Below are 68,945 nucleotides of genomic sequence, written 5' to 3' on the forward strand. Positions count from 1 at the left end.
AAGACCATAGCTAACAGCTGATAATATTAAAGTGATGCTTCTGGAAATTTGAATCTAATCACTGCTCAATCTGATTAGTCCTAAGGTTTAAGGGAATCATGGTGTGGTTACAATAAGTCAGTCTACAAAACCCCTCTCAGGAATTTCATCCTTTTCATTGCTGTCCTCCAGTCAAGAAATGGGTGCAGAGAAAATTCAACTTGCTATGTAAACAATTTACCATCTTAAACTCCTGAAAAAGGACAATGGCTTGTTCCCACCCCAAGTTTCTAACTAATTCAACAGTCTTGGCAAAGTACGCGTCTGTGAGTTTCCTAACAGATGGAACTCTGGCCAGGGAGAGTAAAGCATTGGACTAAGCCTTAGCACCGGTGACTCATCACCATTGTTATTTAAATTTTTCTTACAGTCTTAAAAAAAGCTTATCGACTTCTAATCCCCCTATAGAGGAAATCAGTTTCCAAGGGGTAAAAATAGGATGATCTAGATTCTTTTTTACTACTGTGTCCTACTTCTCATTTTCATTGTCTTTCACTTCCCTTATAAGAGGGGTTTTCTCTTCCCTGATCTCAGTAGTTTGCAACACTTTTTTTTTTCAAAGGGAATTCTGGGTCTGGGACCATACTTCCCTCCAGCAGTCTGCCAGTCCACATCCTCTTTAGCATCATCCCTTTCACTTATTACTAAATCTTTGCACATCCCCTTTAGCACCATTCCTTTCACTTACTACTGAATCTATGAGTAAGTCTGCCTTCAAAGTAGAAACTATTAAAAAAAAAAAAAAAAGCTTTCTCTAGTGACAATGCAGTTTTGTTTTTTGTTTTGTTTTTTCATTTTCCTTATACAGTTGATCCAGCTCTTCCAAGACCATTAAAAACAGACAGGAAATGCTCAAACTAGTGCTATCTCAACTTTTTAAGTCAATCTTCTTTGGCACTTAAACTAATCTGAACATATCAGCTGGGGATGGAGGTCCCTTTTTTACCTCGAGATTTTCCATATTGCATGGTCATGGGCAAGGGCAACCAAATTTAGGATCTACTTTTAAACTCAAATAGAAACAGGGGTCACTAAATCACTTATGAAGATCACTATGGATCACATATTGATTTGGAACACCAGATGTTATTAAATGTTGCATTGTATTTTTCTTATTTTGTTAAATATTTTCCAACTATATTTTGATCTTGTCTGGTACAATGATGAGTGTTGTGAGCCTCATGTGGATACCTCTGTTCTGGACCAAGACAGTCATGGGGATTGCTTCCTTGCTTTTTAGATTTCCATGGTAGAGAACTTAGTAGATATATAGCTATCACAGTGGGCTTAGGGAAATAGAAGATTCCAAGATGGTATGAATTTGTGACTTGCAGAATTATGTTGCACTCCACAGAAATCAGGAAGTTTAGAAGAGGAGTGGGTTTCAGGAAAGAAAGCATAAAGTTCCACTTTGGACATGTTGAGTATAGTTTGAAATGGCAATGGGATATACAGGTATGAGATGGAGCCCATCGTAAAGAAGAGTTCAAAGATTCTTGGAGAAAACTGTTCTATGTATGGGAGAACACTCTCTCAAGAGAGGGTCTCTCTTTAGGTACTAGATTGCCAGTTTTTTTTTAATTGTTCTTATACTTTAACAAAAAGATGGTTTTCACTTTAAAATAGATTTTTCCTTTGATCTATTGCAAAAGTCCATCAAAAAATTTGTGGAAAAGGGCATATCAAACTCCTTTTCTTTCAGGGCCAAGCCATTTTCTCTATGCTACTTCCTTGAACCCTACCCCGTAAAAGTAATTTTTTTTTTTTCTCAATGTCTTCCAGAATTTGTGCCTAGATTTCTCTTTTATCCCTAGCCCATTCTGCTTTATCTGGTACTGATATGTGTATGTTTTCCATTCAACTTAACATTGTTAAGTGCCTACTACATGCAAACCCCTGTGCTCACTATGAGGCTAAGAAAATAGTTTTATAGTCACTGTTAATAAGCTCATAGTCTAATTTAGGCAATAAGCACTGAGATAAAGATGATCCCTGCCAGTGTGTTAGAGGGACCAAACACCATGAGAAATTAGAGGCAGGAAAGATCACTTTCACCTGAAGGAAGTTTAGGAAAGGTTTCATGGATAAGGATAACAATTGAGCTGAGGCCTTAAAGGAAATGAAAGACTTCCACAAATGGAGATAGGAAGAGAGCTAATTGAATGGGAGAGAGGAGTGACATTTCAATCAAGGTCATGGATACTAGAGGGAACAGGATAAGCAAGGATAAGAGAAGGTCCAGTTTAGTTGTAATTCAAGTTTTGAAAGATATGGTAGTTGATGATATGGTATTGGAACATGTTGTAAAGGGGTCCAAATGACAGGCTTAGGAGTTTAAATTTTATTCTTTAGATAATGAGTTATTCCAAGTTGTAGAGTAATTATAATAGCTAGCATTTATATAACTCCTACAAATATTATCTCATTTGACCCTCATAGCCACCTTGTGAGATAGGTGCGATTATCTCTGACTTTCCAGTTGAGAAAAATAAGGCAGTCAGAAGTTAAGTGACTTACTTAGGATCACCAGCTATTAGTGTCTGAATTTAGATTTGAATTCAGGACTATTCTGACTCCAGCACCAGCACAACCTAACTGCCTATGACCACATCTATGCATTAGGAAAAATTTATATTGGCAGTTTTGTGAAGTATGTCCTGGGAGTGGAGGAAAGGAGTGAGATAAGGGAGGCAAAAAGGGGTGTCCAGATGATGTAAAATACATGCATGAATTAGGGTGGTGGCTGAGAGAGGCAACAGAAAGGACCTGACGCTGAAGTTACTGTTGATGGGGCATTTATTCCCTTACAAGCACCACAGTAGAATGATATAAGCTCATTGAAAGAAAGCTGTGTCTTTTATTTCTCTCTGCATCGCCAGCATTGCGGGGCTGGAAGCAGGTCTCTACACCAAGTAAGCACTAATTACTGTTGAATGAATTTAACAAGGTCAGGAGGGAGGGGCTCGGCCAGGGATGGGGCTGCTTCCCATCCATCTCGAGGGCCCCCTGAAGATTCAGAATTTGAATAGAAAGGGCAAAGAGCCCTTAGGCAGAGGATGGAGGTTGAGGGGGATCAGGAATCATCAGGAGGGTCTTGGGACACTTGAGTCCCCTATTCTTCAATTCTCGAATGCAGACGTGTGTGTGTGTGAATGTGTGGGGATCAACTCAGATCAGCAGCTAGCGTCCAAGGTTTTCAACCTTTACTGCTGGTAGGGGAGAGACCCTAAGCAGGGGTCGGGATGTAGGGGTCTGAAGGAGGCGCTGCCGGTTGAGCTCCTTTCCCCCCAGCATCCGCCTAGGGGCGCTCGGACACAAGGAGAGGGGCAGGATTATTGCGGAGGAGATTTGGAGGAGAGGGGATTAATGATTAAAATCTGCTTTTGCCAAGTAGGGCAGAAGGTTTTGAGTAAGGGACCAGAGCTCGGAAGTCCGGCCTGGAGCGGGAAGTGATTGGAGGGATAGGGTCTCGAGGACTGGGTGCGGAGGCTGAGCCTCCGCAATGGAGCCCAAGGCCAGGATAGGTACCCAGAGGTGAGGATGTTGGGTTATGTTCAGGCCGCTAGGAGAGTTCGCAGGGATTCTGTTCTCTTGTCCTCCAGGACAGCCCCCTCAGCCCCCACGTTCCCAAAGCCTTGATTGCCGCCTCGACCCCTTTTATCCTCAACTATACAGAGAGATCTTTCCAGGCCGGCGCGGGGATTATCCTGGATTATAGGGAGTTCCGGGACCCGAAATAAGAGGACTGCCATAGTGTCGAGAGTCCAGTGATTGCGGCTTCCAGTCTGGAAAAACCCACTCCTCCGGGCACACATTCCGCATCCTTAGAGTGGCGAAGAAGTGGGGAAGGATTCCCGAGGGAAGCCCTCGGAGGCCAGGGGGGAGGGGTTGCGGAAAGGAGGGGGAGGGAGACCGAGAGCGAACTGAGCGGAGAAGGGAAGGAGGGGGCGGAGGGAGATTCCAGGTCCAGACAAAAGCTGTTGCCGCCCCTCCCCCACCCCGCCCCCGGCGGCGGCTCTGGCGGGCTCCATTCATACTCGGGGGGTTTGCGGGGGCGGGGTGCTGGGAGGTGGGAAGCGAGAGCAAGAATCTCCTTCCCCCCTCCCCATCTAGCTGTCAGTCCCCGCCAGAGGCAGCGCGGTGCGGACACACACACACGGGCGCACACACTAAAACATACTCATTTTACACTCACGCTCACGCTCCGCAGGGACAGACGCGGGGCGGGCCCTGGGGGAACAGAGCCATTGGGCCCAGCCCGAGGTAAGAAGCCGCTGCGGGATGCCCCGACCTGTCCCCCAACCTGCTACGGTGTCAGGATCCTGTCTGCTTGTGCCGGGCAGGGAGCCCGGACTCTTTACCAGCCAGTCTCCCTCCCGTCTGAGTGTGTGGAGGGGGGAGAAAGGGAGAGGGGAGTTGGAAGAAAGGCAAAGGGGAATGGGAGGTGGGGGTAAACTCGGAGTGAACTTGGTGTGGGGCTGGGGGTGGGAAGGCACTGAGAGGGCTTGCAAGAAGGGCTGGAGGGGGAGGAGTGGGAGGAAAACAGGGCGTAGGGCTGGGGAGACTGAGTGGACCTGGAAGAGGAGGCTCTTTGGGGACAGAACCGCAATGGCTCTGGTAGACTAAGGGAAAGAGCTGGGAAAATCTGGAAGGAGAGACTTTGAGGTAATTAGAAGGGAGGTTCTGAGGCACATATAAAATCATCTGCAAGGAAAGGCATTAAGGGGGATGGTGAACTCTCCCGCAATCCCTTGGCCTTCGGATCTGCACCCATCTGAAGCTAAAGGGACTTGGAAACAGGATAATATGTCTGAGAACTGGAGATACCCACCCAACTCCAAGTTATAGGCTAGGCAGTGAGTCCTTAAAGTCATCCCTTGGGGCTCCTTCTTCTCAATGGCTCCATTCCTAGTTCCAGGTATTCTTCTTCCTAGAGGGTCTGGGAAGACCGGACCATCCTAATCCTCACCTGTTTGCCTCGCTGTCCAAGACATACAGACTTCAACATTTACTCTTGAACATGCACATTCCATTACTGGACACAATCGGGCATACTCTCCACCATTTGACAAATATAAACATATATATGTTCTCAGACACAGGTTGCTGGGGATGGGGATTAGTATTCTTAACCAAGACTTTCTTTGCTTTATCCCAACTCCTCTGAGCAGAGGGAAGTGCTTCTCTGCACCTGTTCCTTCTCTTAAACTATCTTCCCCACTTCTAGCCAGCCTTTTCTCTTCTTATACCCAGTGTCTTGACTTTATAAAGTCTGGAGAGCACCCAGAGGAGGGAAGGAGGCTGCCCCTCCCAAAGACTACAAAGATCGTTTAGGTCCTTACCCTTAAAGATCAAACTCATCACTTTAACTCCTGCATGCCTTCAACACCCTGGGTCCTTCCAGTTCCTTTATTCATCTTCTCAATTGTAAAGTATCCCCCAATAGTCCTTACTGCAGCCCCTTTAGACCTGCTCATTCCCTTTACTCAATTCTACCCAATCATAAAGGCTTAGATCAGCAAGTCCAGCTGGGAAGGAGTTAAGTTCTGACAGGCTCTCATACCCGAGTCCACCCTGATGCCAACCCCCCTCAACCCCGCCTCCGTTTTGCCCAGCCATCTGTGCCCTCCAGTGGCCTGCCCCGCGTCATCCCCGGACCCCAGCGGTGACATCCGGCTTGGGAGGGAGACTGTGAGGAGCAAGTCTGGAGGGAGGAGTGGAGCAGCTGGGCTAGGAGGTGCGGTGCCGGAACTCTCGGCTCTATCCTCCCTTTTTGTCGCTTTGGGGAGCCTCACACTGTGGCAGGTGCTGGGACAGTGACTGCCTCTCCTTCCCTTTCCATCTCCCTTCGTTCTGTCCCTGAGCACACTGGAGAGAGGGGGTGAGATGGGGATTTCGGCCCATACATTTCAGTGAGTGTTGGATCTCTGTGTACATCTCTGTTTATCTTTGTATCATTGTACCGTCATTATATTTGCTCTTGAGTCAAGTCTCTGGTTTTGCTTTTTTTAATTTTTCTCGTTCTCTGTCCCTTACTCTTTCTCAGTCCCCATCTCTCCCTTCATTTTTCCCCCTGAGCATCTCTTTCTCCCTTTGTATCTTGCTCTCTTTCTTGGAATTTCTCTTTTTGTCTCTTTCTATTTCTCTGTCACCCTCCCACTGTACCTCGTCCACCAGTCTCTCTCCTTCTCCATCTTCCCCTCTTCGCCTCTGCCCCCAACCTGGCTTGCCCGATCTACTGCCTAAACCATCGCTAGACTGGCGATAGACTGCCCAGCCCGGCCAACTCTGTAGCATTAGCCCTGGGGACCTTCCGAGAGGGGGATTGATGGGGAGGGGGATTCTGCCAGTCAATACTTGGGATCTCCTCGACTAGGAGAACCCCGCGGGGAAGGGACGCAGCATTGACGCCACCCAGCACATTCTGCGTCATCCGTTTCCGCGGCAACCAGAGGCAACGTCACAGCATGCTCCTTCCCCTCCCCCTGTAAGGACCTCATCCATTCCGGGCAGGGGGGGCGTCACGCTTTGGGGAAATGACATCAGGGCTAGAGGACATAGGGAATCCTTTGACATCTCGCTTTGGGACGGGAGGGAACTGGCTGGCAGGGGGCGCCCGAGAAACAGGGAGCAGCCTGAGCATGGGGGAAGGGAAGAGTCCCGACATGGCCCGAGCCAAGAGCATCCCACTCGGGAGGGAGACATGGCCTGAGAATGGTAAGAGGCTGGTAGGAGGGGGATGAAACTTGGAGCACGTGAGACTCCCAAGTTGGAGGGGACATGGTCTATTTGGGGCTGGGGGAACAGGACAAGCTTACCTGCGTGGGAGGCAATTTGAAGTGAGCACAAGGCCTGATGGAGAGGAAACAGGATATTGAGGGAGGGCTCTCAATCTCTTCTCCGTGGAAGGAGTACTTGATTAGGAGAGAACAAGGTATTCTAACCAGAGTCCCACTCTTCCTTTCCTTTTTTCTTCCTGCCTTTTTTTCTCTTTCTCCATCGTCTTTCTTTCCCAGGAGCTTCCACACCCCCTCCAGGCTTTTGTCCTGGGGGCTCCATGGCCCCTGCTTCTTAGGGACCGCAGGATGAGGAGAAGTCGCAGTTTCTTGGCCGTGGCTGTGAGTGGAGACGAGGTGCGCTACCCGGCCCGGGTGAGAGGGGGTTTGGGGTCCCGGGGCCGGGCACAGGTAGGAGCTTGGGCACAAGTTTACAGAGGTTCTGTTAGTGCGCCCTCTGTTGGCCGCTCTCTTTAAGACTCCCGGTGTTCATCATCCCTGTTTTGGAATCTGAGGTCCCATCCTGCGCTTTTCCAGCTTCAGGTAAACAGAACAGTCTGGTTTGGGATGCCTGCATAGCCTTCCCCAGACTGAAGGGGCTCAGATCACGGCCTGCTCCCTGCAGGAATTAGCAACCCCCCGCCCCAAGCCTCTGTATGTAGCCCCCAATCCTGTTCCTACTTTCTGATCTTTCTGATCTGACAAGAGAGGGAGTGGGCACATTGGAAACGAACTATTCCCCTACTTTTTAAGGCCAATCTAGGGGCGGAGCACGAAACAGCTAGGGACCTGAAATACCATCAGTGACAATCTCTCAGTTAAGGAGTGTTCTGATTTAAATGGATTTATATCCTTCCGAAATATGCCATTTCACAAGTTTGGATTCAGAGAGAAACACTGGCGTTCCTTGGGGGGGTCTGAGGGGGAGGACGAGGGGAAAATCTGGACTGGAGTACGTCCCAATCCCCAATTCCCATCCTGCCCTCTGCAGAGGCCCAGGGAGGCTGGGGAGTCAAGCCGCTGTAGGCTCTCCCATTCAGGGGGCAACACTCTGGGCACTGAGCTGCGTCCTCGTCTCCGCCTCCGCCGCCTTTCATCCGGTCCCTACAGCTCGGGCTGGGTGGACCAGGAACCGGTTGATGTAGCCCCACGGCCTCGGCCCAACACGCTGGCGCTGCTGATTCCGCCCCTCATCTCAATCACCCGGGCAGAGCCTAACAGGTAGGGAGGAGGGTGGGCAATGGGCAAAGGGAGGGGAGGGACACTCCTGGGAGATTCCAAGGTAGAAGAAATTTAATGGAGCACCGACTTACAGAGAAGGAAACTGAGTCCTAGAGAAGTGAGGGAACTAGATCAAAATCACACAGGTAGTAAGTTAGAAAAGCCAGCCCTCCAACTCTTTAATTCCATACAACACGGCTTTTCCCCTCACCACACAAGTAACATCTGGTTTTGGCTCCTTCCCTGGCATAAGGGAGTCCATGGTCATAGTGGAAGGTAAGACAAACCCAGGGGTGTATGTGTGTGTGGGATGTGTGAACCCAGTCTAGCTATCCAATTAAGAACCAGACCAGTTCTGTTCCCGGAAAGCAGGACTGCTCATATTCTGATTCCCCCTATTTTTCAACCCACTGGCTTTCCTTTGAAATCAAGGCCAAAGCAATCCTAGCATGCCTGGGAGCTGAAGGGCTCAGATCTAGGCTGGGCCCTCTCAGGATCTGACTTATATTAGGGGAGCCAGACCCATAAAGTCAAAGGAACTTTAGAAATCATCTTGTCAAATCACTTCCTATTATGGATGGGGAAACTGAGGCCCAGATTAGGGAAGGCAATAGCTCAAGGCCACAATGCAAGTTAATATCAGAACAGACTTAAGAGTCCAGATCTTCTGGTTCCTAATTTAGTATCTTCTGCACTTTCCTTTGGATGAAAAGGACAATTTGGTTTACATTTCTAAACATTTTTTTCCCACTTTAGTGCTTTCCTCACCTTATTCTGAGATAGTACAAGTCTAATGTCTGAATACTCTTCCTATTTTTATAGATTAGAAAGTATATGTTACAGGAGTTGTCAGCAAAAAACATATTGTGCCAAATATTATACTATTTAGGGGCAGATACAAATTGAGATAAAGCTTTACTCTACTTTTATGGACCTTAGCCTAGTAGGGAGATATGTCTGTCATACATTCAATAAACCCTAAATGCCTCCAGAATGCTAGATGCTGGAACCAATATAGTTCAGGTAAGTCACAGTTTTATATGTATTTTGAGAACATTAGACAAGTGCAACTAAGGGGTATGTGACGAAAGGGAACAGATCATGGTACAAAGATGGAACATCATGGCCATTTTTGCATCATACAGGATTTCTCATGTACTAAGGGTGACTGAGATTGAAAATGGGAACAATGCCTGGTGAACTGGCCTAAGCTCCTAAACTGTAGGTTCCAGAGAGGGGGAATCCATCAGCCAGGCAAAAGTGTTCTTTCATCATTCACTTCCTGCTCGCCACAGACCTGTCCCTCTTTGCTGATCCTGTAATCTTTCTGATGTAATTGGAGCTGGGGGGAGGGAGGAGGAGAGATATTTACAGGGAAGATGGCTTTCTAGCCTTTTATATGGCTTTGAGTGATTCTCTCTACCCACGCCACCTCAACCTGGAAGCCTCAAGTCTCCAGCACCACTTGGTACTTGGGTGTATAATCTCCCTATTGATCTCTAGCTATTTCAACCTGTAAGGACCTCCCAGTCCTTCTGAGCTCCAGGATCCATTTTTTTCTTCTTCCCTGCCACCTATAGGTCCCCCAGCTGGGCACTCTCTTTTTTACACTCTGCCTCCTTTACTGACACTGCAACGCCTTCCTCGACCCCAGACCTTAAAATCCAGACAACCCTATGGGGCACTGATATGAGTTATGAAGCATCAGCTTCAGGACCTCTGGTCACCCCTTTTTTTATTCTCTGGTGGCTGGACACACTATTCTTTCTGAGGAGTCATCACATATGGTTCTGACCTTATTGGGGAGGAGGGTCCCTCTGTGGGGATTCTGCCCTTTTTGGATTATGGGAGGAGTCCGGATTGGGAAGTTTCCCCAAACCTCGGTCCTTTCTTCACAGGCTTGGATGTCCACCACCTCCATCCCTTACTGTTAGTGGGAGCACAGGCCTGATTTGGAGGGGGGAGGGGGGAGCAGATAGGAAGGGAAGGGGTGGGAACTAGAAGAGCTTTGTGGGGGATGAAATTGGTCTCCGGCAGCAGCAAGATTGGCAGCTCTTTTTATAAAAGCGCTGGAGGGAGAGGGGCGGGAGTACGGAGGGGAGGGGGGGATGGTATAGACTATTCCACTGCTTTCCGAGGGAAGGAGGGAGGGCCGCGCAGTATATATTGGATTGGGGACGGGGAGGGGGTGCGGGAGTGTGGACATCATAGGTCCGCAACCGGCCGTAGGGATGATGGGGGGGATCCCGGGCTGGGGGCTGAGGACCCGAAGACTGGCTGCAACCCTGCTCGGCTCCGGTTGACTTGGCTCGGCTCCGCAGGGCGCAGGGGGCGGCGGGGAGTGAGTCACGGCCTCTCCAGAATTAGGCGCTGCAGGGGGTAGGGTGGGGGTGGGGAGACTCGGTGGCCTCGGAAGGAGAGGGGACAGTGCGCTCGCTCCCCGTTTACTTCTCGGGAAAGGCCGTATATTCCTTCGTAGTGTGAAGGTTCCTTCTCTCCCCAGACCACCAATAGAGTCCAGTCTACCCACATTAGGAGGTAAGAAATGATCCCCGGATCCCGGCAGCCCCTTGAAAATGGCTTTTCTGGTTTTCCCCCCCGGAGCATCAGAGAGAGTGCCTCAGTTTCCCCTTTGCAAGTCCGGGATTCCCCGCAGACGCCGATAAATTAGTGTTCAACTAGCTTTAGTATTTCCTCCAGTCGGCTCCTTCCTCTACCCACTCTAGACAACATGCACGCTCAGACACACACCCAGACCCACGCACGGGCTCACACACACACACACACACACCTTACAGTCCCAAACATAGATCATGAAAACATACAAGGGGCACACACATGCACAGGTGCACGCGGGGACACCCTCATTCACGTTCCCAGCAACGCACACGGACACACAGTCAGACTGTCACATACTCACAGATGGTCACACACGGTCCCGTTAAGACCTTCGGCTGTAGACTCCGCCCCCTTTGACTGACAGACGGAGGACTGATAGACGGAAGTTGAGCTTTCCCCGCGTCGGTTTACCGAGTTAACTCCTTCGTGCCTGCACTTTCCTGAGCGATGTTGCAGAAAGGGAGGGCACTGGGTCCCCTCCCACTCAAACGGGTGGGGTGGCGTTTGGCTGGGGAGGGGGAATCGCGCGCGTGGAATTGGGACCTGTTAGATGGAGGGAGAGAGCCGCTTTGGGCCAACCACCCCCTCCCCAGGTTAGGCCTCTTCCCCTCCCCCTCTAAGTTGGGGCCGGGGGGCTGGGGGCGGCGCTGACAGCAGGCTGTAGCTGCCATGGCGGCAGCGGGGGCGGGGCGGGAGCGCGGGGCGGGCGCGGAGCGGAGCGCGGAGCCGCGGACTCAGTGAGGCGGCGGCGCCGCGGCAGCAGCTGGGTTGACACCGGCTGTGGGGCGCGGGGCGCCCCTCGGGACCCCCGAGCCCCAGGGAGAAGGGAGTGCCTTTCCCCGCTAGCCCCTGCGGGTTCCAAGCTCCTTGGTTCAGGGCTTCGTTGCCGAAAGCTCTGGGCTCCGGCGACCCTCATCCAAGCCCAATACCTCTCAGCGCCCGGGAGCCGTCCCCGCTGCGAGCCGCCCCTGCTGCCAGCCCCCGCAGCGACCCGTGTTTCTGTCCCCCTACTCCGCTCTTCTTCCCGCTGCCCCCGGGCTCTGCGTCCGGAGCCCCGGGCTAGCCCTCCTCCGCCCTTTCTGGCTCAGGGCAAGATGGCTCGGGCAAAGCAGAGCGCAAGGACTCTGGCCTGGGCGCAGGGGGCTGCGCACCACTGAAGCCGGGGTCCGAGAGGGCGCCCGGGCGGGCTGGAGAGCCAGAATGGAGCCGCCGCCCTGCTCAAAGAAGAGCCTGTCCCTGTCGCTGCCCGGGGCCCGGGATGGCCAGGCCACGCTGAGGCCACCCCAGCACCTGTGGCGCCAGCCACGGACCCCGATCCGGATCCAGCAGCGGGGCTATTCTGACAACACGGACCGCGAGCGCCGAGCGCAGGGGCCCGAGCGGGGGGACTCTGAGCGGGAGCGCGCTCCGCACCGGCCCATCGAGCGCGCCGATGCTGTGGACACGAGCGACCGGCCTGGCCTGCGCAAGTCCCGTATGTCCTGGCCCTCTTCCTTCCATGGGACCTCGGCCGGGGGCAGCGGCGGCAAACGGTAAGGGAGGCGGCGAGGACGGAGGCGCCGCGGGGCGGGTGAGGGGGGAACTCGGGCAGGACGCTGGGAGGCGCTAGACGCCCGGCGTCAAGGAACCTGTTCCAAGGTGTCAGCGCTCAGTGGGGTCCTCAAAAACCCCAAACCAAAACAAACCCGCCGAACTGGAATTGGGACCACTTCCCATGCTAACGCTATCTGGCGTTCCAGCTCACGTTATAGCGGGGTCCGGTCGGACTATGCCAGCACCTGTAGTCACTGTTTGGGGGCCCTAGAGGGCGCTAACTCGGGTTCCGGGGTCGGTGCTCTGAGCCCCCCCCCCCCCCGGGGGGCTATATTGGGTCGCCGGGATGTATTTTTCAGGGTCCTGCGTTGTATCCTGTAGGTGTTGTTTTGGAGTCTCAGGGGGCTCTAGGACAGGATCTGAGATCAAGTTTCTGGCTTGGAGGGAGGGTCGCCAAGTTTTAGGGTCTCTGGATGTGACGGCCGAGAGATGTCTGTCTCCGGGCTGCAGGGTATACATACGGTGACTGGGCCGACTGGAGAAGCGGTCGCGCTCTCCCGTCTAGGCAGTGGTCGGTGGCAAAAGCAAAGCAAGCTGCCGGGGAGACGTGGAACTTGATGAGCAGAGAGAGGTTCTCTGGGGGGCGCTTTTCCTAAGCGTCTGCATCCAGGGCAGGGGCTTCTTAGGGCTGGGTGCCCGAGTCCCCGGGTCTAACCTGGACCTGTTCGTGGGCAGAGCTTTAAGCTCAGTTTTGCTCAGGCTGCCTGCGGGGTGTGTGGCGGAGGTGGAAGGAGAACTCGGACTGGACAGTAAGAAAGGAGGGCAGAACCGAGGGGGCTCAGGCTCCTTTGAGGGTGTTATAACGGAGCCACCTCCCCTGCAGGGGTCCGGGGATTTCGTGCCCGCTGTGCTATTGTCGCTGCAGTGAACTCGGAGTTCCTGTGGAGATTGTTTCAACCAGGAGGCGCTGAGCCTCCTTTCGTAGTTCGGGGGGGGGGGGTGAGTGGGCGGCTAGATCTGGCGGATGCTGTAGGTACTGGGGATACGTAACCTAAATCCAGCGCTTCCGTGTAGAGTTCTCGATAGTCGGGACAGGGGCAACACAGCAAAGGGAGGGAGTGATGGGCACAATTCTGTCCGTTCATTGGGCTAAAAGTGGAGATGAGGAAAATAAGGACTTCCCTGGCCGGGCCAGGGACTGTGGTACTTGGGAGTTTCTCGGTCTGTTGTTTCTCTGCCTAGCTCTGTCCATCTCTACATCTATTTCCATTTCCCTTTTTATTTTTATTTCTTCTGTATCTTAACAATTCTGCCTTCCTCGCCTTGCCCACATATCTTTTGTCTCCTCCAGGACGTTTGAGCTCACAGCCGGTGGCAGGCAAATTGGTGCTGGTCTCGAGGAATTGCACGGAGGAAGGGGGAATCCATCCCCTCTCCCACTAAACTTAAGCTTGCCTTGATTTTTTTTTTTTTTTTTTTTTTTTTTTTTTGGTGAGGGCGGGAGCAAAGGACCAGCGTGCTCCAGGGGTGACAGCGAGCCAAGGGCTTCCTGCTAATAAGCATCGGGAAGATGCGGGGGACTGAGACCTCGTCTGCAGACGGGGAGGCACCTTGTGCCCCCCGCCACCGAGCCCCCAGTCCCCATGCACACTGGCACAGACTCCGAGTTCCCACCCCCGCCCGCCCCCTAGCGGGGCTGAGTCACGGGCTGACATTCCAGGCAGGAGGCAGATGGAGCCCGGGAGAACTGCACGGGAAAGGTTGGGGAACGTGACCCCCCGCGCGGAACCCGAGGACGAGAGAGACAAAGACACAAAGAGAGCGAGGAGGACACAGGCGGACCTGGAAAGGACGGGAGATTTGGGAAGGCCCGCCTTAGCACAAGACAACCGTACCCTCAAGGAACAGGAAGAGTTCTAAATCGGGCACCGGGGCCCGCGAGCAATAGGCGCAAGTCTGTTGGGAAAAGGCAGGGGCTGCCTCTGGAGGAGTAGGGCAAGGGCTTTGGGATGCTAGACTTTAGACTTTGCCGGTACCTTGGGGCGCACCAAGTTTGAGGCCTTGAGTCCCGCCGGTGCCTTGCTGTGTCATTTTCTGTTTCTGCTGCTCCGCTCCTCCAGCCCTTGCAAATGTCTTTCCCCCAAATCTCAGAACTTCGAACTGTTCCCAGAGAACCCTCCTTTTCTATCGCTTATTCAGCCCCGCGGTCCCTAGATTCCTGGCGCCCTCTGGTGGCCACTGTGTGATCGGTTCGGCGAGTCCCTTTGGCTCCCCTCTCTTTCCCCTCATCCCTGATTAAGTCCAGCAGACCCCCACTTAGCCCTTGAGAAATGTCTGCTCTATAGCAGGAATGAATAACCAGTGGTTGTGAGAGCAACGAGGGACTCTGGAGCCTCACCCTTTATCATCCTCCTCCCCCCATTAGACTGTAGGATACTCTTGTCTAGGGTTGGAGACAGGAAAAGCATGATCTGAGAAAGAGTTAAGGCTTGTGTGGGAATCAGTGGAGTATATGGTAGAGGAAGGAAGCTTAACTCACGAATGGCTGAAATTCCGAAAATCGGAACTTGAAGAAGCTTGGGCTTATGTAGCCCAAAACATAATTATGATGATGATGATTACCGAGATCTAGATGGAGAATAACTTACTTACCTGGAATCAAATTCTAAGGGACAAGGTCAAATTCTATCCTGGGTCCCTAGTCATTTCACCGAAACCCTTCTCCCCCTAGTTAAAAGGATAGCTTCCTTTTCTCTCCAGCTCTGAGAGGAGGGAGGCAGTCTGTGGGAGAAGGTGCCCCCCATCCTGGATTATAAATAGCCATCCACATTGGAGATGTTTAATCTTAGCAGGGCCCCAAACAGCTTCTTGTGCCAGCCAATTCCTAGGCTCTGGGCCACGGAAAGATGGGTACCCCAAGTCTCTCCTCCCACTCTTTTGTCCCTGAGCCTGAAAATCTACCATTCAAGATTCAGTCAAAGTATGTGTGTGGGAAGATCCTAGGCAGGAAAGAATTAGACTCACATCTGGCCTGAGTCTTCACTTGATTGTGTGAAGATAGACGACCCCCTATGTACCTCAATTTCCTGATCTATGAGATGAGGGTAAACATGTACAGTGTCTCACAGCTTTACAAACCTTGAAATAATGGAAATGTTATTTTCTTGTTAGCCTCTATGGGAGAACTTCATGCATCTCACAGCTGAATGGTAAAATGAGATAATCGGAGGTATCATGATGTCAGATCCCTCCCTCTCTGGGGTTCAGCCTAAAAGGGGTGTCACAATGCACTTATCCCTAGGAGGGGTTATATGTACCTTTAGAGAAGCCCAGAGCAGTTAGGTGACACAATGAATAGAGAGAAAGTACTGGGCTGGGATTCAGGAAGACATCTTTCTGATTTAAAATCTAGCTTCAGACACTTATTGTGTGATTCTGAGCAAGTCACTTAATTCTTTTTGTCTCAATTCCTCATGTAAAAATGAGCTGGAAAAATAGCAAACTACTGCAGTATCTTTGTCAAGAAAAGCCCAAATGGGAACACGAAGAGTGGGACACAGCTAAAATGAAAGAACAAAAGGAAAGCCCTACACTCACAGATGAAATTTGATAGTGAGAAGACATAGTTATCCTGTGGTAGGGATAGATCCGAATGAGGGTGAGGTGTAAATCCTAGTGCTTGGGTCTAAATCTGGATCATGCAGGGGGTGGGGTGGGGAATTATGAGTTACAGGACCAATAATGCAAAAGGTAGTTTTATGAATTTTGCTTTGGGCTTGAGATGGGCAAGATTGGAGTTCTAAAGACTTCCTTAGATACTTACTTGATCTGTCTTCCAGGACAAGTCACTTAATATCTGAGTTTTCTTATCTATAGAATGGGGATAATCTCTCCTCTTTCACAGGGTTGTTGTGAGGATCAACTGAGATAACATATGTAAAATACTTTGCAAACCTTAACATCCAATGTAAAATGCTATTATATCATCATTAGCTTGTGTTTGAAGTCAAGAGCTCAGTATGTGGCTGTCTGGATCAGTGAGATTTATGGAGGTCATTCTGTGGTTGGGCTGTGAGTGTAGTTAGGATCAGACTAAAACTGGATTAAGGGTTCAGTCTTGGACTCAGGGATGATCCCCACCTCCTCTGACTTGCATTAAAAGTCTTCTTGATGCCTCCTGCCTGTGGGGAGATGATTCTGGGGTTTCTGAGTTTGTGTCAGACATGGATAAAACCCCAAGGGTTCTATCAAGCTGGAAAATCTTTGAGCAGGGAAGGCAGAAGCAAAAGATTGTCTAACCTCTGAGATAGCCTGGTGAATTCGGAGAAGCAAATCTCCAGGATGGCTGTGGGTAATGGATCCTGCTTGTTGACTTAAAGATTAAATTATAGAGGGGTTGCGATCTGATGATGATGGAGGGAATACCCACATCAACAAAAATTGCAATCCTACACGCATTGCGATACGGGCTGCAACGCAGATACAGCCAGGAAGACCCTGGTCTGAGCAGAGTTAGGTGGAGCTTGGAGCCCCTGGCCTGAAGGGGGAGTCTGGGGCACAAGCAGCGAGTCGTTCTCGGGAGCTACTCTGGCTGATCTCAGGGCCTGAAGTACCGCTTCGGAATCCCAGGCCATCGCGGAACCCGTCCTGACAGCGCTTCACTGTAACTGCGGCTTCGCAAAGTCCAGAATGAGACGCCCCTGTAATAAGAATACCTCGGACGGGTCCTTTCTCTCTGTCCAGGGGCTGTGGCCCCTCCTTCCAATTAAGGACTAGCAGACTGGCCTTCCGCTTTTCCAAATATATGGTCTGAGGAGGAAGGAGACCGTCTGGGTGCAGGCAGTCCCTAAAGCTGCCGGAAAGGATCCAAGGGGCACGCGGAACTTAGACTGAGTCCAAAGGTCTTGGAAGTCCTGAGGCTGCGTCTAAGGTTACTTGTCTCGAGACAGTACTTCAGACCTGAGGGCTGGCGCTTCTGGGGGCTTCCTGCTTTAAACAGCTCTTTTCCTCGACTCCAAATCTGCCTCTCCAGAAAAGCCGGAAGGGCTGGAGCCCGGGGCTGGGCGCCCGGCACTGGGCAGAGGAGATGGGGCGGAACAGCACAGATGCAGGGCCCCGGCCTGGGCTAGGCGGGGCCGCAGGATCAGACCTTCCCACTCCCCCCGCCCCCCGCTCACCAAGCCGCTGGCTGTAGAGGAGAGGCCCCAGCGGAGTCAGGGAGGTGGCCCGGGCCCACAGCCAGGCCTCCAGCCGTCTCTCCTGAACCCCACGTGGCTTTTCCGAGGACACGGGGCCCCGGACCAGTGTCCAGTCATGGCCCGCGGGCCCAGAGTGGGCAGCATCCCGAAGCTGCTGCTGTCAGGCCCGGTGCTCAGGCGAGAGTCGGAGGCAGAGGACGAGGCTTTCCTGCCGGAGTCATCCCCGGGCGGGCCCCCGAGCCTCCGGCTCACGCCGCCCCATTCGCCTGTCTTCTTCTCGACTCATTCCCCCACCTTCCGAAAGCGGCTGCAGCCCAGTCGCAGGCTCTGGGACTCCCACCGTCAGGCCCGGGTTCGGTAAGTGCGTCCGACCCGCGCGCCCCCTCGATCCAGCCCAAGCCTTGCCCACAGCCCAGTTTGGCCTCGGGTGGGAGGAAAGCTCTTCTCGGAAGCGGCGGGAAAACTATTTATTGCCCACCCCTCTTTCTGCTGCCTGGGATAGAGTTGGGGAGTCGGGTGGGAAGAACTAGACCAGCCCTGGTTCTACAGTGAGACCAGAAAAGAGAGGGATCTGACCTTAATTGTGATGAAAGTGTTTCGGTCGTGCTACTCTCCATTTCTCCGCGAGTGGACATCATCTGAAGCTGCAAACCCAGACGCTTTGTTTTCCCCAATCTCAGAACTCGGGGTTTACTTGTAGCCCCTCCTTCTTAGTGCACCTGCCCTAGTACTAAGCACCGCTGGCCCGAATTGCGGCACCGGAGCTGCGGGGGATGCAGGGACAAGACCGACCCGCAGGTAGGGTCTGTGGCGACTGAGTTGGATCAAGATGATTCCCTTTCCTCCCCTAGACAAGGGACCGAAACACCGGGAGAATAGAAAGCTGCGTGGGGAGCGTCCCGAAGTTTTCTGTCTCTGGGTCCTTGTCTTTCCGGAGTCTGTATCTGGGTGTTTGTCACCTGTCTAATCTTGGAGTTGAATTTCTTGCTATAGTTTACCGGGAAGGGGGGTGGCGGAAAAGGGGAAGGGAGGGAGGGCACGTTCAAGTGGAGACAGTCCCCTAGCTCTGCGGTTGGTCTGGGATCCTTCCCTCTCCCTGCTGAGCAGCAAGAGGCGATGAGGTGGGGACCCAGCCCAAGTCCCTTGGCATTCATTGCCCTCGGGCACAGCGGAGCTCGGGCGTCACCGGGAGGTAGAGGGCGGAGATTCTGGCCGCCGCTTGGGGGAAGGGTTGTAATAACCTGTGGTGATGGCCCTCCGGGGCCAGGAGTTGGGGGAGCTGAGGGTGTCTGCGGGGACTTAGGACAGGAAGGGGAGCGGGGCACCGGAGCTCCAGGGAAGGAGTTCATACCACTTCTCGCCCGAGGGACACCCAACTGAAGCAAATTCCCCCAGCAGGAGCAGCCCCCTTCCCCGCCCCTAAATCCGTTCCGGGTGGGTCATTGGGGAGGGGAGTGCGGTCACTCAGTGGAAAGTTTGCGCCTTTGAGAGAAGCTTCCTGAGGTTCTGGCTCCTGCCGGTCCCGCCTCCCTCCAAGAGTTGCGCTGTGCTCCGGGTTCCAGGACTCCTGGGTCTCGTCCCGTCCCTCGGGGGTGACCCTGGGCTGTTCTCCTGGCCCCTCCTGCCAAAGGCGGGGCCACAGGCCCCAGACTCTGGAGCGTCCCCTCCGGCCTCAGAGGCGCTCTAGTTCTCAGCCTTGCGGTTCCACTGCCACCTTCTGTTTTGGGGCTGCGAGGGGCCGGACCCGTGCTTGAGTCCCGGCGCCAAGCCCAGCCCCAGCGTGCTCCCGCGGTAGCACTCAACCTCTCCATGCGCCGCTCCCATGTTCTCTGGCTCCTGCCCGCCCGGCTCCCCGGGGGAGGCGGGGGCGCCCCCGGCTCAGCCCCGACCCCAGCCTCGGCCCCCGGCCCTGGCCCTGGCGCTGCCCCCAATCCGCCCCCTGGCTTTCCTGGGTGCCGGCTCTGAGCCCGCCACACACTTCTCCTTCAGCGAAGAGGACATTCGCCAGCACCGGCTCACCAAGTCCGTCAGGTGGGTGTCCAGCCTCATGGCCTGGACCCAGACCCGGGCCCTACCAGACCCAGACTTTTCCTGCTGTGCTTGGGGGAGGGAAGGCCTGAGCTCTTTCTCAGCCAGCCTAGAACTACAGGTCCGGGGCCGCATATTCTGGGCTTCTCAAGCTCCCCTCACCCTCTTCCCACAGTGCCCAAGTTGGAGCCCTGGCCTTGAAACCCTAGCTTGTCCGGGCCGAGGCACTGGGGAAACCAGAGAGGGGAAGATTCCTGTGTCTCGCTCTGAGTATATTTAGAGTCCAAGGAAGAGAAACTTGGGGGAATGGAGGAGGAGAAAGGGCCAGCTAATGTAGGGGCCATTGGAGACTTGGAGGAGTCTGAGGGACCTGAAAGGACTTGAGGAGAGAAGAGCTGAGGGAACTGAAGAGTTAAGAATATTAAGAGACCAAGGCAGGACCTAAGGGTTGGTGGTAGGAGAAGAGGAGCAGGGATTGGGGACTAGAGTTAAGGGTATTAAAATTCAGGAGGCTTCAGCTTATGAAAAGGACAGTGAAATCACTGGAAGTAGAGAAGGTGGGATCAAATCCCATCTTTGGCTTTTAGATATGTGACCTTGAGCAAGTCACTGAACTGGGCCTCAGTTTCCTTATCTGCAAAGTGGAGATTTGGACCAGAGCAGTCTCTCAGTTCTATGCAATTTTAAGTCTAATTCTTTTGCCTTGTTCACCTTTCTAATGGAAAGAGGTTTTCAGCAGAACCACACTGGAGGGAAGTTGCCTACACAGTTCTAGGTCTGGGTCTCTCTAGATCCACCACTCTAGCCTTAAATTTTCCCCAACCCAGAATCAATCCAGTCACTTTTAGAACTATACAAATGACAGTATGTCATAGGACACAGCACACAAACCCAGAGGCTCAGAATTTCAGCACATTGCAGTCACATAGCAATCTTAGGTACACATGAGGGCAGACATAGACACAACAGTAGTCTCAAAAACAGACTTTGTCACACACAGACACATTGAATACCAACTCAAGCAGTGACAGAAAGTCATACATACTCAGAACAGATGGGCTACACACTCAGACTGCAGTCTCGAAGACACACAGCAGCTGTACATACAGCCACACAACAGTCTCTGGGACACATACATGCATTCAGCCACTGAAATCATTCCTCCCTCCCCACCCCCACCCCAGCCCCTCATATACTTGTTTTGTAGTCACTAGACCGGGAACTTCCTTGGGGCCAAGTCAGACCCAGGAGCCTGAAGAAGGTGGGGCCATTGCAGTGGGTGGGGAAGGAAAGATCGAGTTCGGACAGTGGAAACAGTGTACCAGGTACCCACTCACTCCTACCCCCACCCCAGCAAAATTTGACCTACTAGGGTGGGTGAAAGAAAGAGGTCCCATGGAATCTGTATGTCAGATGCTGAAGGAATAAGGAATTCAGGAAGTTTGGGAGGATGGAGATATGTCAAACCACAAATAACTGAGTTATTGGTGCTGGGGGGGGGGGAGAGGAAAAAGATGGGATCGTTTGCCGACTATATTCAATTGAGGATATATATTGATATTTATCACTTGTGCTCTGTCTTTAGTTCTAGGGGAAAATACAAAATTTAAATAAAATATATTCCCTAAATTCATTTAGCTTAGAAAAAACAAAAAAACAGGGAGTGATAAAGCACAAATGCGGGTAATTGGAATATTATATATTCCATTTATAAATGTACAACTGTAAAATGGATTAAACATTTATATAGGACCTACTAAGTATCAGGCACTGTGCTGAAGACATGCTTTTACAAATATTTCATTTGATCCTCACAACCACCTTGCAAAATTAGGTACTTTTATTATTCATATTTTATATTTGAGAAAACAGAGATTAATGGACTTGTCCTGAGTCACGAGTCACTTAGCTTTTAAGTGTCTGAGACTAGATTTTTACTTAAATATTTCTGATTTCATTCCCAATACTCTACCCACAATACCACCAGTTACTCTAGGAGCAAACTAGGCACTATGTGAGTTATAAGTGAGAAAGGGGAGATTGGGAGGTAGCATTTAAGTTGGGCAAGCATACATGCATAGATACATGCATACATGTTCATGTATGAAAAGAAGGGGAGGACAATCTAGGTATAATGAACAGCATGAACAAAGGCATGGAGATGGGAGAGTACAGGACATGGAGCAAAATGCACAGCACAGATGCAAGTAGGTTTAAGCTTTATAGTGAAAGGCCTTGAACACCAATCAGATGAATCTTGAGTTTTACTTGAGAAGCAAAGATGAATCTGACAACAGTATGAACCACCTATTGGGAAGGGGAGGTAATGTAATCAGTAAGAAGTTTTGAGTTTATTGTAATAATCCAGGCCAGTGACAGCTTGACTCATATTAAGGTAATGAACGGCACTGGAAAAAAAGTGTTTGTGTATGAGATGAGGTGGAATTGAAAGTTTTGTCAAATGATGTAGAGGAAAAAAACAAAGATAACTCCAGGTTAAAACATAGAAGACCGAATAGTCGATGGTGGTGCCATAGCCAGAAATAGTGAAATCAGCAGGAGAAGCAGTTTTGGGGGCAAAGATAATGAGCTTGTTTTTGGATACTCTGAGTCCCAGGTACTCGGGACACAAGGCAGAGCTATACAAGGCAGGGAAGCAGGTTGAGAGCTCAGAATACTGGGCAAGCCTGGAGCTAAAGATTTAGGCGTCAGGAAGCTTCGGGAAGGTAATAGTAGAAGCTCTAAGAGAATTGAGTGACATTGACAGAAGAGAGTGGTGAGAAAAAAATAAGATATAGGAGCAGAGCCTTTGGACCCAAATACCAGATAATGCCCCACATCTGCATTTAGAATGAACGGAGCTGCTTCTTTACCTTCCCCAGCTCTTTGCTGGGATAACATTACTAGGAAGCTAGGGAGGCTGAATGAAGAGGGAGAGCTACCAGAGCAGGGAAGACATAAAAGCCCGAATCAAGACCTCCAACAATGGCTCCTGTGTGTGTGGCTCTCTCCAATGGGGGCTCCATTGGAGGGTGTTTGCTGGATTTGGGGGAGCCCTGCAAGGACACATTGGAATCTCATGTTGTGAAGGGAGATTGGGTGATGAACATCTCTATCCACCCACCTTGGAGTGTCTGTGCTCCCCCTGTAGCCAAGGGGCAAGGCCACAGATTCTAAACATCCATCTTTTCCTGGGATCAGAGCTTTCCCTCTCAAATCCAACCTGATCAGAGTTTACCTTTCCCTCCCCCAGGCTGGGCTGGCTCCTTATGTGGCAAGGACAGGGTTAAGAAGAGGTTGAGCTCCTGGAAGCACAAACAGGGGGCTCAGGAGACCTCCCCCTCCCCACACCTGTACCTAGTCCCAGGGCTCTGGAGTGCACAGACATGGGCCCCCAGGGGAGGGTGGGGCAGGCGCCATGCCAGGACTGAGCTGGGCTAGGTGCCAGCTAAGCGGAGCTGTCGTGTTTTTTCTTCTGTCAGTCAGGGTAGCCCTCCCGCTTTCTTCTAGAAATCATTGGTCTGTCTGAATGTCTTTCTCTTTTTGGGTCTGCTTTTGCCTCTCATAAGTCAGAAATTGTCTCCTAGTTTTGTTTTGTGGCTTCTTGGTCTATCAGTTTGTCTAGTCTCTGTCAGTTTCCCTCTGTGCAAATGTGTGTGTGAGAGAGGCAGGGAGAGAGGGAGAGGGAAGGGAGGGAGAGGGGAGGGAGGAGAACAGAGAGGAACAGAGAGGGAGGGAGAGGCAGGGAGACAGGAAGAGGGAAGAGAAGGAGAGGGGAGGGAGAGAGAGAGAGAAATAGGGAGGGAGAGAGGAAAAGGGAAAAGTAGAGGGAGGGAGAAGTGGAAGAGGGGAAGAGAGGGAAGGGAGAGGGAGGAAGAGGGGAGAGAGGAGAGGGAAGGGAGAAAAAGGGAAAGAGAGGAAGAGAGGAGGGAGGGAGGAATAGAGGAAGAGAAATGGAGAAGAGACACAGAAATGGGGGAGAGACAAAGAAATGAAGAAACAGAAACAGAGGGAAAAGGAAAGACCAAGCAAATTCTGGTGCCCGGACTAAGACTCAAACCCTTGTTTCCAGAGTTTTCCCATTATTTCCTTCTTCTAAACTTTCCCACTCATTGATTTAATCTCAGAGACCCTGAAGCTACAACTTCCCTGCTCTCTCTAATTAAATAGCTACTATTTATGTAACACTTTAAAGAGGTAGGTGCTATTATTCCCATTTTACAGACATGGAAACTGAGGCAAGTAGAGGTTTTAAGTTGACTTTCCCAAGTAAGTGCTGGCCAATAGCTGAGGCTGGATTTGATTTCTTCAAAGTCCAGCCCTTTCCATGGTGCCACTGCACCACCTCCAGGTTCAGGGAGAGCTCAGCTCAGGCAAAAGGGTGGTAGGCTCTGTGGTTGGTTTTCTGCTTATTTTCTGCCCATTTCTCCTGCTAGTTGTCTATTTCCCAATCTCTGTTCCCATCCTTCTCTCTCTTGGACTCTGTGTTCTGACATTTCCCATTGTCTCTCCTTTAATTCCTGTGTATACCATTGTCCACACCTCTGCCTGCCTGCCTCCCTTCCCTTCCTTCCTCCGTCCCTCCCTTTCTCCCTCCCTCCCTCCCTTCCTTCCTTCCTCTTTTTCTCCATCTATATTTCTCTCCATCTCTGTCTCATTGTTCTTCTCCCCATCCTCTCTGCCTTTTTCCTTCTCTCCCTGTTGCAGCTTTGAGGTGGAGAATGGACCTTCTCCCTCCCCAGGACGCAGCCCCTTGGACTCGCAGGCGAGCCCGGGGCTGGTGCTGCCCCCCAGCGCCCCCCAGAGCCAGCGCCGTGAGTCCTTCCTGTACCGCTCCGACAGTGACTATGACATGTCACCCAAGACCATGTCCCGAAACTCTTCCATTGCCAGTGAAGTGTGAGCATACCTCCTTACCTCCTTAGGATCACCAGACTCGGCCACTTCTCCCCCCTCCCCCAGCATGCTAAAACTTCCCGGTCTGTATCCCTCCAAGACTGTGCCCCCATTCTGCCCCCCTGCTCACCTTTCCCTCCCAGATGAGCCCCGGCCCAGCTGGGGGGCGAGAGCTAGCTCCCCGAGTCTCCGAGCCCTGACCTTTGGTTTCTGACACCCTCTCCAAACTGCCATTTATTGTAGACATGAAGACTTGATTGTGACACCCTTTGCCCAGGTCAGTTTGAAGAGGAAAACCTTGGCGTGGTGGTGGGGCTGGTACTGATGGTTGTGGGGGGTGGGGGTGAGGTCAGGGGTTGTGTGTGTGGTGGGAGGGTGGGGGGGTAGTATGGGTTGAGATACTCAAGAAAATGACTTAGAATTGTATGCACAGCCCTTCAGCCTCAGGACTCTTCCTGAATGCCAGATCTACCCCAGTAGGTTTCACTGACTGCCCTTCTTGTGTCACCCCAGGTGCTAGCAAGTCTAAGAAGTGTCCGAAGCAACTTCTCCCTTCTGGCCAATGTGCCGGCCGCTGTTGGCAACAAGTGAGTGCCCACCCGGGGGGCTCTGGTGTCCAGGGACCCTCCCTGAAGTGCTCATGCTTTCTCTGTTTTTCCCCAGGAAGTCCCCAATGGGCAATCAGCCAGCGGTGTACAAGGCCACGCTCTCAGGTAAGAGCCTTGACATGGCAAGAGGAAGGACTAGAGGAGGAGGGTGGTGCCCAAGGTGAGCTCTTCCTGCTGTAGCCCTTTACCCCAACCTAATGCACTTTGAAATTTTGCCCGTTGTCACTGTCTGCCCTTGTATCATCTCCTGTTAGACAGTGAGCTCCATGAGGGCAGGAGCTGCATTTTCCTGAGCAATTGTTTCCCAGCGCAGTATCTTGCAGTTCACAAACACTTAAATGTTGAATGAAACAAAGCCCATTGGCCGGAGACGTTGAGCGTGCAGGGGCTCAGGCCAGGTCCTGCCCTCCCATCCTGAGCAAGGCAAGGATGGGGCCCCACGGTCCCCCCCAGGAGCAGAGCTGATCTCGCTGCCTGGGCCTTTGCCCCCTTGCCATTCCATGTCCTTCCACTCCCCAGAGGAGACGTACCAGCAGCTGGCCCGGGAGACCCTGGAGGAGCTGGACTGGTGCCTGGACCAGTTAGAGACGATGCAGACCTACCGCTCAGTAAGCGAGATGGCCTCCCACAAGGTAAGCCCGGGGGTTCTCGGTCCCAGGAAATGAATGAGTCGGATGGCTCCTTGGCGCTGCCCGGGGCTCACCAGGCTTCTGGGTCTCCTGAACCTCGCCTCAGCCGGAGAAGAGATTTCTAGGATTCTGAGAAAGATCCCTCCATCCCTAAGCTCAGCAATCTGGGGGCAGGGGTGCTAGTGCCGGGGTCTGGGGTCCTACCTGGTCCTAAGGTACCCTTCAAAGTCAGGATCCAATATCCAGTGCCAGTCGGGAGTGACCCAAGCCCAGAAGGGTCCCAGTTCCTGGAGGGGGCAGGGTGGGCAGGCAAGCACACAGAGGAAGTAGAGGGAGAAAGTTTACAGATGCAAAACATCTCCTAAGGTCAACACGTCTTCCTTAGGGGGGCCCAGTGTGTGAGTGTGTGTGTGTGTGTGAGTAGGTGTGTGTGTAAGTGAGTATATGAGTGTGTGTATGTGTGTGAGTGAGTGTGTGTGGGAGAGTGAGTGTATGTGTGTAAGTGAATGTGTGTATGTCTGTATGAGTGAGTTTGTATGTGTGTATGTCTGTATGAGTGAGTTTGTATGAGTGTGTGAATGTGAGTGTGTGTGAGTATGTGTGTGTGAGCGTATGCGTGTATGTGTGTGTTAGTGTGTGTATGAGTCTATGAGAGTGTATGAGTGTGAATGTGTGAGTGTGTGTGTGAGCATGAGTGTGTGTATGAGTGTGTGTATGTGTGTGAGAGTGAGTGTATGTGTGAGTGTATGAGTCTGTATGAGAGAGTGTGTGTGAGTGTGTGAATGTGTGAGTGTGTGTGTATGTATGAGTGCGTGAGTGTGAGTGTGTGTATGAGTCTGTATGAGTGTGTGAATGCACGAGTGTATGTGTGTGAGTATGTGTGAGTGTGAGTGTGTGTATGTGTGTGAATGTATGTGTGAGTGTATGTGTGTGTATGTGTGAGTGAGTGTATGAGTGTGTATGAGTGTGAGAGTGTATGTGTATGAGTGTGTGTGTGTGTGTGTGTGTGAGTGTGTGTGGTGCACTCATGCTCCAGAGGAGGGAGGGAGAGACACACCAAAGGAGGAGAGGGAGAGCAGAGTGAGGGAGGGAGAGCGCAGTGAGGGAGGGAGAGCCCAGAGCCCCCGCCCACCGGTACTGCTGGGCCCGGGTCTGTGTGGAGGCTGTGGGGTGTTTGTGCCCGCGGTCCAGCCGGGATGCTCCCGTTATCACCGGTGCGCCGGGGGCACACCCACAGACCGCTGTCCGCCTGTCCGTCCCGCATCCCTGCGCCGAGGCTCCTCCCACTCCCCGTGCCCCTTTAACAGCTCCTCCTCCTCCCGCGGCCCCCCCGGCACCACCTGACATCACAGCCCAGTCTGTTCCGCCAGTGCTGCAGTGAAGGGCTGAGACATGCACACACGCACACGCGCGCGCAAACACCCGGGATCCTGCCTGCGGCTCTGGGGCTGAGGCCCTGCGGGAGCAGCCCCAGGCCCACCGACCCCCCACCCCCCTCGGGAGGCCCGGCCTCTTGCTCTCCCCCTCCCCCGCCGCCTCTGCCGCCGCCTCCATCTCCATGGGAAGATGTCCCTCCCCTCCCTCTGACCCTGCCGCCGCCAGCACCGCTGCCAGGGGGACCTCTGGACTGCCAGTGCCAGAGCGAGCTCGGGGAGCCTGCCAGCGCTGGCCTGGGGGCGCCCGGAGGATGTGATAGGCTTGGCCAGGCTGGGCCGGGGAGCCGGCAGCAGGGAGGGGGCTGCGGCCTTGGGAGAGAGAGCCCCCGGCCCCCCCCCTACCCAAGCCCAGCGGCCCGAGCCTCCCCCCAGGATCCCAGAAGCCATCTCTGTCCCCAGGCTGGGGCCCAAACAACAGGGAACCCTTCATTTCTGTTTGCCTGTGTCCCTGGCCCCCCACCAGAGGGGGAGAGGACCCCCTCCCCAACCCAGCGGCCCCCTGCCCCCACCCGGGGACACCACCCTGTCCTGCTCCCCCACCTGCATCTGGCCTCCCCCTTGCCCCGGGCTGGGGGCTGAGGATAGAAGATGCCACTGGTGGATTTCTTCTGTGAGACCTGCTCCAAACCATGGCTGGTGGGCTGGTGGGACCAGGTAGGGGGCCCGAGAGGGCCGGGCTGGGGAGCAGGGAGGGGACCCTCTAGCTTCAGCTCTCCCGGATCATGCTGCCTCCAGCTCCATGACCCGGAATGAGTGGTCTGTGGCTCGGTGCGGCCCGGGGAGGCTGTGACCCTGCTCTCTGCCTGTCTGTCTGGGATCCGGAGCCTTGTGTGTGCCTCTGGGTGTTGGGATGTGACTGTGCCCTTGTGGGGGACTGTGGGTGTCTGTGACCCTGAATGTCTGTCTGTCTGTGACGGTGACCTGAGGGTCTGTGGGTGGGTGTGAGACCATGTGTACCTGTGACCCTGATTCCTGTCTGTGATGGTGATCTGAGTGGCTGTGACCCCGGGGGGGGGGGGGGCTGTGAAAATCTGTGATGCTGAGTCTGTCTGTCTGTCTAGGTGTGTGTGTGTGTGTGTGTGTGTGTGTGTGTGTGTGAGGTTGTATCTGTGATCCCGGGCTTGTCCATCTGTCTGTCTGTGGTAGTGCTCTGAATGTCTGTCCCTGGCGTGTGGATTGTGTAACTCGTAACCCCAGCTGTCTGGGCCTGTTTCTTCCTGTATCTGAGACCTTGGGGCTGTGATTTCTCTGTCACGTTCTGCTACCTGTGCCACTCTGTGCCCACGCTGTCTGTGACCCTGCGTGTGCCCATGGTTACGTGTGCTTCCCCAACTCCCTACAACTCTGTGTAACTGGGACTCTCCATGCCTGTGCCTTCCTGTTTCCGGGAAGACTCTGGGGGTCTGCACTCGGGTCTCGTATGGGACTCCTGAGTGAGCGAGTGACATTTTGCCCACCTGGGACGTGGCTCTGTCTGTCTGTGAGCCGCGGGTGCTTGTCTCCCTCCCCGTGCCCCTCTGAGCCCATAGATGGCTGAGCGTGCAGTGGGTGGCTCTGCTTGGGGCCCTGGGACAGGCCGGGAAGCCCCGGGTGCCATGATCCCTCTTCCTTATCCTCACTTCCCACCAATACCACGGGGCAGACACTCCTGAACGAGGGGGCCGGACTGCAGTCTTGGCCCCTGCTTTCTACTCCGGACTCCACATAGGGGTGCAGGCAGGGGGGCTCCCTGAGGTGGGAAAGGGACCATCTCCAGCCTCAGAGTCCGAGCTGTGACTGTGGGGGCCGCCGAGAGCGCCCCAGAGACCCGTGTCCTTCCTCCTGGAGTTACAATGTCACAGGCCTGGCACACTGGTGCCCGTGTGTGTCTTGTGTAGGTTCTGGAGATGGGACAAGCAGGCACAGGCAGCGCCCAGCCAGGCTCTGTGATCCTAGGCTGCTACCGCTGTTGTCCCCCCTACTCTGTGTGTGTGTGTGTGTGTGTGTGTGTGTGTGTGTGTGTGTGTGTGTGTGTGACAGAGAGAGACAGGAAGGAGAGAGAGATGTGAACTGAGCTGCGGGAAGAAAAGGCTCACTCTCCATCCCCCTCCATTAGGGAGTTCCCACATTCACTCTCAGCACTTTTCAGCCCATGTTCCCTCCCAAGAGCCGGGTAAGCCCGGACCCTCACACGCCCAAGGACGTTTCAGATCTTGGTGTGGCCGAGTGCCAGGATGCCTGGAGCTCCCCAGGGACAAGCCCCACAATGACGTGGGAGCAGCATCCCGGCTGCTTCCACTTTCCAGAATACCCAGGAGCCCGGTGCCCTCACACCTCCTAGGAGCCTCTGGCCTGGGGTCGTGAAAAGCTGGGGGTTAAGGTGCCCTTGATTGCACACCCCCCATCTCCGGCAGCCAGAGCCGCTGGTTGGAGGGGCAGTTGCTGAGGAGACTCCCATCACCATGGAGACTTGAGTTCTCTTTCCACTCGATTGGCTCCACCAGGGAGGCAGGAGCCCCTCCCCTTCTTCCACTTCCCTCCCTGACACTGGCAGGGTGTCTGTCCCCTTCCTTAGGCCATTGGACCCTAGAGTCCTGCCTCCAAGCCCGGACCCCTCTCTCTTACAAAGAAGGGGGAGGGTAAAAGAAAGCATATACTCCCCAAACATCCCCTTGGCCAGAACTCAGCCATGGCATGGGGAGGAAGGATCTTCCAGTGTCTTTCTAGCCTTGGCAGCCCCCAGAGATTATACAAAAGAAGCAGGGATGCTAGGGAAGAGTTTAGAAGGAAGCCCATCTTTAAGATGAGGGGATTGAACAGTGGCTGGTACATAATAGGCACCCAATAAATGTTGACTGACTGACTGACTTAAGAATTGATACTACCTCACTTCCTTTGGCTTTACTATTTAAAATGAGGGATTTTTGTTAAGTTTCCTTCCAGTACTGAGGTTTGGGAATATTAAACCAGTGGACCTCCCCCCAGCCCAACATGCAAACACATCTCTTCAGATTCCTCTACCATTCCCCCATGTCTGGATTAGCCCCCAGCCCCTTCCTCCTCCTCACCGTGTCTCCCATTCCTCCCCTTACTCTCCACCACACTGGGCTGGATAGTTCAAGAGGATGTTGAACCGTGAGCTGACCCACCTATCAGAAATGAGCCGATCGGGGAACCAGGTCTCGGAATACATCTCCACCACCTTCCTGGGTGAGTGAGTGGGAAGCTCCGGCCCTGCTGGAGCACAGGCTACTTGGGCCCTGACTCTCAACCTCAGGGCTGCTGAGGAAGAAGGATCTTTCTGTGAGCATGATCAGGACAGAGGGGGTCCCCCAAGAAAAGGAGGAGTTGGCAATAAACAACCCCTGGAACTTTGAGGAGGATCTTCTCAGGACTCAGGGATTAGCTCTGAGGATTCTTGCCAATGGAAGACTGGTATACAAATATATTCCAGGTAGCCCCAAGCTATTGGCTACTGAGCCACCTGAGATCATAATGCAGGTCTTGTTGTAGTGGGGGGGGGGTGCAGGAAGCCCCTGGGAGAGGGTGCCCTGGGCCCCCTCCTCGCCCCCCTCGATGGTGCCTGGGGGGGCCATGGAGCCCCAGGCCCCGGCCCCCATCCCCCTCCCTCCTCTGCTGCCTCCCCCTTCCAGCACCCGGATTAATTCAGGCCACTACATCAACTTCCTGCCAGGCCATGAAACTTCCATACCCGGCCATGGCCTTCAGCGTCTCACTCTGTTGTCCCCACCTGGGGCCCTGCCCTCTCTGACTGGTGGAGATCCAACCTCCATCCCCCCTGACCCAGTCTCTCTCCAAGATCCCAACCCAAACACCGACCCCAACCCCGGTCATCTGGCCTTACCCAGGCCCGTTTCTTCAGGAAAGGCTTCCTGTGTCTTCTGTGGCTTCCAGCCATTGAATCATCAAGATGAACAGCTTGGGGCCAGCTGTCCCCTGTGTGAGCTTACCAAAGCCCTTGCCGGCTCCTGGGCAGACCCTGGGGGTGGTCCCTAAAAGGTTCTCCCCATGCCCGGAGGAGCGGGTGGAAAACAGGGGCCAGAGTTAGGGGGGCTTACGCCCTATGGGTCTCTTTTCCCCTCCTCTATAGACAAGCAGGCTGATGTAGAGATTCCATCCCCCACCCCCAAGGAGCAGGAGAAGCAGCTTCAGCAACGGCCACAGAGGCAACCCATGTCCCAGATCAGTGGAGTCAAAAAGCTCACCCACAGTTCCAGTCTCAGCAACTCCGGCATCCCTCGATTTGGGGTCAAGACTGACCAGGAGGAGCTGTTGGGCCAGGTGCGTATTTGTGTGCCCTCCTGTGTTTGGGGACTCACTGACCAGGTCCTTTGAGCCAAATCTGACCCTCTCCAGCCTTCGATTCCCTCAGGGAGAGCAGGATAGAGTGATTCCAGGCAAGGTATTAGTTTCAATCAGAGGCCTTGTGGTTTTTTTAAGAGCAGAAAGGGGCTTTGAGATGATCAAGAGATTCTTAAACCGGATTCCATGGATCCTGCATCATTTCAAGGGGTCCATGTGCTTGGGTGAAAAAAGGTGATAGAGGTTCAGCATTTCTTTCAATTGTGCACCTAAGCAACACACATTTTCCTGAGAAGGGGTCCACAGACGTCACCAGATTTCCAGAGGGGACAAGGGCAAGGGTCTTTGCTTTCCATCTAACCAACTTCCTTTTCAGAAAGGGGGGAAGGGACTTAGGATCCTAAGATCATATATCTAGAGCTAAAAGGACCCTTCAAAATCCAGCTAGTCCGATCTCCTTATGTTATAGAAACCGAGGCAGGGAAATAGAATGATTTATCCAAAATCACACACAGTGTTTTGCCTTTGCTAGGAGCGTCTTATTTTTATAGTTACTCAAAAGCTTAATCCAGAGGAAGATTTAAAAGTGAAATTTCAGACTCTGTGATAGGCTGACTAGGAGATAGTTTGGGGTGGAGAGGCTTCTCAGCACTTCTCCTATCATCCCATAGGTGAGGCAATGTGCATGTAGCTAGTTTGATTTAGACAATCTATACCTCGAAGAATGAGCTGAGGTTTCTCATGGACTTCTGCAGTCAATATGATTCTGTGATCACATTGAGATTGGAGGGAAGCCTCTGACCCAAGGTCTGAGCCTCCTTCTACCCTCTTCAGGAACTGGAAAACCTGAACAAGTGGGGCCTTAATATCTTCCAAGTAGCTGAGTTCTCCAATGGCCGTTCGCTAGGATGCATCATGTACACCATATTCCAGGTATGGGGGATGGGGTGGGTGGGATGGGAGAGGCACAAATGAAGCATCCAGATAAAGGGCTCTGAGAAACTTGACAAGGCCAAGAGCACTTTCTCCTGAGGGGACAGAGGAAGGCTTTGGGGAAGAGATAACTATCCCCCTCATTCTTTCCTAGGAGAGGGACCTGCTGAAGACCTTCAAGATCCCAGCGGATACACTAGTGACCTACATGCTGACTCTGGAGGACCACTACCACGCTGACGTGGCCTATCACAACAGCCTGCATGCCGCTGATGTCCTGCAGTCCACACACGTGCTTCTGGCCACACCAGCACTTGATGTAAGCCCACTGGCCCACGGTGTCCTCCTAAGCCCCTTGGCATCCCTGAACCCTTCGAGTCCAATTCAAGAAATACTTATTAGTTATTCCATTCAAAGCTATTCCTTCAATGCTGGAGATAGAGTCAGCTAGGGCCATGGGGTCTGCTCTTGGGCCCTCGTAGTCTAATCATTCAGGAATAAATGAAATACCAGGTAGGCTGAGCCAGGGGCAGACACAAAATATTCTCAGAAAATGGGAGGAAAAGAGATAGGAGAATACAAGACTTTAAAAAACTACAGATTTAGAGATGGAAAGGGTCTCAGGACCATCCAGTCCCCTCATTTGGCAGATGAGGAACAAAGAGAGTATGTGGAGTCACATTTAACTAATAACTGACTGAGGCAGAATTTGAACCCAGAATGTGAATTCCCGACTGCCACTGAACTGTGGTACCCTTGGAGAAGGTGGCATCTGAACTGGGTTTCAGGGGAAGGAAGTAAAGCTGAAGGAAAGTGTATGCAAAGGAGCACAGATGGGGAGAGAAGGGCAGTAAAGGATTATGGGAGAAAGAGAAGTTTATCTAAAATGGGAGGTATACATTAAGGGGAGCAGCCAGATAAAATGATGGAAGGCTTTGAATATCAAGAATTTAGAGGATCATCTGTCTAGTGCTAGAAAGATCCCTAGAAGCTATGTGGGTCAAGCCCCTCATTTTATATATGAAAGAATCTGAGGCCCAGTGAGACTCCTCACTTAGCACACTGCCTAGCACATAGTTGGTACATAGTAAGTGTCTGGTGATTGACCCTAAGTGGCTTATGGAAGGTCACTTATAAGTAATAAGCATCAAAGGCTCCTGTGAATATAGGAGTAATCTCTCCACTTAGGGCAGCGAGATGGCACAGTAGACATAGTGCCTAGCTTGGAGTCAGGAAAACTCATCTTCCTTAGTTCAAATCAGGTCTCAGACACTTAGTAGCTATGTGACTCTGGTTTGCCTCGGTTTCCTCATCTGTAAAAAGAGAAGAGAATGAAATGGCAAACCATCCCAGTGTCTCTGCCAAGAAAACTCCAAATAGATTCATCAAGAGGCAGATACGACTGAAAACAATGGAAGCTAAGCATCTCTCCACTGAGGGGTAGGCAGTGGGCCATGAGGAGTCACCAAAGGCTGTTGAGGAGAGAAATTACATGATCACAAGCTCTACCCTTCTGCATGTTGCTTGCTGCCTAACCCCCATCCTTCTTGCTGGAACCTGGCCCCCTGTGTCCCTGTTTTTCATTTACTCTGCTGAGGAAATGGTTCTTTATCCCTTTGGCCCTTTGTGCCCTGTGCCCCTAGGCTGTGTTCACAGACCTGGAAATCCTAGCTGCTTTGTTCGCTGCTGCCATCCATGATGTTGACCACCCGGGGGTCTCTAACCAGTTCCTCATCAACACAAGTAAGACTCTCTCTCTTATCTTCAGCAAGGTTTTTTACCCATTTTGCCTTTAATTTTCTTCCTTTGCAATGAAGGGTTTGGACTCAGGAAGATCCCTTCTAATTCTGAGTCTTTAAGCCCCTATCTCCTTATCCCTAATACTAAAAGTAATTAGAGCTTGGGACAGTGGGATGAAGTGAGGAGGAGTCTCTGGAGTATTGAAGAGTCCTTGGAGGGAGAATCTGGAGGAAAGGTGGGGAGGATTACAGGGGAGTCCTGGGAGAGGAAATGAGGGATTCCTAGAGAAGAGGAGTAAAGTCCTTAGTGTGGGGAGCTGAGGCACTCTACCCTATGTCCAACTTGAAGTGCCCTTTCTGCAGACTCAGAACTAGCCCTGATGTACAATGATGAGTCTGTGTTGGAGAATCATCACCTGGCTGTGGGCTTCAAGCTGCTGCAGGAGGAGAACTGTGACATCTTCCAGAACTTGAACAAGAGGCAGAGGCAAAGTCTTCGCAGGATGGTCATTGATATGGTGAAGAATGGCTAGAGAGGTGGTCATTGACATGGTAGAAAGGGGCTGGGGGTTGTCATTGTCCTGGTGGAAAAGGGAGCTGAGGATGACTGTCACTGTTATGCTTTAGGAAGGAGTAGGGAGAAGTTTCATAGGAGGTCGTTAACATGAAAGATAGGGAAGGTATTGGTGGGCAGTGTGAGCAGTCAGGATCAAGGATTTTACGTATCCGTTATCAATTGCACCCCTTGATTGATTGTGTGGGAAATATTACAGAAAGGGTGCATGCCCCTTGCCCCCCAGTGTTCGCTGGGGGAGAATGAGAGAAGGGGCCTTTGCTGGCCCAGTCCCAGGCTGACTGTAACCACCTTCCTGAAGCCCTCTCCCCAGCCTGTCTCCTGTCTCCTGCCTCCCCAGTCCTGCCTCCCCAGCTACCTATTGGCTGCTCAGCATGAGGACCTACCTCATGCAAGAGGCCCAAGCTCAGTGACACAGTCTCCCAAGCTAGGCTGGGGATGTCCCAGGTGCTGTCTGCATCCTTAGCACCCGCAGAGTTACCCCGGGAACAGCTGTGAGGGGGAGGCTGGGCCGGGAATTGGGATCAAGGGGAGATCGGGAGCCAGGGGCAGGAGGAGGCGGAAGCTGGAAGCAGGAGCGTCAAAGGGCCAGGATTGAACAACAGTGAGGACACAAGAGTTCCCTGACCCTGTCAGTGAGCACGCTCTCACCCACAGGTGCTGGCCACAGATATGTCCAAACACATGAGCCTTCTGGCTGACCTCAAGACCATGGTGGAAACGAAAAAAGTGACAAGCTCAGGGGTCCTGCTGTTGGACAACTATACGGATCGAATACAGGTAAGGGGCTTGCAGCTCTCGCCCACTCAGTGAGGACCACAGATGAAAAGACCCTTGGCTGAGAAACTTCTTGAATTCCTACGCTAAGTCCTTTCCCTGAAACAATTCTCCAGAACATTCTTCCCTGTCTCGTGTAACTTTTCCATATATCAGCTCTGGGTGCTAACGGGAACTGAGCTGAGGCAATTCCAGTTTCTTCCCATTTTGTAGATGGAGAAATTGAGATCCAGGCAAGGGAAAAAATTCTTAACTAGAGATCTGTCCCCAAATGGAAAAAGCCACCTTATGTGGGAGTGACCCCTGCCACTAAGGGGTCTGGAAGCCGACTATAATTCTTGTCTGGGGTGGGATTTAAAGGCCTTTCTAAGCTGGGATATTTCAAGGGACCCTCAAGAGTCCCACGGGACAAAAGCTAAAGGAACCTTCCCGTGCATCCCTCAGGTCCTTCGGAACATGGTGCACTGCGCTGATCTCAGCAACCCGACAAAGCCACTGGCACTTTACAAGCAATGGACTGACCGCATCATGGAAGAGTTCTTCCACCAGGGAGACAAGGAGCGGGAGAGAGGCATGGAGATTAGCCCCATGTGTGACAAGCACACGGCATCTGTGGAGAAATCCCAGGTATCAGCCCCCTCCCTACACCTGAAAGTCTCTGACACTGACCCCTTGGTGAGGGGACTCCCTGACCTTCCAGGATGCCCAGACACCATTCTTCTTAAAGGACTCTCTGTGTTCCTGGCGGGACGTCACTCGTCCTTCCCCTCGTGTAATCTGCCCTACCCCCTTCCTGCTGCAGGACATTGCCCCACAGGGTCTCTAAATGGGATGTCTGGTCCCCTCCAATATTCCTGGGTAACCCTTCCCTGCTACAAGCAGACTTGGGGGTCCCACCCCACATCACGGGTGATAAGGGTCACAGGGGGATTCTCCTGTTCTCTCCCTGACCCAGGTGGGCTTCATCGACTACATTGTGCATCCCCTGTGGGAGACGTGGGCGGACCTGGTTCACCCCGATGCCCAGGAGATTCTGGACACGCTGGAGGATAACCGGGACTGGTATCACAGTGCGATCCCACAGAGCCCCTCGCCACCCCCCGAGGAGCCGCCTGGCCAGCCCCAGGATAGGTTCCAGTTCGAACTGATCTGTGAGGAGGACACAGCAGTCCCCAAGGCCCAGCTGGAGGGAGAGGACGAGTCAGCCCCCGAGAAGGGGCGGGTAGGCCCAGGCCATGGCCCCCCAAAGGGCAGCCTGCCCGCCCCACCCTCCACAAGGCCCATAAGTCCAGCCGGAGCTTGGATAATTCCGCAGAGCTGTCCCATACCAGACGCCATGGGGGAGGAAGAAGGGTGGCCGAGGGAGTCCACACCAGCCAAAGAGGAGCAGCAGCCAGCCATAGTGCCGCCTCAGGAGCTGAAAGCAGAAGCAGAAGTAACCGAGGCCGAGGCCGAGACCGAGGCCGAAACCTCCTCCCAAGCAGAGGAAGAACCCCCCAGGGAGGCCCAAGCTTGAGCCAGTCTAGGGGACCCAGGATGTCCAACCTGAGCTCCATCTCCCCCTCCCTACGTCTTCCCCAGCCCTGGACTCCTCCACGTCCACCCACCACCTCAACCCGTTTCCGGAAGCAGCAGCAGCAAAAACTTGCAGTTTCGAAAAAAAAGAAAAAAGAAAACTATTTCCCCCCCTTTTTCTTTTTTTTCCCTGCGGGGGTTTTTGGTGGTGGGATTAGGGATAGGGGTAGGGGATGGATGGGAAGGGGCGGGGGGGAGGGTAAAGGGGGGAGATTTTTTCTGTTTTTAACTATGAAGTTTTTAGAAAAAAAAAAAGAAAAAGAAAAAAAAAAGGGAATGAAACACAACAACTGTAGATGCCCTTCCCTACCCTAGCCTCTAGGGCTCAGTCTTCCTGGGCATAGTCTGTGCCCAACTACTAACTTCTCTCTTGTCCTGCTGTGAGTAGGCCTCGGGGTGCCCCCTGCTGGGCATAGCCATCCTAGGGGGAGCAAGGGGTCTCTGTGCAACAGGGGACCCCATCTCCTAGCCAACACCCACCCCAGGCTACCACCTTCAGGAAGTCTTCCTCTATTTTGCACAGTGATTGGCAATACAGTGGGGGGCAGGGCTGGGTGAAGGGCGTGTGTGGTGGGGGGCTGGGCAGTGTGGTCAGCACCCTGAGCCGCTTTCTTTGCTCTTTTAATTTTGCCAAAAACTCGGGCGTGTGTGCCTGGGGCGGGGCGGGCTGGGGGGGACGGAAGGGCAGGAAGGGCTGCCTCTCCCCATCCCTGGCCCCGACCTCTCCTTGGGCCTCAGGTTTGCCTTTGCAGGGTGTGATGAGTTTTTCTGGCCTCTGTAATGGAGTGGAGGGGGAAGCTCTGCCTCCCTCCCACCTAGCTGCTGTTTGCTCTCCTTGTTTCTGCCTTAACCCCTCCCTGTGGCCTTGGGGGGACAGTGAGGGGAGCTGGGGAGCAGAGGGTCCGTGCTCAGGAGACTGCAGTTCCCCCTCAAACCCCTCCTTCCCCTCCCCAGCTGGTCCCCCATGGGGGGGAGCTCCAAGCAATAAATCCCACCCAACCCCAACCCCAACCCCAATCCCACTCCTCCCTTTCCCCCCTCCCCTGGCAGCCCCCACTCCTGCTCCTTTGGGAACCAAAGCTGCCTCTTTTCTCCTGGTAACCCCTGCCCTGATTTTCCCTCTGGCCTCTGCCAGGTGCCCCAACCACTGGGGGCTGAGGGGCTCTTGGATCACAGGTCAAAAAGACAGGACTTCCCCTCTCCATCTAGAAGTGCCCAGGCAGGGAAGGAGCTGGGGTCCACTCTGGACAGAACCGCCCTCAACCGAGGCTGTGGAGGTAGAAAGGGGGCAGTGGTATTTCTTTTCCTTTGCTGCACCTCTCCTTTCCTTGCCAATTCTGATCACACACAGTACTGTAGCAGCAACCAGCCCTTTCTTTTGTTCCTTCATCTCTCTGTGATCCATTTCTGTCCTTGGCTCACTTCTCTGGCTTTCCATCTCCCCCCTTGCCCGTCATTAGTCGTTTCTGTTTGATGAAAGCTTAGAAAGACCTGGCTTCCAATCCTGGTTCTAGCACTAGCTGTATGATCTTGGGCAAGCCTCGGTTTCCTCCTTTTTAATATGGAGATAATAATCACTTACACTTCCTACCTCACAAGGTGGTTGTGAGGAAAGTGCTTTGTAAACCTTGAAGCCCTCTAAATAAATGTGAGTTATTATCGCCCTCCTCCTCCCTCCCTCCCTCCTGTCTGCTGGTCCTTCTGCCTCAGTGGGTCCCAGGCCCTTCCCCTCCCTCCCCCTTCCCTGGGCTCCTGTACAGGGTTTATTTTTGTAAAGAAAGTGGTTTCTGTCCAGCTGGTCAGGGTGGAGGCTGTGCCGCCACCGTCTGTACATACTGTAAGGATGGATTGTAAATTATTCTCCAGCAGAATAAAGGGAAACCGGCCTCCCCCCAAGTCATCCCCTTCCCAGCCTCTAGTGCTGTCCCATTCTGTCCTGCCCTCCCCTCCGGGGCCGCCAGGAGAGAGAGGGGTTGGGAAGGGGGTGGGGGAGCCTCCTGGTGAGGCGGCCTCCAGTGTATTTATATTGTGTAATATAGACAAGTGGGAGAGCGTAGTTATGATGATGATTCTCATGCAATATGTCAGGGGAGGAGAGGAGGCAGATCTTGCTCACCTTCTTCCTTAGAGGGAGGGGGGGTATGGCTGACAATGGAGAAAAGGAAAGTGGCTTTTGGCCATTGTCCTGCCGCCCAGCCCACTCTCCCCAAGGCCCTGGAAAAGCTAGGTGGGGGTAGAGAAGGGGGAACCCCAGCACTGCCCGCCACCCCTCAGGCCCGAGCACCCCCCGGCCGCGGAGGGACGATGGAAGGGGGGTTGTGGTGGCGGGGATGAGGGCTCTGCGATTCTCTGGTGTTTTGTCCACTGGGCTGTCAGTGGTGTCTCCAATTAAAGTGAGGCCTTAACAGACTCTCTGGCTGGTGTGACTTTATTTCCTCTGCTCTAGGCCTTTGTTTGCTTTGGCCTTGCCCTGCTCAGACCATCTCTTGTTTCCTCATCTAGGTGTAGAATTCTCCTTCTGAGCTCTGTCCATCAACGGTGTGGTCTGGGGGGACCTAGTGGTGACCCCCACCCTAGATCTGGATGGGGTCAGAAGATCTGAGCTTGAGTGATGGCTCTGCAATTCGCTAGCTCTGTGACTGTAGGCAAGTTACTCCGACATGCTGGGCCTCAGGCTCCTTCTCTGTAAAATAGGGGAGTGCATGGGGAGGGTAGTTGGACCACTTCAGAATCCTGCACTAAATCCTATGATCTACACACACTCTGGCCCTGCTTTTTAGCCCATGCTTAATGATTGCCTCCTTCCCTTCCCTATTCCTCAGGCAAATCACTGAACTAGTCTATAGGAGACCCCACTGATGTCTTTCCTCTCCAGGAATTTAACAGTGAGATAGAGGGAAATCTGAAGTTCTCACTCCATATTCAGGAGGGATTCAAAGAACACAGGTACAATGGTATCCAGGGTAAACCTTGGGGTGGTCAGGGAGAGATTCAGTAAAGACACTTAAGCCTGGGGGATGAAGTATGGGTCAGATTTTGAGATAAGATGGGCCAAAGGCATCTATTGGAGAAAGGAAGAGATAGCCCGGGCTGGAGGCCAGAGTTTGTGTGTCAAGGAGAGAAGGCAAGACCAAAGAGGGAGAAAGGACGGGTTAGGTCTTGGGGACAGACTTTGGATGTGAGTCAGGCTGCAAACTGAATTCGGGAGAAGTAACTAGGACTCCAGGGTGGTTTCTAAGCAACGAAGTGATAAGATGAGGGGCCAGGTAGATTGGAAAGAGTCAACAGTCAACAAGACACTGTGCACCTAGGATACACACAAGGAATACAAAGAAAAACCACAAATCAGCATCCATACTGGGAGCCAAAAAACCTAGGTTCGGGATTCTGCTCTGATACTTATTGTGATTGTTAATCTCTTGGGAGATGGTTTTCCTCGTGTTAAAAATGATGGTAGAGATATCACAAGCATTCATGTAAAGCTTTTAAATCTGTAAAAAATCTTTAACATGATCTCATTTGATCACAACAATCCATTATTATTACTGCTACTACTACTACTACTACACTTACTTAAAGATGAGGAAATCTAGAAAAGTTAAGTGACTTAGTCATAGAGCTATTATCTATTTTAGGGATGAGAAAATTGAGGGTAAGAGAAGTGATTTGCTCAGTCACAGAGCTAATCAAAAGTCTGAGGAAGCTTTGAACTGAGGTCTTCCTGACTCCAAGACAAAACAATACCTCCACTGACTCCTTTAAAGGGTTGTGAGAAAAGCATTTTTAAAATTAATGCACCAGGGGCAGCTAGGGGGGGCACAGTGGATAGAGCACCAGCCCTGAAGTCAGAAGGACCTGAGTTCAAATTTGATCTCAGACCCTTAACACATCCTAGCTGTGCGACTCTGGGCAAGTCACTTAACCCCAACTGCCTCAGCTAATAAATAAAAAATTTTAAAAATAAAATTAGTGCACCAGATCACAAAAGAGCTATGATTAGGTGGATACTAATGAAAGCTGGGACTAAGAAAGAGGAGGTAGGCAGGAGCCTAGTGGACTAGAAATGGGACAGGAGGCTGTTGTTGTTCCAGGGGCGAAATCATGAAGGCCTGAGCCAGAGCAGCAGCCCCTGGAATGGCAAGGGAGTGCTCCACCAAGGAGGAACACGCTCTCTTGTACATAGTAGGTACTTATTTTGTTAAACTGAAGAATCGATGTGCTGTGGGGGGGCTACCCTACAGAGTGAAATAGGGAAAGGTCTATAAAATGTTCTTGATTTGGAAGTTGTGAACTCTTTTTAATATTCTGATAACATCATTTTCATATAATTGGTTTCCTTCATCACCCTACATATTTTATACATTTAAAAATATTATTCTGAGGAGTCCGGAGGCTTCGTGCACCAAAGAAAACATTACTATTGTGTTCTGTGCTTTGGATAGAAGCCTGCCAAAAGCAGCTTAGCGTTACTAGCCAAGCATTTCTGGCTTAGAGGTGTGCCCAGACTAGCATCAGTCCCCTAGGGTCTCCCCCGATCTCTCCACCACAAGGCTACTTGCGATGACAGCTGCAGGGGTCTGGAACAGCTGCGCCAACGTTAAGCCCCCAAATGGTCAGGCCACTCCTTTGCGGATCGCTCCAGGATCCTGGAGCAAGCAGAGGCACCGTCTTCCTCCCATCTGCATTCTAACCCTTCTAAACGACAACGGGCCAACCAGAGGCAAATGATTTGGAGGAAGAGCGGAGGAGGCTGCTCTAAGGCGACTAGTGGCCCGTTCACTTCCGGGGGACGAGAAGACAACGACCTTGCCGGTCTTATTTCCCCTAAGAAAGGCCTCTCTATGCAACCTACCTTCTGAAAGGGAAACTGGGAAGGACTTAGACCGGGGGGTGGGGAGGAAGGAAGGACAAAGGGGAGCACAATCCCGCAAAAAAAAAAAACCCTCCACCCTGACGATCACCTGAAAAGGCCTCACGGTCCCCGCGAGTTAGGAAGCAGCACTAGGGGGCCACCAAAGGCAGCGTGAAGCGGAAGGACCCGTCCGTCGTCTCCCTTCTTTCCTTCCCGAGACGGGTCCCCCCCCCCCCCCCCCCGGGGGCCCCCCCCCCCCCCCCCCCGGAGGCGCGGGCCGTGATTTTCACGGACTGTTTTTCTTTTTTAGGGGGCGTTTAACGATTTGAGCGGGGCTTCTCCCTGGGGGGGGTGGGGGGGTATCTAGAAGTCGCCATAATATGTGAAAAGCCAAAAAGAAGGCTTAAAGGCGGCCCGATCTGGGGCCTGCAGGCAGCCGGGATTTGGCTCCCTTCTCCGGCCGGGAGGACCGCGGCGGTGACTTTGCGTAGGCCGCCGCCCTCTTGGGGGCTTCCGCCTCTGTAGAACGAAGGCGGGCATCGGGGGTCTCGGAGCATCTCCCGCGCGACCGCGTTCCGGGATTTACCGAGTGTGGGTTTGGGATAAAGGCGGGGCACGCGTCCAAGGTCGCCAGGAGACCCCGCCGCGGGCAGCGGTCCCGCCTGCACCCGGAGCTTGCCAACCGGACGACCAAACTTTTTTTTCTTTCAAGGGGACCCACGAGACCCCCAAGCGACCTCCAAAATAGTAGCCGCCTTTCTAGAAGCCCGCTTAGAAACCGCAGCTCCTTAGCGGAGAGTGACGCACCGGAGCGTGGGGGATGGGGAGGCCCTCTGCGTGGGATCGGGGCGGACATGCGCAGTAGGAGGCAGAGCGGCCAGATTAAAGGGGAAAAACGGAACGCTGCTATTGGTTGGAGCTGCCGTCATCGAGCCAGGAGTGTCGCCAATAGAGAGGAACGCCCGCCCCCTCGCCTGGAAAGCTGCTCCGACTTTTCGGCTGATTGGCTGAAGAGCTGCGGGAGCCCCAGGGTCCGGCAGAGGGGAAACCTGGCCCAGCTTGTCATCGGCTCGTAGTTGTTGCCCCACCCCCCGCTTGTTGCCTCTTTATTGTTTCCTCCGGCCCGGCTCAGCCAGGGGCCTCTTTGTCCCCTCAGTGCCCGCTTGTCGCCTCTTCCTCGCCCCCACGCCCTGCGCCGACCGTCACTCCCCCCTGAACTTTGCTTTGGGCTTTGCCGCCTCCCCCGCCGCTCTGCCGGTCTCCTTCTCCTCCCCCCGGGGCCCCTCATGTCCCCCCGCCCGCCCCTGCTTCTCCCTTTCTCCCAGGCCCGACGCTGCCTGTGGTCCCCTCTTCTCTCCCCTCCCCCACCGGGCTCCGCCGGCCGCCTCCCTCCTCCCCATCGCCCCCGGCCGGCCCGTCCTCTAGGCCCGCGGGTCTCCTCCTCCCCCAGAGCGGCCCGGCGCTTGTCGCCGCCTCCTCCTCCTCCCTTTCCTAGCTCGGCCCACCGCCCTCTGCGAGCAGCCCACCGCCCTCTGCGAGCAGCCCACCGCCCTCTGCGAGCAGCCCACCGCCCTCTGCGAGCAGCCCACCGCCCTCTGCGAGCAGCCCACCGCCCTCTGCGAGCAGCCCACCCCCCTGAGCCGCCTTTCCCTCCTCCGAGCCGCTGCCCTCCTGCCGGCGCGTCTCTGACTCCCTGCCCCTGTGCACTCTCGCCCCCGGGACGCGCAGGAGGACTTGCGTTTTGTAGATGCTTAATAAAGGTTTGGATCGGATTGCTAAACAAGGGAGCCCGGCAAAGACCCTTAGTCACCTAGCAAAGGAGGAACCATTTCGGAGGGAAGGGAGCGGCCGGGAGGAACGGCCCAGGTAAGGAGGCCTCTTACGTGGAAGGGCTTTCGGCTAGATCGCTTATGGGCGCAGATGCCCAAGACCACCAGCAGCCTCGGGCCTCTCCACTTAGCTCCCGGGGCTCCCGCTTGCTCGGGGACCTAAGAGCCGGCCAGCTTGCTGCCACAAAGCACCGTGTGCCGGCCGCAAGGAGTCCTTGAAGCGAACTCCCATTTTTGAAAATTGAGATTTACAAAAGCAATAACTTGGGACGGGGGTGGGGTCACTCAATGGAGAAATTGTCCACCGAAGGCTGTGCTGTCGGGGCTCCTTCGAGTTGTGAACCCCCTCACTGCGCCTGCTGCTGCATTTGGCTTAGAGCATTTAAGCACAGCTGCCGGAGAAGGCCAGTTCTCAAAAAGTTGGAGCCCGGTTCTATCTTATTTTGGCATCTGAGGAGCGGAGGTCCTTGTTGCTTTGCAGAGGGCCACTAGAGGGGGCGCTTCCCCTTTCCATAGAAAGGGGCTCTGGTTTAGTCTTGGAGCTTTTAAGTTTAACATTTGCCTGGGGAATGGTCCCTAGTCCAGGACCCTGCCTTCAAGGCACCTTTCTCCACGTACAAAACCTGTACTTACATGAATAAAATGCAGGAACCTGTTTTCCACGGACGACTAAAGGAACTGGGGAGGGAACGTGAATACATGTCAGCTTTTATCCAGATTCTGGTGCTTTCTTATATACTTTTAATTGGCCATTTCTCTCTCTCGTGTTTTTTAGCCTGACGTGGCTTTTTTTCCGTCAGTCTTCTCTCTCTTTCTCTCTCATTTTTGCCATATTTCCTTGCCCCGAGGCCCCCATCCTCATTGGAATCTGAGATTGCTCTGTCATTGTCTGTGTACTTAGCACCATGTATCTTCCTGGTGCACCTGAATTCTACTTGTCAGACTTTGTTTGCATTCTACCCAGAGGGAAGGAGAGGTGACTGGGAAAGACAGTTAATCGCATCGACTCCTAATTGTCCTTTAGTCAAATATGTATTAAGTGCTTGCTATATGCTAAGCAGTGGGATAAAAAGAAAGGAAGAAGCCAGTCCCTACTCTGAGGGAGCTCGCAGTCTAATAGGGGAGACAACAGGAAACCGACGTTGTATGAACGAGTTGTATACAGGTTAAGGGGGATTGGAAAAGGAGAGGTTTTAGTCGGGGCCCAAAGAAAGCCAGGAAGTGAAGAAGGGAGGAAGAGAATTCCAGGCACAGGGAAAAGTCGGTGACGGTGCCCCGAGTCTGGAGATGAAGGGAGAATCAGTATAGTAGGGCCATCAGTAAGGTCAGTGTCATTGGATCAGAGAAGACTGGAAGGATGGAGGCAGCCACATTATGCAGGGCTTTGGATGCCCTTCAGAGGACTTTATGATTACTTCTGAGGGCAATAAGGTACCAATGGAGTTAATAGAATAGGAACATGACATAGACCAGTGCTTTGGGAAGCTTTTTGACAGTTCAATGGAAGATGGATGTAGTTAGGAAAGATTTCTGGCAGAAGGACCAATCAGCAGTCTCTTATTTTAAAAAAAAATTTTAGGGTTCTACATGTACATTCATTTTTTACATATTTCCATGAGTCATGTTAGGACAGAAAAATCAGAACAAAAAGGAAAAGCCATGAGAAAGAAAAAAAGAAAAAAAAGATGAACACAATATGCTTTCATCCACATCCAATCTCCCATAGCTCTTTCTCTGGATGTGGATGGCATTTTCCATCCAAAATTTATTGGAATTGTCTGAATTGCTGAGAAGAACTAAGTCTATCATGGTTGATCATCACACAATCTTGCTGTTACCATGTGTATTTTCCTGGTTCTGCTTATCTCACTCAGCATCAATTCATGTAAGTCTTTCCAGGCTTTTCTAAAATCAGTCAATTCACCATTTCTTTTTTTTTTTTTTAATTTTTTTATTTAATAGCCTTTTATTTACAGGTTATATGCATGGATAACTTTACAGCGTTAACAATTGTCAAACCTCTTGTTCCAATTTTTCACCTCTTACCCCCCACCCCCTCCCCTAGATGGCAGGATGACCAGTAGATGTTAAATACATTAAAACAATTCACCATTTCTTACAGAACAATAATATTCCATTACTTGCATATACCACATCTTACTCATCCATTCCCTAATTGATGGGCATTTTTTTTTTTTTTTGCATGTGTAAGGTCATTTTTCTCTCTTTTATGATCTCTTTGGGATACAGACCCAGTAATGGCACTGCTAGATCAAAGGGTATGCACAATTTTATAGCCCTTTGGGCATTGTTCTAAATTGCTCTCCAGAATGTTTGGATAAGTTCACAATTCCACCAATAGTGCATTTGTGTCCCAATTTTCCCATATTCTTTGCAATATCTGTAATTTTTTCTGTCATATTAGCCAATGTGATGGGTATGTATGTAGACCTCAGAGTTGTTCTAATTTACATTTCTCTAGTCAATAGTGACTTAGAGCATTTTTTCATATGACTGTAGATGGCTTTAATTTCTTCATCTGAAAATTGTCTGTTTATATCCTTCCAGCAGTCTTTTTTCAATAGCCCAAATAATAATTATCTGATTAGAATAACCAAGTGAAATTGCATAGAGCAGTGGTTCTCAAACTTTTGTTCTCAGTATCTTTATACTATTAAAAATTATTGAGTCTGTCCAAAAGATTTTGTGTATGTGAATTATATTTCTATATATTTATCATATTAGAAATAAAAACAAATTTTAAATTTATAGATCTTCTGAAAGGGTTTCAGAGACCCTCAGAATTTTCTGGACCACACTTTGAGAACTATTGTTATAGAAGGAGAAGAGAAAATAACTGAGGACATACCTTTGAGGGATATCTTTGAGTTGGAGGAAGATCCAGCAAAAGAAACTTAGAAGCCACAGTCAGACTGGTAGGAGAAGAAACAGAAGAGAAATTTTACAAAAATCTAAAAAAAAGAGAACATTAAAGAGGTGATGATTGACAATGTCACAGAAGTCAAAAAGAATGAGGTTTAAGGAAAAAGCTATTAGATTTTACTAAAAAAGACCAAAAGTAATTTTGAAGAGATCAGTTTCAATTGGTCAGAAGCCAAGACTACAAAAAATTAAGAGGGGAAAGGAAATATAAGTTAATTTTTAATCCTCTTTTTAAGCAGTTTAGCCACAAAAAACGGAGAGATGTGGGATGATAGCTATGGAGGACACATGGATCAAATAAGAGGATTTGGAGCCTTGGGGAGACATGAGAGTATTAGTAGGTAGTAGGAAAGTAGTCAGTGTGTAGGAAGAGGTTGGAGAGAAGTGAGAGAATGGAGATAATGGAATTGGGATCATTTGTGCATGTAGAAGCCTTGGCCAGAAAAGGGGCTACCTCTTCATATGAGATGAGATAAAGGGAGAGATAGTGGCAGAAGGCTTGTGGGTGATGTGAAAAGAGAAAGATTTCATCAAATAATCTTAGTTGGTGGTTTTTTGTTTTTGCTGAGGCAATTGGGGTTAAGTGACTTGCCCAGGGTCACACATCCAGTAATAAGTGTAAAGTGTCTGAGGCTGGATTTGACCTGAATTGAAATCTGACTTTAGGGCTGGCTTTATCCATTTTGCTATCTAGCTGCTCCCATGACCTTTGTTCTTTCAAGGAAATGAAACAAGGTTTTTAGCTGACTGGGTATAAGGGGGGACTGTGGGAGATTTGAGGAGGAATGAAAATAAGTGGAAAAGTGGGATAATAAGTTAGGGAGATGTGAAATGGTTTGCATTATTGCTTTGAAGAGCCAGCTGAGATTACTTAACATGAATTTATAATGGATCCAGTCAGCACCATTTCATGATTTTCTCTAGCTTTGTTCAGCCCCAAGTAAGACAAAAGGTTGAAAATAGGTGGTAATGGAAGTAATCCAGGGCTGAGAATAAGGGGGCAAGGATCTTGAGAAGGGGGCATTACAAAGGTGGATAGATTTGACTGGAATCAAGATGAGGGAGAAGAGTAAAGGGGCACCTAAATGGTTCACAAAAGTGCTGAGCCTGGAGTCAGAAAGACCGAGCTCAAATTCCGCCCCACACTTGTATTAGTGATGTGACCCTGAGCAAACCATTTAGCCATTTGTCTTAATTCACTCCAGAAGAAAATGGCAAACCAATGCTGTACTTTGGTGCCTCCTAGCAGGAGGAAAAGCCTGGCCGAGGTTCCTCTTCCCTGCCTGTTGTCCATCTCCCAATGGGTGATGATCGGTAGAGATATCTCTGTTCCCACCTTCCCACACAAAAGGGAAGTGGATGGTGGGTATGTGGAAGGAGCAGCCCTCATGATACTTAACACAGAAAATGTACTTCAGCATTAATTTCTTTTCTAAAGAAGTTGTTGTCCACAGTCTTTACAAACCATTCATATCTTGGAGGTCTAGCCCAACCTTTACACCTTATGGATGATGGGAGTAAAGCCCAAGAAATGAACCAACTGCCCTAATTACCTGTCATAGAGGTAGGAAGTGCCAGACCTGGGATGCAGGTCATGTTCTCATTCAACATGCTACCGAAGCTTTCCTCTTGTTGTTGGTTTTTATACCTTATCTTACCAGTATTCATCTATTATCCCCGTCCTCCACTAAATGATTTAGTCCATCACCTTTTCTGATGTCTCATTTCTGGTTCATAAATCATTATTAGCAATAAGATGTATTCCCACTGTTTGTCTTTTCATTGCCCTTGAGGTGACCTACAATATCTGTTCTAAGACTGCAGTTTTCCATAGTTTGTAGCTATAATATATTGCCAGAACATGGTGTGAAATCATGGGCTTTGGCAAAATGGGGCCATTTGAAATTAGTATTTGCTATTTGGATGTATTTGTTGTACATCTGTAATCCCTATCCAAGATAATACATACCAATCGACAAATTCAATGAAAATAGCTAACATTTATATAGCACCTTAAAGTTTAGAGAGTGCTTTACAAATTTATTCTCTTCTCAGTTACCCTGGAAAGATCCTATTATATTTACCATTTTACAGACAAGGAAACTGAGTCAGAGTGAGATGAAGTGATTTGCTGAAGGTCATATAACTATTAAGTATCTGAAGCTGGATTTGAACTCGGGTCTTCTTGATTCCAGGCCTAGCACTCTGATGTCTGCTATTAATGGACTACACATCCAACTGCATATTCATAGTCTGGGCAATGTTTATTCCCCACCAAAAATTTTTTTGCAGACTAGGATTTCTTCTATTTGATTTTCCTGTGTGAATGGCTAGATTAATCTATCAAGGGGAATCATTAGTGTTTCTGGTTTCAGGATAGTTAGCATAATCACACTTGCAGACAGGAGCATCTGGAGAATAACTGACTTGATCTTTGCATAAGATGAGGACCTTTTGCACTTAGCATAGTATGAATTCTTTTCTGTGGCTTTCTTTCACTTGGATTCTAAATTCCAACCGTTTTTGTAGCACTCGAAGCACTTCACAAAGCACTTTACCTATTTCATTTTAGCCTTTTTACTGTGAGGTGTAGGTGCCACTATTCTCATTTTACAGTGGAGAAAACTAAAGCTGAAATGTTATTCATTTACCTAGGGTTGCATAACTAATAACTATCAGAAGCAGGATTTGAACCCAAGGCTTCCTGATTTCAAGTCTTAGCTAAGAAGTAAACCCTAAGCAAGGAGAAAATTCCATCTTGTTTTCCATCTCATTAAACCTTAATAAATGTCTGTTGAATTTCATTTGAAAAAGATGGTCTTTGTGAACTGCATTGTTGGCCAACTTGCCAAAGGTTGAGTAAGGCCAGAATTGATTTCCCTCCTGACAACACTGCATCCCGGTCACTCCCTTCAGCTGTAGTGGTACTTTTATTAATGCCTCTCTGATCAGTGGTTGTGGCAGGGTAGTCCAAATACTCCTTGCACTTCATTTAACATTTCCAGACTCTAGATAGGATAATTACTCAGGATTCTCTACTCTTTTGAGGTTAATTTAATTCAAAAGTATTACCTGATCAAGATTCTGGTAGTGGGATCTACCAGTCCCCCCCAGGAGATATTCTTCTTCCTTTCCCAATGAATTCAGTACCTGGCTCAGGTCTTTCCATCATAACTCCTGCCATTATAGTAGGTGACTTCAACATACATATTAATAACTTCTTCAAATATCCTAACCTTCCCGTTCCTCAGCTCACTCTCCCTATTCTACTTCACTCCACATCAGCTATTGCCATCCCTACAAAATTTGTTATGTGATCATAAATCTTTTGTCATTCTTTATTCTCCTTAATATCTTTCCCTTTCCCTAATCACCCACCAGGGGAAAGGGAATAAACATTTATTTAATGCCTGTTACCTGCCAGGCACTGTGTTGAGTGATTTACAAATGTTATTTGACCTTGACCTTCTTCACCAGAACTTCCAGTCCCTCAGATCTTTCCCGTATCATCACTCCTGCACTCTGTTTCCTGATTAGTGAATCAGATCAGTTTTTCACTTGTCTTCTACACTGATGGATCATACCCTGACAAGCTCCAACCTTGGATTACTCCTACCTTCTGCTGTTATTTTTATTCACTTGCTGAATGAAGCTATTGAAAATCATGACTACACATTTGTTTTATAATATGATGTGGGCCTTCATTGCAGTGAGGAAACTCTACACTTCACCAATCACTTCACTGTTTCCCTTGCCACCGTGGTTCTAAGTTTTCCATCCTCCCTCACCTTCTAGGCTGAGCGCCTCACCTTAGACTTTACTGAAGAAATCAAAACCATCTAATGACATCACTAATATCTCCTCCCTCACCTGTTTCACATGAAGAGACTGCCCTCCTCCTGAACAGGGAGCCTGGGGATCCCTTTCCATCTCATCAAACCCATGCTCACCAATCTTCACTCTTCCTATGGCCCACAAACATGTTGCCCAGTTCTTTAAAAACTTGTACTTGATCCAAATATCCCTGGCAGTTATTCTGCATCCCTCCTTCCTGCTGGGGCTACATTTCTGAAGAAAGCCACATACCGTTGGCTGGTCTCTGTACTTCCTCTCCTTCAATTCTCTTCTCAACTCTGAGGTTTGGGTTTTAACCTCATCATTCAACTATAATAGTTTTACATAAAAGTTACCTTTTCATTACCTTTTTTAGTCCTTATTCTTCTTGACCTGTTTGTAGCATCTGACACTGCTGTATACTCTCTTCTGGATACAGTCTCCTGTTTTTGTGATGCTCTTCTCTCTTGATTCTCCTCCAACCCACCAGATATCTACTTTTCATTTTCTTCTACTGGATCTTCTTCCAGGTCATGCCCAATAACCATTGCTATTTCCAAGAGTCTGTCCCTTAGCTCTCTTCTCCATGTGATCTCATCAGCTCCCATGGATTCAATTATCTTCACACAAGATGATTCTCAAATGTATTCAGCCCTAACCTTCTTCCTGACCTCCAGTTTTTCATCACCCACTTCCTTTTAGATATCTTGGACTGGATATCTTGTAGATACTTAATTAAGCTCAGTGGCAGCTAGATGGAACAGTGATTAGAGAACTATTAGCCAGAAAAACCCAAGTTCAAGGCTGGCATCAGCTCTTTGACCCTGGGCAAGTCATCTAATCCCAACTGCCTCAAAACAAACCAACCATGTTAAATTCAACATGTCCAAGAGTAAACTCTTCATTCCCTTCTGCCTCAATATTCTGGCTCTCCCACTTCCTCATTGCTTCTTACTTACCATCTTCCTGGTCAGCCAGGCTTACATGCTAGGTGGCATCCTTGACTCTTTCTCACCCATATTATCATTCCACTGCCAAATCTTGTCCTTTATACCTTCACATTTCTCACGGCACCCCCTTCTCCTCTCTCTGGGCTATGTCTCTTCTCTCTCTCACTCACATTCAGTGGGTGTACTTCTCTCTGGGATCCACTGAAGTCATGCCACACTGGCACAATTGCTTTTTCCTATCTGGACACAGCTTGCCCTTTTGCTTGACTCTTCTTCCCCTCTGTGCTTTGGTTTCCCTAAGTTCAAACTGCACTCTGTATAAGAGACTTGCTAGGGCTTTGCCTCTGAGATGACTTCTGCCTCCTCTGTACCTTGCATGTATTTATATTTACCTGTTGTCTCCCTGTCAGAATGTGATCTCTATCTGGGCAAAGGACCATGTTTTTGTCCGTCTCTGCTCTTAGCTCAGCTGTACCAGGCACATAGTAAATGTTTAATGAGAGCTGTTGGTGATGATTTGAAGAACTTACAGGCACAATTTATTTACTTTTACTATGTTTCTTTTGCTTGGTCTATACCTAAAAACCAAGGGCCACACCACAGTTACATATAGTACAGCTTGTGCTTTACAACTGTGCTGGGTAGGTATTAGACCAAGGATCTCCATTCAAGGAAGGTTTAAATGAAGTCCAGTGGGAGGAGGGCTTCCTGTTGCCTTCTTGGGAAACAGCAACCGCTGTACTGGACTAGGCTGGGGCACTGGAGGAAATGGTTTTGAAGGTGCTATATCATCCTGACTAACTCCACCCCTTTGGTATTATCCACTGACAAATACTTCCCAGTGGCTATTTTGGAGTACATGCCCTTTGATCTTCTGTGGGTAGCCACTGCCTCACCTACACATATGGGGAAACATCCCTTTCTGAAGCATGTCCCATGCTGCTGTTCTTCTTGACTGAAGCAAGCACTGCTCCTTGCCAAGGCATCTCCTAGGCTGCTGGCTGGCTCTTTTAGAGCTCCGCCCAGAGGTGAAAGGCCCATCCCTTTAGGAGACACACTGTTGTCTAATGCATTCTCTGGCATTCTGATTTCTAAGAAATCAGGGTAGAGGGAATTTCTGCTACACTGAATCCATCAACTGTGTTAGCTCTAAATTACCTCCATAAGCAGGATTCAATCTGGCTCCCTTACCAGCCAAAGAATCCTCTACTACATATTCTTCTCTTGTGTCCTCCAGAGTGCCTAGTATAGGGATGGACAGAGTAGGTGTTCAGTAAAACTTTGAAGTATTAATTGGCAGGGATAGGAACCCTAGTCCCAAATGTAGGCCCAGTAAGATGCTTCATTCTGGCCACAAAAAGCAAGACCGACCACCTGGATAACTGCCCTAAATAGAAGCTATAGGAAACAGGTCAGACCCTTGGGACCTTTGATTAAAATCATTTCCCTCTATGTTGAACCATAATCATTTTGCTCCATAATACTGAAATGGGTAGAACAATGGCATGTTAAATAGGAGTTAGCCTGGCTGCTAAGTTTCAAAGTAATTAGAAATGAGGAGGGAGAGAGTGTGTGTGAGTGAAACAGGAATGACTTAAGAACCCCTGATTTTTTCTTCTAACAGGCATGTTTCTAACTTGGGGGTATATCTAGGTCCCACCTATTTTTCCCAAATATGGAGAACAGGGGAACTTCCTTGAAAACACTAGTTAGTCTGATCTTTATTTCAGTTTGAAAGTTACAAGGGAATTTACCATAACTGTAGAGAGCCCCGAGATTACCTAGCCCAGGATTTCTATATACAGCCCCCCCCTTCCCCACTCCCACCCCCCAGTGTTTTTGCCAACATCCTGGTACCAAACTCTTCCTGCTCAGCACAGGAGCTTCAGGAACAAAGAGAGCTGGATTCAGTGGCTGTGGCCTGGGTCCTAGTCCCACCTCCAAGGAAAAGTGGGAGCTGTGGCCTCCTCCCTCCTGCAGGCAGGCCCTCTCCTAGAGGTGCACTGGATGCCAGTGCCCCACTCCTGAGAAACCTCCCTTTGCCAAACTCCTCCTAAGCCAGTAGGTCCCTGGCAACACAATTTTCTAATGTTCTCAGGGCCAAAGTGGCAAAATCAAAGGTTCCTGTGATGGCTTCTTCTGCTTTGATATTTTAACACTGAATTGTTATTCCAGCCTCTGGTCTTGGAAATGATTTTTTTGCTTTGTTTTTCATTTTCTTACAAAAAACTCAACCTGACAATATTGCCAAAGAGATAAAAATCTTTTAACAGGTGCAGTTCTGTTGGTCAATCTGCTTTCGACAAGGCTCCATGGTCACAGCCACCCCCACCCCACTGCGGCCAGATGTCATATGTGTCACCTCACTCCATGTGTCAGTAGCTGGGTCATAGCATTCCACGCTGTCCAGAAATGTGTGTCCATCATATCCACCTGCAAGGGGGACAATATAGCACATATCTGCATCAAACTAGGGAAGAGGGACAGAGGAACTGGCATACTAGATCACTACAGCTCATCTTACTTTTTCCCTTCTCTCTCTTGCCCAGTCCTGCTGGGCTACAATTGAAAAGGGCACATGGGGAGAGGTCTTCCCAGGAAAAAGGCTGTGCTATTCCCTACTGTCTCTTATGGGACTAAGTTCTTCAGATATGAGGTTTCCCTCCCTTCAGGGTTAAGAATCCAAACAAATGGCCACTTTACCAAGGACATAGATCTTTCCCTGGTGTACAGTGACTCCAAGTGCGCTCCGGCGATGTTTCATGGGGGCCACAAAAGTCCAGGTCTCTGTTTCCACATCATATCTTTCCATACTGTTCAACTGATCGGTGCCATCATATCCTCCTGTAGCATAGATGCAGTTGTGCAGAGCACAGACCCCTGCATAAACAGATAGGGGAGTGCATAAACTCCTAGAAGGGAACCTCAGAATCCACAAGCAGGACAGCTCATGGCCCTCTCCTTACCTTACAGGGTTAGACAGAACTAATCTACTTGTCTGAGGGTTAAGGTTGAAACAAGAACCCCTCTAAGGACGTGACTGTCCCTCCTGTGAAAGAGGCAGAGAAGTGGCCTGAACAGTCCTCACCTCCCAGTGCATCTGCAGAACCAAGTCTCGCTCCTGGGGGGGAGGGGGGGAGGTCCATGACCCTGCCAGGTACATGGTAAGATGCACAAATAAACATTTACTGAATGAACCGACCCTTTGGTTCTGGTCAGGTCTCTGAGAGAAGAGCAGAGCCATCAGTCGAGGCTTCCAGTTTCTCCTCTGACACAATCCTTACCCACCTGCCCCACTTCGGATGGTGTTCATGGGTGCAATCATCCGCCACTCGTTCCTTTCCGGGTAGTAGCACTCAGCAGAATTGAGGCGGTTTGTCCCATCAAAGCCACCAACTGCATAGAGCAGGCGATTCAGGACAGCCACTCCCACCCCAATCCTTTGTGTCAGCATTGGTGCGACTAAGTGCCATTCATCGCGTTCTGGCTCGTACCTGCAAGGGAAGCCAGCACCTAGATGGGTTATCAGTGAAATCTGTCCTTGCAGATGAGGAAGGGAGGGAGTGAAGGACTAGGCCTGGTTAAAGTCTCTATTTGGGGATTGGGCTTTTTTGCCAAGCAATTGTGGTTAAGTGACTTGTCCAGGGTTGCACAGATAGTGTCAAGTGAGGCTGGATTTGAAGTCAGGTCCTTCTAACCCCAGGTGCTTTATCCACTGAGCCACTTATTTAACCTTAAAGGCCCTATTGAAGGGCCAGAAGGCTGGCAATGACCTCTTCTTGCTTTGGCCATTCTAGCACTGGTGGTCTAAAGCAAGATGGACAAAGTTATAAGGCAGAGGGACGGAACCTTTTTTTTCTCCTGCCAAGGGCCATTTGAATATTTATAACATCATTTGAGGGCCATACAAAATTATCAGCTTATAGACTGCAAGCAATCTAGGTACAAGTTGTTGTACCTAGCTTTCAGCTCATCACCCGCAGTTTGCCTTAGCAAATGATTTCCTGGACCTTATGGCCTGTTGTTCCCCCCCCCTCTGTGTTATAAGGTAAGCCAACCCTCTCAGGACCCAAATTTTCCTAGGAGAAAAGGAGCTAGGAGAAAAGAGCAGAGAATGGGCTTATTTTCATGATCACTTATTATGAAGTAATAATGAATTCCCCAGTTTGAATACTGATGACTGATGCCCTCTCAGGTCTCTCTGCTGTCCCTAAGTGCCAACTAGCCTTGTGGGGCCCACATATCTCCCATCTCTATCTCAGTGGCAGCTACTCTGAATTTATTCATTGTTCAACACTCACCTCTCCACGCTATTGTGGTGAATGCAGCCATGGGAGCCCCCCACGGCATAGATGAGGCCATCAATGACGCCAACGCCAATGCGATTTCGGGGCACACTCATGGGCGCACAGGGGGACCACTGATTAGTCATGGGATTGTAGCAGTCAAGGGCATTGGAGTCTGTGTTGCCATCTGGGGAATTGTTCCTCCCCCCGACGGCGTACAGCAAGCCACCTACCACGCAGCCTGCAAGGCCACTGCGAGGCACCTGTAGGTCGGCAAGGCGGAGCCATGTGCCATCACATGGGTTGTAGGCCTCCAGGTAGCTGAGGGACTGGCGGAAGTAGCCTCCTGCTGTGTAGATGAGTTGGCCCACCTTGGGTGCCCGGCAGGGCATCACCTGGGTGGGCTTGTGCAGGGTGAGGTCCTGAAAGATCTTCACCAGATAGTCCTTACAACGTGAATCTGACTGGAGGATCTCACATTTCTGCAGCTGCATTTGCAGGAAGTGAGGAGTAAGGGAATGGCAACGGACAGCACGAAGAAGGGCCTGAATGTAGAATCGGCGGTGCTCGCAGTCATATTTGACCCAATTGATGCAGGCATGGAAGACCTCGGACTCACAGCGCACATTAAGCTCATCCCGGCTGATGAGAGTGACCAGCTGGCAGTGGGACAGGTTAAAGAATTCCTCCTGCTTTGCTACCTGATAGAGGGGAGGAGAGGTTGTGGGGGCAAAGAGGTTCTCCACTGCAGTCCAAAGTGATGCCCTCCCATCCTCCTGGGATTTGACTACCAGGAGCTGTGTACTTCCTGCTTTCAGTGGGGTCACAGGGAGAGAGAAGGCCCAGGGTCCTCCCCAAAGCCCAGGCAGTACCATTAAACAAAGGAACGAGTACAAGGCGCAGCCAGACTCCCAGAAACTACGCTTTCTCATTCTGACCCTATCTGTCTCAGCCAGAGGTGTGCTGTGTGCTTAAGCACGGGGCTAAAGTTTTGTTCAGAAAGTGAATCATTTGCCCCCACAACTACCCAGCTCCCAGGCCACTAAACCCATACACACTTACCTCCCCAAAGTGCATATAGATGTACTCCCGGGCACGCTGATGGAGTTCAACACAGCCAATTTGCTCAGCAAAGTTGGCAATGCCAATGGCATTGCTGGGGTCCAGCTGCTGCACCAAAAAGTCACTGCAAGCCCGTACTACGCTGTCAATCTGGTACATGACAGCCCCATTCATCACGTGCAGTACACATTTCTCCCCCATGGAGATGGAGGCAGTGTAGGCAAACTCTATGAGTCGTTCCATCACCTTGGGGTGGATGCCCTCAATAGAGACCACTTCCATGCCCTGCTCCCGCAGCCCATTGGTGAACATGGCCTTGAAGACTGGGCTGGAGGAAGCCAGTACCACCTTGTGAGCCATAAATTGGGCAGCAGGCGCATCCTCATATTTGACCTGCAGAGTCACATCACAGAGCTGCTGGCTGAGTCGAAGCTCATTCATGATGCCAAAGGCCTGCTTGGTGTGGTCCTCTAAGGTGTAGCTGAAGGTCCGGTTGCCATGCTGGGAGGGCGTCACCTCCGCCTTGCACTCCGTGGCGTACATCACCGCATCGCCGGCCCCCCCAGGGCGGTTGGACAGGAGGGGGAGAGAATGGGCACAGGGAACACCCCTGCTATGCCCAGACACTGGCTGCATCAGCCTTTAGAAAATCACTGCCGCCGCCTGGAATCACGCACCTGGGAGTGAGGGTGAGGGGATGGTGATCAGGCCCTAGATACCAGTGCTGGTGGGGAGAACCCACTCCTCCATGGGCTTCCTTCTCCTTTGCCAAGAAGACTATCTCAAGGGATGGCCACCCACCACGCAGCCTAAAGACTGCCAGCCTAAAAATGAGCCCTGCCAACTTCAGCTAGCTCGCTTAAGTAGCAATCCTAGCCTGGGTGGAGCCTCCTTCAAATGAGATAACCTACGGAAAATACTTTGCAAAACTTAAAAGGGCGATGTAAACACTAATGATGGTAATTATATTCCCCAGCCAGACCCCAGTTGAGGCCTTGCTGGTCTGGGTGTGAGCTCCGAAGGGACCACAGACATTGGAGGCTGCCCAGTCCAAACTGCTCATTTTAAAGAAGAGGAAGCTGAGGAGCTGGGAAGTGACTTTGCACAGGTGGTAACAGTTGAAATTCAAACTCCTGCTTTTTAACTTCAGGGTCAGTGCTCCAAGTGCAAAAGGCAGATGGTCCCAGACTAGCACCACAACGAAACCCAATAGTTGAGTTACCGTTCTGTTTTAATACCTACGTTACTGCCCAGGACCCCCCCCAAACACTTAATTTGTATGACACCCCTCGGCCCGGCAGCCCCTGTCCAGCTAGTTCAGGGCCCGGAGGCTCCCTCTGCCCCCCCTGCTTTAGGGCATCCCTGGGCCGGCCCTAGCGGGAGGGAGGAAGAGCTGGGCTCGGAGGCAGGAAGCCCGGATTCTAGCCGGGTGGGACAGCTTCCTAGCTCCGTGACGTCGGCGCTCTCGCTCCCTCCCTGCCCGAGCCTCCCCTTCTCGGGGCCGCCGGGGGCTCAGAGGAGACAAAGCCTGGGAAGTGCCACAAATGTCATAGTGCCGGGCTGCCGGGGCCGGGGCAGGATGCGGCGCGAGCCCAGGGTTGGAGCCACGCAATGGCTGCGCGTCTACTTCCTGCCCGGGCCCCGGCCCGGCCCGGCCCGCCAGCCGCCGGCCCCGCGAGTCCTGGGGCCGCTCGGGGTGGGATCCCGGCTCCTTCAGCGCCAAGCGGGCTCTAGCGCCGCCCTCTGAAGGGGAAAGACCGGCGCGGGCGGAGCAGGCCGGATCGCGGAGGGAAACAAAGCGCAGCCGGGCCGGGCCCGCCGGCAGCAGGAGCGACCCTTTTCCGGAGCCGCTTCGGTCCGCGCCGCCAGGCGCGCCCCGGCTGCAGGAGGGGAGCAAATCCGCCACCCCGAGCCTTCCGCACCGGCCTTCCCCCCGGCCCGGCCAGAGCCCGGAGCCAGAACCCGAACCGGGCCGGCGGCGGGACCCCGGGCTCCCCGAAACGCCGCGGCTGCTCCCCAGTCCCGGCCCGAGGCAGCTCTCTCGCCGGCCGCGGCCTCCCGCGGCCCCACGGGCCCGAGCGCCGGCGGCGGCGGCGACAGTGGCCGCGTTACTCACCCAGCCATGGCCGCGCTCCTGCTCCTCCTCCTCCGCCTCCGCCTCCCGGGCACGGGCGCCTCCATCGCAGCGCGCGGGGTGAGGGGGAGGAGGCGGGCGGGGGGGGGCGGAGAGCGGTGGAAGGGAGATGGCGGGGGCGGGGCGAGGGGGAGGATAAAGTCACCATGACTAAGCAGACCGCGCGCCCCGGCCTCGTCAGAATAAGAGTCCCTTGGTCAGCCGCCCGGCCACGGGGTCCCCAAGCCAGCTCCAGGAGGCGGGGGAAAAGGGACACACTGGCGCTACCTCCCAGAGAACGAGTACGGAAGCCGAGCTAGGAGGGGAGGGGCCCTGCTTCCACCTCGTTCCCCTCCCGCTTCCGAGGGGCGCCCCAGATAACCAAGTGCGAAGCCACTGCGTGCGCCTGGCGTTGAAGGCTGAGCCGGGGGCCTGAAGGCGGGCTAACGCGGGCCGCATTTCCCGGCCCCTCGGGTGGGGGAGGGGGTTCCGACGGCCCTCGGTGGCTGGCCTATCCCGGAGCCCGGGGCACGATGCGGCCCCGGCTGGGGCTTGGCGGGCCCCTGATCCCAGGACTCACCACAAGCTCTCTGGAGCGTCCGCCTTTGCCTCTTAGACTGACACCCGTGACTCACCAGTCCCGTCCCAGAACCAGGCCTCGCGCCTGGCAAGCCCGTTGCTTTGGATGCCTATCCCGCCCCTGCTTTCGGGCTGCCGCAGCTGGACGGAGCCCCGCTTCCACAGTCCCTGAAGTCTGGCCTTTGCCTTTCCCAGGTCTGGCGTAAAGAAATGGAGAAGCCCAGAGCACGTGCTGGTCGTTATCCCCGAGGCACCGCGCTCGGCCTGAGAATAATGGCAGTTCCACCCCGCCCCCATCCCCGAAACACACCTAGGAGGGAGGGAGAAAGAGGAAAAGGAGAGAGGGCGACTCCTCTCCCAGCCCTGCGGGTGCCTCGGGCTTCTGCCCAGACGGGCGGGGCGGGGATGTCCCAGACGAGGGGTCAGAGTCTCCTGGAGCTGGGCGCCCGTCTCTCCCCTCCCTCTTCGAAGCCTCTCCCTGCTGAGATTATAGGAAGTGTAATCCTCGAACCAGAGGATGCACTGGGAGCGGGATGCACAAATTTGACCAACAGTCGCCTTGAAAGCTGGCTATGGCAGCGGCAGAACCATGTAGATCCGAGCATCCAAGCTTGAGAGGCATTAGAGGAAGAAACCAGGGTCCCAAGGCATTGAGAGAATCTATGGGGTTAGAAGGCGTTCCAGGTAACTCAAGGCCAGAGGCACATATGGGACAGGATTTGGAATATCTAAGATGCCCCAAGAATCCTCCCCGATCTCTGCGTTTCCAGCCTCCGGAACAAAGCTCCCTAGGTCTTCTGCAATTCCAAGGGCTACCGGGAGGTGGCGGCCCGTCGACATGGCAGCGAAGTATAGATCAGTTTTAGGGCTTGAGAGCTTTGGAGCTCAGCAATCATCTCTCGATCCACCCCACTCCCCCCATCCTTCTTTCACAGTGCCCCAAGCAAGCCAAGAAGGCTGCATATCAGCAGGATAAGGGGCCGATCTCTGTAGAGCCCTTAGGTCATATTTTATGGGAAAAACACTTGCATACGAGTTAGTGTATGCACAGGTAGGAGAGGTGGATGGGGCTGCACAAAGATTTTCCCACAATCCGATCTTTTTGACAAGGACGACTCCCCCCCTCTCGCTTATGTAGGCAGCCAATTCGGTGTCCGGTACAGTGAAGAAAGACGAAACCTGGCAGACATTAACGACTCCGAATTTTCCTAATGGGGACTTTAAAACTCCAGCCCAGGTTCTCTTAGTGTCCGCTCCCCGATATTTAGACGTTCTATTACAAATTACTTTATTTATTTACAAACTACTTATTTAGAACTCCAGCCCAGGTTCTCTTAGTGTCCGCTCCCCGTATTTAGACGTTCTATTACAAATTACTTTATTTATTTACAAACTACTTATTTAAAACTCCAGCCCAGATTCTCTTAGTGTCCGCTCCCCGATATTTAGACGTTCTATTACAAATTACTTTATTTACAAACTACTTATTTAAAACTCCAGCCCAGGTTCTCTTAGTGTCCGCTCCCCGATATTTAGACGTTCTATTACAAATTACTTTATTTATTTACAAACTACTTATTTAATTTTCAAAATAAAACAAAACAAGCCAGTAATCTGAAAATAGTGCAGGAGGAGAGGACTGGGTCCTGAAGAGGGGTCGGGAAATAGTCTGGTCTTCTGACGCTAGTCTTAAACGGGAGGGCGCGTGGGCGTGGCGTTGCCTGTGGAGACGCTAGTGTCCAACCCCTCGTGTCTGTTGGAGGAGCGCTCCGACTTGCTGGTGCTGCACTCCAGGATGGGAGGTAGCCGCCAGCGCGCGTTGGCTGCACCCTCGCCACCGCCTGGCCCTGGGCGCAGGGGCCTACAGCAATAGCAGCAGCAGCAGTAACGGAAACAGCAGAAGAGGCGCAGGAGCGCCCGGCGCAGGTCCCGGTTAGTAAGCGTGTAGATGATGGGATTGAGCAGCGAGTTGGCCATAGCTAACCCCAGGAAATAGTCCGCCTGCAGGAGTATGGGGCAGGCTCTCGCCGGACACGCCACATCCAGCAGCAGCAGCAAGAAGAGTGGTCCCCAGCACACGACGAACGCCAGCAGTACCACGGTCACTGTGCGCAACAGCGCCAGCGACTTGGGCAGGCGTCGGGACCCTCCAGACGCAGCCCGAAGGCGCAGCTTCTTCGTGTTGGCGCGTACCTGACAATAGATGCGAGCGTAGAGCACGAAGATAGCCACAAGAATGACCAGGAAGACAATTACGCAGAAAAGCACGTAGGGCTTGGCGTAGAGGGGGAGCACTGTGGAACACTGCGCCAGCCGGCCTAGGCAGTTCCAGCCCAGGCCGGGAAGGAGTCCGATCAGCAGGGAGGCCAGCCACGCGGCTCCCGCCAGCAGCAGCGTGCGGCCCCGCCGGTGTATGGGCGCCGGCCGACGGCTCTCCATGGTCAAGTGTCGCTCCAGCGCTATGGCTAGCAAACTGAGCACCGAGGCTGCCAGCGTCGCGAAGATACCGCCCTCGCGGGCGAACCAGAGAGCGGGCGACAGGTGCAAGGTGCGGGCCCCAGACAAGAGGATGTTGACGGTGTAGGCGGCACCGGCCAGCAAGTCGGAGAGGGTCAGGCTGCCTAAAAGTAGGTACATGGGCGCATGGAACTTCTTGTGGCTCCACAGGACTAGCAGAACTGCCAGGTTCTCCAGGATGATGAGGCCACATATTGCCAGGAAGACTGCGGCGTCTACGCGCAAGCCTCCGCCCGGATCGTAGCGCGCCCAGTTCAGTTTGCCGGTGTAGTTGTAGTGCAGTGCGATCACCTCACTTCCCAATGCAGCTTGGAGTGCCGGAGGCGGCTCCATGGCGGCCTAATTCCCCACCTCCTCCTCCTCCTCGTGGTTCTTGGCCTCTGGAGGCGCTTCACCAATGGTTGGCTACATCACCATGCTGGGCACTGGTCAAGAAACCGTCCACAGGCTCGAGCCCCGGGTCTGGGTCCCAGCCCTGCTGGAGAAGGGAGAGGACCGAGTCAGTGGGGGAGTCCTTCCCAAAGTCGAGCCTCTAGAGATTCCCAGCGCCCCAGGGTCCTCCCCCACTTCCCTTCCCTTCAGACTCCTGAGGGGGTTTATGGCCACTTCCTCCGGAAAGCCTTTGGAATAGCAGCAGCGAAAGGCAGCTTCTCCCCCTTTCCCCATTCTGGGAATCCAGCCAGCCCAGAAAAGAGACCGAATGAACTGCCTATGCCTGGCAGGGATAAAAGTCTGAGATGCCCTTGGGGCCATTGTACCCCACTCTGGGGCAGAAACCGGTGCAGCTGTTCCTACAGCCAGGCTGGAGTGAGGGGGCTGAAGGGGCGAGTGGGCTTAGCCCTTGGCAAAGACCTCGCAGGCAGCTCCAGAAGGATGAGAAACAGCGGGGGAGGTTCCTGGGAGGAGACGAGTTGTGACCTCCGGGCCAGGAACCAGGCAGGCACCGGAGCTGGGCCAAACCAGAGGGGCGGGGAGACAGATTGTCCCAGAACTCCTAGACACACGCACAGACACAGACACAAAAGCCACACACACAAGTAGAGTTGCACAGGCAGGCACAGATCTACAGACATAATGCAATTACACATACACAAACAAGTAGACAGCAAAATCCACAGAGGCCTACTGGAACACATGTAGATAGCTACAGATTCAGATATAGGACAGTTTTCGAAACACTAAATTTCAAGGTTGGAAAGGACCTTAGAGACCATCTAATTCAATTCTCAATTGAAATTTAATTTCCCCACCTCCTCTCTCCAGCATTTATCCCATCCAGCCTCCAGACTTAAACACAAAAGTAGAATCTCAGACAGATATGTAGCACAGTCACACACATGCCCAGAGTCACACACTTCACATAGTCACAAATCCAAAAACACACAACTTGCTGCTGATGAGAGATCTGGGTTTCTGAAACGGCTCTGTGGGTTGGGAGACGCATTATTGCTCCAGCTGAGGTAGGAAAAATTGCTGAGAGCTGCAGTGTCCACTGGCCTGCCTGGACCAGCCTTTATTGAAACCTGTATTGAAAGCTCTGTAGTAAAGGGATGGGAAAGGCTTGCAAGTGGGGGAATTCTTACCCTTATCCAATCCACAACTGACACTACACTTTCACCACTCTCCATTCCCCTAAGCCCAGATAGCTGGGTTTTCCCTGAGCTGACTTTGAGGTTTCCCTTTTTTGAAAATGCCAGGAAAATCCCTGGAAAGGTGAGCCAGGGGCCTTGGTGGGGACTGATGCTTCAAGCTGCTTTCTTCCCTGACCTCTAGTTTATGGTCGAGTTGCTGCACCGTGTTGGTCCTGGTTCCAGGCATTCTGTGCCCTATGTCGGGCATCTGGAAGGTCTCCGGGATAGCAGCTGCTATGGCTGGGGGACAAAGCCCTCACAGCCATCTCTTGTGCAGCAACAAACCTAGTAGTCAGCCCTCGAGTTTGTGGCAGCTGCAGGCTCAGAGCACCCGAGGTCCAGCCCACAGCTGCCCTTCTCCTGTCCCACGCGCATCTCATAGACTGCAGGAGCCCTCCAGGGGCCCAGTGCTGAGCCCGCTGGAAGATCTCCAACCCAGATCCCACTCCCCTACCTTGTCCAGCCCGAGAGGGGGTCCCCAGCCTCCCACACTCACCCTGCGGCTTTGGCTATAGCGCGCCGCGTCTCCGGAGCCCGGTGAAGCGCGCTCCTCCTCCAGAGTTGTGCCCGCATCGGACTGGGCGGAGAGAGCCAGGCTTGGGCGGGCTTGGCTCAGACCTGGGTGCGGGCCAGGGGGCGGGGGCGGGGGCTGAGCTGTTCCCAGAGGAGGAGACAGGATCCATCCCGGCTTCTGGGCGGCTAAGGAACAGCTGGCCTCCTTCAGACCGGGTGGGATCCCTTCCCAAGAGCGCCCCTGCCACCCGCGCCCCCGGCCTGCTCCCTTCGAGACTGCCCTCTTGCAGCCGATATGGTCGGGACTGGCCTCGGAGAGGAAACACCGAGCTCGGAGCAATACGTTTCCTCCAGCGCCGGCTGAGTGCCAAGTGCGGGTCGGGGGCGCTAAGCTCAGGGGCCCTGGCTTGGCGCTGTAACCTAGCTTGGTCCTTTCGCTCTCGGCGCTCAGTCTATTAGAACCCATGTGGCCTGTGGTGAGGGCGCTGGAGCGCAGAGAGAAGTGGCCAGGAGGCATCTAACTCCAAGGGAACTAATCATAATGCCTTTAATAGGTGCTTTTAATAAGTGAACATCCCAGAGAGGGGCAGGCCAGACTTGAGGGACCCCTGGAGTAAGCGATGGGGAGAAGGAGCCAGCTATCAGGAGGAGCCTCATTTCCTGCCCGGACACCTACAGCCTCGCCGCCCCGTCCCTTCCCTCCACGCATCCCCAGTGACGGCCGACAGACGCTAGAAGACAAACCCAGACGTATTGGGGTACACAGGAGCAAAGAGGCGGGCAGGCACAGAGCCAGAGCTGGAAAACTCCAAAGACATAGAGTGATACTCACAGTGACAGGATGGTCCGGTTTCTCAGGGCCAGGAAGCTGCTCCCCCTCGCGTCCCCTGGGGCTGGCTGCGCTGGAAGGATGGGCTTTAATTCCTGTGGGGACCTTTCCCCTAGTCATCCGGCTCTCTCTTATGAGGCAGTCCAGACTCTCACGAACTATGCCGCCCCCTCCCGAAGGCCCGCCTGTCCCGAGGCTTCCCCCGCCTTCAACCAGTTCCCTAAACCTGGCCCCCTCCTCCCTAATCCCCAAGAAGTCCTCGGGCTTTAATCCTCGTCCTGCTCCGAGTCCAATCCAATCTGCATTTATAAAAGGTTTACTAGATGAGAGGCTGAGTTTTTCCTAAGAGCTCCCGCCCACTTTAGACTGAGGGGGTTGATGGGATGAGGTGAACTGTGGCCTCCATCAAGGACAGTGCCCTTTGTCCCTACTGGGAAACTGTGGCCAGCGGAAGAATAAGGGGTAAGAGATGGGGTCTGAAAAGAGAGACGTTTAGATGGGAACTGAAGGTTTGTAAAGCGTTTGTGTGCATTATTTTTGATCCTCAAGACTTTGTAGTAAGAACTATGAGTACATTTTACATATGTGAACTTTGGGGCTCATGGAGATTAAGGGACTTGCCCCTGGTCATAAGTAAGAGTCATAAGCAAAATATGAAGTTGGGCTTTGCCTAATTCAAGTCTAGTCACTGCCTCAGAGAGATAGCCAATACCACAAACTCTTCCTGAATAATTCAAGGTCCATTTGGTCCAACCTTCCCAGAACAGGAACGTCCTCAAAAACATCAACCAGTCAATCAACAAGCTCTCATTAAATACTTTCTATATGTAGAGAACTCTGTGCTAAACTCAATGAATGAGTAAATAAATAAGTAAACAAACGAGGGAATGAAGTTATTTGTTAAGTACTTACTATGCTAAACACTAGGGATACAAATAGAAAAATATGACAGTCCCTTCTCTCAAAAAGCTTAAAATCAAATGGGGGAGGTATTGTGTAGATAGAATATATGTTAAATGAATACAAGTTGGTTTGGAAATAGATTACAGAGAACTAGAAGGGGAGGGGGAACAGGGAAAGAGATAAGAAAAGAGGGGCAGCTAAATGGCTCAGTGGATAGAGCACCAGTCTTGAAGTCAGAAGGACCCGAGTTTAAATTTGGCCTCAGACATTTGACATTCAACACTTACCTAGCTGTGTGATCCTGGGTAAATCACGTAGTCCCAATTGCTTAACACACACAAATTAGTAAAAAAAAAAAACAAAAAACAAGAAAAGACTTCATGAACAATGTAATGTTTGAGGTGAAAATTCACCTAGTTTAGGGGAGGGGGTGGGGGGGGTAAGAGGTGAAAAATTGGAACAAGAGGTTTGGCAATTGTTAATGCTGTAAAGTTACCCATGCATATATCCTGTAAATAAAAGGCTATTAAATAAAAAAAAAAAAAAGAAAAGAAAAGAAAAGAAAATTCACCTAGTTTAAGATTAAAGGAGACTAGAAATTCTAAGAGGCAATGGTTGGAAGAAAGTGTACTCTAGGCTTTGTGAGAAATCCAGTACATGGGAACAGTGATAGCCTGGTATGGCTAGATCACAGAGTGCCAGAGAAAGGGGAGTAAAGGTAAGAAGGTTACAAAGAATTTTACATGTTCAAAAAAGAGGTATTTCTTTCTTTTTTTAATTTAATATTTTATTTTTCCAAATAGATGTAAAGATAATTTTCAACATTCACATTTGTAAAATTTTGAGTTCCATTTTTTTTTCTCCCTCCTTTCCCTCCCCTTTCCCCAAGACAGAAAGCAATCCGATATAGGTTATATATGTACAATCATTTCTTTTTTTTTTCTTTTATTTTTTTTATTTAATAGCCTTTTATTTACAGGATATATGCATGGGTAACTTTACAGCATTAACAATTGCCAAACCTCTTGTTCCAATTTTTTACCTCTTACCCCCCCACCCCCTCCCCTAGATGGCAGGATGACCAGTAGATGTTAAATATATTAAAATATAAATTAGATACACAATAAGTATACATGACCAAAACGTTATTTTGCTGATGTACAATCATTTCAAACTTATTTCCATATTACTCAATGTTATGAAGAAAAAAATCGAAACAAAAGGGAAAAACCATGAGAAAGGAAAAAGAAAAAGGTCAAAATAATGTGCTTCAATCTGCTTTCAGTCTCCACATTTCTTTCTCTGGATATGGATGGTATTTTCCATCCCAAGTCTACTGGAATTGTCTTGGATCACTGTATTTTTTTTTGTAAATAACTTTTTATTGACAGAACCCATGCCAGGGTAATTTTTTACAACATTATCCTTTGCACTCACTTCTGTTCCGATTTTTCCCCTCCCTCCCTCCACCCTCTCCCCAAGATGGCAAGCAGTCCTATACATGTTAAATAGATTACAGTAGATCTTGGATACAATGTATGTGTCCCGAACCGAACAGTTTTCTTTTGCTCAGGGAGAATTGGATTTAGAAGGTATAAATAACCTGGGAAGAAGAACAAAAATACAAGCAGTTTACATTCATTTCCTAGTATTCTTTCTTTGGGTGTAGCTGCTTCTGTCCGTCCTTGATCAATTGAAACTAAGTTAGATCTTGTCTTTGTTGAAGAAATCCACTTCCATCAGAATACATCCTCATACAGTATCGTTGTTGAAGTATATAATGATCTCCTGGTTCTGCTCATTTCACTCAGCATCAGTTCATGTAAGTCTCGCCAATCCTCTCTGTATCCGTTGGATCACCGTATTGCTGAGAAGAGATAAGTCTGTCATAGTTGATTATCATACAACCTTACTCTTGCTATGTACGCTGTTCTCCTGGTTCTACTCACTGTTCACTCAGTATCAGTTCAGGCTTTTTTGAAATCAGCTTGCTCATGTTATAGAATAATATTATTCCATTACATTCATCTTATTCAGTATTCTCCAAATGATGGTCATCCACTTGATTTCCAATTCCTTGTCACCACAAAAAGAGCTGCAACAAACAAAAAAAGAAAGGAATTTCTATTTGATCCTAAGGTCTTTGGGATTTGTTGTGAGGTGATAATTGTTTTTAGAAAAATTACTTTGGCAGCTATAAGGAGGATAGATTAGAGAGGGGAGAAACTTGAGGCAGGGAGACCAAGAGGAGGCTACCACATTAGGCTAGACAGGGGGATCAGGGCCTGGGCTAGCATTAGCATGGTAGTTGTATAAGTAGAAAGGAGGGGTTTGGGATGCAAGAGATATCAGCAAGACAGAAATGACGATCCTGATTCATTCAGCTAGCCTTTTCTTAAAAACCTAAACTGATGGTAAACTCAAAACCTCCCAGTCTATTGGTTTGGGAACAATTTTAATGTTTAAAAATATTTTCTTGTGTGTGGGGGTGCTGGAGAGAAGGAAAGAATTTGAAACTCAAAATTAAAAAACCAGAATGGTTTAAAAAATGAAATTTCAAAATAGCTCAAAAAAGTAAAACTTCTTTTATTATAACTTTTTATTTACAAGATATATGCATGGGTAACTTTTCAGCGTTGACAATTACAAAACCTTTTGTTCCAACTTTTCCCCTCCTTCTTCCCACCCCCTCCTCCAGACAGCAGGTTGACCAATACATGTTAAATATGTTAAAGTATAAGTTACAAACAATATATATATATACCTGTCCATACAGTTATTTTGCTGTACAAAAAGAATCGGACTTTGAAATAATGTACAATTAACCTATGAAGGAAATAAAAAATGCAGGCAGACAAAAATAGAGGGATTGGGAATTCTATGAAGTGGTTCATAGTCATCTCCCATAGTTCTTTCACTGGGTGTAGCTGGTTCAGTTCATTACTGCTCTATTGGAACAGATTTGGTTCGTCTCATTGCTGAAGAGGGCCATGTCCATCAGAATTGATCATCATATAATATTGTTGTTGAAGTATATCATGATCTCCTGGTCCTGCTCATTGCACTCAGTATCAGTTCATCTAAATCACTCCAGGCAAAAGTAAAACTTTAAAAAATCAAAATGTTTACTTTATGTTTGAACAAATTTTGTCTCTCTGCAACTTCTGCTTTTTCATCATAGTTCTTCTATGGCCAAGAAGAATAAGTTTGCTATCTTGTGT

General features: G+C 51.1%; 3 protein-coding genes across 14 annotated transcripts; 1 reads left to right on the forward strand and 2 right to left on the reverse strand.

Moving 5' to 3' along the window:
- Positions 1 to 5,748: 5,748 nt before the first annotated feature.
- On the forward strand, positions 5,749 to 36,987 carry PDE4A (phosphodiesterase 4A). Of its 8 annotated transcripts, none has more exons than XM_031947512.1 (17): positions 5,749 to 5,951; positions 7,056 to 7,190; positions 7,807 to 8,036; positions 24,122 to 24,313; positions 24,554 to 24,587; positions 24,824 to 24,897; positions 24,974 to 25,023; positions 25,438 to 25,550; positions 30,079 to 30,172; positions 31,074 to 31,264; positions 32,120 to 32,218; positions 32,373 to 32,537; positions 33,862 to 33,961; positions 34,321 to 34,475; positions 35,189 to 35,311; positions 35,753 to 35,935; positions 36,264 to 36,987. In XM_031947512.1, exons 2-17 carry the CDS (start codon positions 7,125 to 7,127, stop codon positions 36,822 to 36,824), a joined length of 2,430 nt encoding a protein of 809 aa, XP_031803372.1. In that variant the 5' UTR covers positions 5,749 to 5,951; positions 7,056 to 7,124; the 3' UTR covers positions 36,825 to 36,987. The 8 variants fall into 8 exon arrangements, with proteins under 8 accessions (XP_031803372.1, XP_031803369.1, XP_031803370.1 ...); XM_031947509.1 differs by lacking the exon at positions 5,749 to 5,951 and adding an exon at positions 6,606 to 6,756; XM_031947510.1 differs by lacking the exon at positions 5,749 to 5,951 and adding an exon at positions 6,606 to 6,756 and having other exon boundaries at positions 7,056 to 7,172.
- A 16,475-nt stretch (positions 36,988 to 53,462) lies between these two features.
- Positions 53,463 to 59,355, reverse strand: KEAP1 (kelch like ECH associated protein 1). Of its 2 annotated transcripts, none has more exons than XM_031947516.1 (6): positions 59,333 to 59,355; positions 56,640 to 57,316; positions 55,593 to 56,278; positions 54,580 to 54,785; positions 53,995 to 54,171; positions 53,463 to 53,724 (listed from the first exon to the last, which is right to left on the reverse strand). In XM_031947516.1, exons 2-6 carry the CDS (start codon positions 57,273 to 57,275, stop codon positions 53,558 to 53,560), a joined length of 1,872 nt encoding a protein of 623 aa, XP_031803376.1. In that variant the 5' UTR covers positions 57,276 to 57,316; positions 59,333 to 59,355; the 3' UTR covers positions 53,463 to 53,557. The 2 variants fall into 2 exon arrangements, with proteins under 2 accessions (XP_031803376.1, XP_031803375.1); XM_031947515.1 differs by lacking the exon at positions 59,333 to 59,355 and adding an exon at positions 58,756 to 58,829.
- Positions 59,356 to 60,942: 1,587 nt separating this feature from the next.
- S1PR5 (sphingosine-1-phosphate receptor 5) lies at positions 60,943 to 64,917 on the reverse strand. Of its 4 annotated transcripts, none has more exons than XM_031947517.1 (2): positions 64,825 to 64,917; positions 60,943 to 62,323 (listed from the first exon to the last, which is right to left on the reverse strand). In XM_031947517.1, exon 2 carries the CDS (start codon positions 62,179 to 62,181, stop codon positions 61,021 to 61,023), a length of 1,161 nt encoding a protein of 386 aa, XP_031803377.1. In that variant the 5' UTR covers positions 62,182 to 62,323; positions 64,825 to 64,917; the 3' UTR covers positions 60,943 to 61,020. The 4 variants fall into 4 exon arrangements, with proteins under 4 accessions (XP_031803377.1, XP_031803379.1, XP_023352353.1 ...); XM_031947519.1 differs by having other exon boundaries at positions 60,943 to 62,326; positions 64,825 to 64,905; XM_023496585.2 differs by lacking the exon at positions 64,825 to 64,917 and adding an exon at positions 63,976 to 64,058.
- Positions 64,918 to 68,945: the final 4,028 nt, after the last annotated feature.

This window comes from Sarcophilus harrisii, chromosome 1, assembly GCF_902635505.1.
Source record: "Sarcophilus harrisii chromosome 1, mSarHar1.11, whole genome shotgun sequence".
NCBI lineage: Eukaryota > Metazoa > Chordata > Mammalia > Dasyuromorphia > Dasyuridae > Sarcophilus > Sarcophilus harrisii.

Coding starts and splice junctions, on each gene's coding strand:
- PDE4A (XM_031947509.1), top strand. Junction 24,898..24,973: donor CCGGCCGCTGTTGGCAACAA/GTGAGTGCCCAC, acceptor GTTTTTCCCCAG/GAAGTCCCCAATGGGCAATC. Junction 25,551..30,078: donor GCGAGATGGCCTCCCACAAG/GTAAGCCCGGGG, acceptor TGGGCTGGATAG/TTCAAGAGGATGTTGAACCG.
- S1PR5 (XM_031947517.1), bottom strand. CDS start 62,181: ATGGAGCCGCCTCCGGCACTCCAAGCTGCATTGGGAAGTGAGGTGATC.
- KEAP1 (XM_031947516.1), bottom strand. CDS start 57,275: ATGCAGCCAGTGTCTGGGCATAGCAGGGGTGTTCCCTGTGCCCATTCT. Junction 56,279..56,639: donor TCTATATGCACTTTGGGGAG/GTAAGTGTGTAT, acceptor CCCCTCTATCAG/GTAGCAAAGCAGGAGGAATT. Junction 54,172..54,579: donor CACCATCCGAAGTGGGGCAG/GTGGGTAAGGAT, acceptor CTGTTTATGCAG/GGGTCTGTGCTCTGCACAAC.